The 71,199-nt window shown below is 49.5% G+C and overlaps 1 protein-coding gene across 1 annotated transcript; it reads right to left on the minus strand.

Moving 5' to 3' along the window:
- Nucleotides 1-2,032: 2,032 nt before the first annotated feature.
- On the minus strand, nt 2,033-44,607 carry KIAA1755 (KIAA1755 ortholog). Its single transcript, XM_067708111.1, has 14 exons — nt 44,358-44,607; nt 34,939-35,136; nt 29,938-31,276; nt 29,252-29,449; nt 21,449-21,572; nt 18,850-18,943; nt 17,864-17,947; nt 16,150-16,266; nt 14,334-14,432; nt 13,343-13,491; nt 10,500-10,638; nt 9,358-9,480; nt 8,487-8,705; nt 2,033-5,023 (listed from the first exon to the last, which is right to left on the minus strand). The coding sequence occupies exons 1-14, from the start codon at nt 44,358-44,360 to the stop codon at nt 4,322-4,324; spliced, it is 3,588 nt and encodes a 1,195-aa protein (XP_067564212.1). The 5' UTR covers nt 44,361-44,607; the 3' UTR covers nt 2,033-4,321.
- Between the last annotated feature and the right edge of the window lie 26,592 nt (nt 44,608-71,199).

The following is a 71,199-nucleotide window of genomic DNA, read 5'->3' on the forward strand; positions in this document are numbered from 1 at the left end:
GTAATATAGAATATTATCTTCTGTGGGCCCACCCCAGCAACTCTCCTCCAAGCAAGCACTGCCCTAGGGTTCCTGGACCCTGCTTTTTGTGGCAGGCTTTTGCAGAGGCCTGCAGTGCCTCAGGAGGTGTAAAAATACCCTCCAGCATTCCCCACGTGATCAGGCAGAGGCTGAGCCTTGATCTGAAATTGTACATTGGTTTCCTTCCCTTCTCTGTCCTGTTTCCCCATCCTGTGGTTTCTCTCATGATCTCTTCTTCAGCAAATCACCTGTACCTGAATCCTTGTGGCCAGGCGTGCTTCTAGGGGAACTTGAAAGTGCTTGGAATGGCTGAGGAACTAAAAGGAAGTCAGTGTTGTTGGAACTCAGAGAACATGGAGACTGGGGAGTAAGGTGAGGCTAGAGTGGTGGGCAGAGGCCTGACCCCACAGAGCTTTGTAGATTCCAGCGATGGGCAGGATGGGGGTTAGCTGGAAAGTCATGGGATGCCACTGGGCTCTGTTAAGCAGGGACTGGCATTATTTTACATTTTGCAAAGGTCCCTCTAGCCTCTCTGTGGAGGATGGATAAAAGGGCCCAAGTGGCTGCAGGAGGACCACTGAGGATACTGTTACAACTGTCCAGGGGGAGAGAGGATGGAGACTGGGATGAGGATGGGAAGGTGGAGGGAGAAAGAAGAAGATTAGAGAGAGATGAGGGGAGTGGATCTGGGGCCTCTGGGGAAGTTCAAGGACATCTTGCAGGTTTTCAGCCTGGGTGCCTGGATGCATGGTCAGTACACAGAGAGGGAGGCAGGCTTCGGAGGGCAGATCAGGAGTTCCACCGGCCAGACGACACCCGTTTGCCATCCCTGGTCTTGCCCAATCCCCCCACTTCACAGATGGAGAAAATGAGGTCTGAGGAAGTGCGGTGATTCACCCAGGTCCCTGTCATGCCCCAGACTGAAGGGGATGGGATCCAAGGATCCTGCCGCCCAGCCAGAGGGCTTGTTTATTCTCCAGGAGGCCCACTGGCTCTGGCCTCAGACAGCTATTTTGCAGCTGGGAGTGGGTGGGGTTTAGGGCCTGATGGGTTTGTCCTGGGCTGGAAGCCAGTTCACAGCTCACAGAGAACAGAACATCTCTGTTTCAGGAGGGCAGCCTGTGCTGCCTGCTACCCTGTCAGGGTCTGATGTGGGTAACTTGAAGGCATGAGGGTGTGGGGTGCTCACCTCAGAGTGGCTGACATTTGCTCTCCTGGATTAGGCATGGACAAGAACTAGGTCCAGATTCTGAGGTTTCCCCTTCTCTAGTCCTTCCTTTCCTTGCTGTGTGACCTTGGGCCAGTCACCTCCCCTCTCCTCAGTCTTCTCATCTGTAAAATGGAGACATCCTACAGTGTAACTTTTGTGCACTCAGGGTTGTAGGGAATATTGGATGAAGAAATGGATGGACAAAAAATACACCGTAAACTGTAAAGTGCCTAAACTACAATTTGGGTTCAGTCCTACCACTGCCCCAGTGGGTTTCTCAGACTTTACAAGATGGTCACCCCTCTGGAGAGGAAGAGGCCTAGTGTGGAGCTCAGAGATCCCAGGATCTTATTATCCTGGCCTAGCAGGCTTGACAAAACCCATTGGACAGATGGGAAAACTGAGAGGCGGCCATCTGCTCAGAGTCACCAGGCTATTAAGCCTGGATTCAAAGGCTGGGTTCTCTGATTACAAAGACAAGAAAGATCCTTATCCATTCAATGACCTGATTGTACAGATAGGGTAAACCAAGGGCCAGAAAGGGGAAGCAACCTGCCCAGGGTCACACAGGCAGCTGGCAGCAGGACGGAAGTGCCAGGTGAGGTCCCTGACTCCCAGGCCATGCTCCTCCTATCACCTCTTGCCCACCAACCCCTGGAGCTTGAAAAGCAGTTTCCTCCTCAGTAAAATGGGGTGAAACTAGTATTGGCTTCATTGGATTGTTGTGAACATTTCAACAAGCCCCGCAAAGCTTTTAAAGGGCTTAGCACCAAGTCAGGCACAAAGAAAATGCAGAATAAATGTTGGCTAGTAATATTATTATTCATTATTATATTTCATTTCTGCATCCCCTTCTCCCCTTTGGGCTGCTGTGAGTAGACAAATTGTGGGCTTTCGGCTCTTCCTGGAGACAGAGGGATGCACAAGATGGCTTTGGGGGCCCCTCCCTCCCAAGGATTCTTGGATTATCCATACCCCTCCTCAGCCCCCCTGAGCACTAGCCGTAACTGTAGTCTCTCAGAAGTCAGTTTTCATCCTTGCACCCCGGGTGCCCTGGCTCCCTGCCTGTGGTCCCTACTGGCTGGATGCTGTTGCTATGGCAACAGCATTTTAAGAGCCTTCGGCCCCCCTCTGAGGCAACAGGCCTGGATGGAGCTGGACTGATCAAATGCCTCCTGCATCCTCAGGCCTGTCTGGACAGAAGGCAGGAGACTGGAATGCAAGAATCAGAGCTGGCTTGGGGTGGGGGTTGGGGGCGGCTCAGGCCTTAGCCCCAAGGGTTTCCCAACAGCACCCCACCTCACTGTGTTGCATGAGCACTTGGTTACACATGCAGACTCCAGCCACCACTGCCCCAAGGGTCTAGTTTTAACTATCTGGGGTGAGATCCCCTAAGACGCTGCCTTTGATCAGCTCTGCTCGTGGTTCTGAGGCAGACAGGCCCCAGACCACTCTTGATGAAATCTTGAGTCCTGGAAGATTTTGGGCATTGAGGTTTGTGTGGATCTCTCTGCTGAGATTACTCTTTTTTTTAATAATTTTTTTTAAATTTACTTATTTTATTTATTTTTGGCTGCGTTGGGTCTTCGTTGCTGCGCGCGGGCTTTCTCTAGTTGCAGCGAACGGGGGCTGCTACTCTTTGTTGCAGTGCGCGGGCTTCTCATTGCGGTGGCCTCTCTTGTGGCGGAGCACGGGCTCTAGGCGCACGGGCTTCAGTAGTTGTGGCACGTGGGCTCAGTGGTTGTGGCTCATGGGCTCTAGAGCACAGGCTCAGTAGTTGTGGCGCACAGGCTTAGTTGCTCCACGGCATGTGGGATCTTCCCGGACCAGGGCTTGAACCCGTGTCCCCTGCACTGGCAGGCGGATGCTTAACCACTGCGCCACCAGGGAAGCCTGAGATTACCCTTGAGAAACCCTGTTTGTCCTCCCAGGCCCGCTCCAGTCCTGCCTCCCTCTCCTTCCACAGCCTCATCTTGTGGGAGGATGTACACCCTACCCTCTTCCTGGAGCCAGGAAAATTCCAGAGCTGGGCTACCAGAGGCCATCTTGGTGATGCATCCTAGGGCAGAGATGGGCGCACATTCTCAGGATAATGACATTCAGGGGAGGCGATAGCCATGGTCACTCTGGGCTGTCTTCTAGATGCTCTATCTGAAATCAGAGCATCTCAAGCCTCTTCCCACTGTCCTCCTGCACCACCTGCTGGATGGGGACAAGGCTCCCTACCCTCCAGCCCCAACCATAGCAGAATCTGATGACGCCAGGCACCAGAGGCTGTGCCTAAAGAGAGGTCGGGCTTCGGGGTGGGTCTGAGGAGCTGTGGTGGGGAGGGGAAGAAGGCAGAGATCATGGGAGAGGGAGGTGGTCCTCTTTGGGGTTCCTTGAACTTGAGACTGATGCTCATGTCTGTTGGAGAAGCCAAGTGACAGAGTAGAGGTGCAGCAGACAGTCCCCCTCCCTTACCCCTTCCTTGCGCACTAACTGGCCTCCAGCAGGTGATTCTCTTTGTCCGAGGCCAGTGGCGCCAGTGGATAAATTACATGTGGTAATTCACTTGACAGCACCCCCTTTATTCCCTTCTCAGACTCGCTCCCCTGCTCCTCCGCCAAGTAAATCCGCACTTCAATCCTTGTGTGGTCTGTTTCTAGGACCCTAAGACAAGAAGCCACTCCCCTAATCTCCCCACCCTGGGCTCTATTATGAGGGCAACTTTGCCCCTTGTGCCCCAAGGGGAAGCTTACATACCCCTGAACCCCAGGTGGGGTTCTGCCTAAGTCGGAGGTCTCTGGAAGGATCTGTACCAACAGCTCTTTCCACGATGAGACTCCAGGGTTTTGGAGCCAATCTCACGCTCTTCCGCGTCCTGCCCTGCCCTCCACTCTTACTATTCTGAATGTGTGAGAGTCGCGTCTTCCCAGAGCTTCCTGGGGCCGGGAGCAGGTGTGAGTTCTTGTCTACAGAGCACGAGCCAAACTCAGTAGCCACGTCCTGTTGGATGGTCCAGGGCTCCCCAGCTCTGTCTTTAGCTGGGCCCCACCCGAACCATACCCATCCCTGCCGGAGCCTGGTGTGATTGACGGGAACTCCCAGCTAGAGGGATGCAGGGGGACTTGTGTGGGGTGAGTCCTCCAGAGACGTCTGTGAGTCTGTCCCCTCCGAGGAGAAGCTGCCCCCAGTGGGCCGGGGGATCTGACTCTGCCTGGGGAGCTGCTGCCAGGAGAGGAAGGTGGTGAGATAACGCTCAGGGGCAGGATCCAGGGGCCCATGCGGGCTTCTGCCGTCATCAGCTTCAAAAGCCTGGCCAGCTTCCTGGGGTGGAGGGGCTGCTTGGAAACTTCTGTTCTGTACACGTCTGGGGCCCCAAGGAGGCCAACAGGATTTTGGCGAACGATCCAGACCCAGTGAGTCCTGGAGGGGCAGGTCCCATCTTCCCTTGTAAGTGACTTCTCCATTCAGGTCCTGGCCCTTGGCGGCCGCCCCTCTGAGTTCCCGGCCCGCCGGGTGGGAAGGGGGACCTGCCAGGCATGGACAGTGGCCCAGTGCCTTCTTCAGGAGGGTCTGGATCTCCTCGTGCCTCTCCTGGGCCTCCTCCCACAGGTCCTGGCCCAGGCCCTCCCAGCTCAGAGAGGCCACCTGCAGCCGCATGGCCGTGAGCTTCTCGGCAGGGAACTCGGACGCCAGGCGCTTCAGGTAGCGGTGGAGGCGGCGCTGGTCCCCAGGGCTGGCCCTTTGGGCCTTGCCCAGCCTGAGCTGGGCCATCAGGTCCTGGCAGTCCATGTGGAACCAGGTCATCTGGGAGACAAGAAGAGAGGGAGATGGGGGTTCCGTGAGGACAGGGATAGGCCTCTCTGAGCCAAGAGGAGGCTTAAAGAACAAATACAGCTAGACTGAATTAATACAAAAATGTCCAATCAGTGTTAGGGCCTCTCAGCACAGCTGTGATTTTCTCCACCGCTGATGATGACAATATTTCCCTTTCTTCCCCAGGGAACACCACCCTCCGTTACCCACCGGGAAACAGTCCCCAGCACCCTTGGGATCTTCAGGCACAGTCTTACAGACTTAGGGGCCAGCAAGGACTCACCCCTCTCTGGGGCTCAGTTTCCCCCTCAGTAAAGTAGAGGTTGTGATAGATAATCATGGAAATTTGAGTGATTCTCGGATTGTATGAACCCCTCATAAGTGGTGCTGAGGGAGGAGTCTGGCTAATATTTATTGAACGCTGACTGTTTGCCAGGCTCTGTGCATCTCATGTAGGATCACACTGAACCAGCAGCCCATTTTACAGAGGAGGAAACTGAGGCTCACACACATGAAATCACTTGTCCCAGGTCACGCTGCAAGTCAGGGAGGAGCTGGGATTCAAACTCAGCCCTGTCCAGCCCTCAAGAGGGTATCTTCCAAGCACCTCCTTGCACAGGAGAAACTGGCCCAGGCAGGGCCCTGCCCTTGCAGTCACACAGTGAGACTGTCAGCCAGCCCAGGCCCGGAGGCCCCCTCGCTCTGGCCGGGCCTCTGCCGCATTTTAGGATCCTGCCTGTACCCACTTCACCCACAAAATGTCTGCAGGTTGCAAAGGAGCCAACATGTTCCCAGCAGCTCGTGAAAAACATAATCTTTCTCTCCATTAATTTAGAAGCCAACAGCAAGCTGTTAGGCAGTGGGGATTGGAGAACAATTTTCTCCGAGGAAACCATCTTTCCGCGGATTAAGGGAACTTGTCTTTAGATAAATGGCTTCATATTTGCAGAAGCACATTGAGCTCATGGCTGGGAAAGGGCTCCATAAATCTCCGTTAGCGACACAATCATGTTATTATTATTTAGTGCTAAAGCTGCCGCATGCCTGCTCTCCACCTGGGGCTGAGCTCAGCACTGAGCCGTACTGTCTGTCCGTCTGTCTGTCTGGAACCAGATATTCCAGGCCAAGCTGGACAGAGGTGGAGAACAACTCAGAAATCATCTTGCCCCACCCCTTGCTGTGCGGATTAAAATTCAGGGCCAGAGAGGAGAAGGTGCTGTCGAGGGGAAGGGCTTTCCAGGCTGAGGGAACAGCCAGTGCAAAGGCCTCAGTGCTGGAGCCAGTTTGCTTTCTCCAGGGAAGGCCGATGGGGCTGAAATCCGCTAAAATTAGTAAACAAGAGAGAGAAGCTTCCAGATCCCCTTAATCTATGAGGCATTACTCCTCCTACCACTACTGCTAATGACAACATTAACAGTACATCCGTGTTAAAAACAATAATTTAACATCGGTGTTAAAAATAATAATTCCAGATTTGAGCAAAGTCGGGTGTAGGGGCAGGGGGAGGGGTTACTTACATTTAATTTAATTCTCACTTCTCTGCACGAGAGCCAGATGACCTGGGTTCGAATCTCAACTATGCCACTTCCTAGCTGTGTGACCCTGGGTCAGTGACTTGATTTCTCTGGGCTTCCTGCCTCACAGGGTTGGTGTGACCATAATACCATATGTGAAATGACTAGAACAGGGCCTGCAGACAATAAGAACTCCGTACCTAAGCATTGGTTGTTATTATTATCATCATTATTCTTGACAAGAAGCTGAGGCCCAGAGCAGTGAAGGCCACTGTTGAGGTCACAGAGCCCATGCAGGCATATCCCTGACTCTAAGTCTCAGATCCTCCTGCTGTCTCGCTCTCTAACTTCTGAACAGCTGGGCGCGGGGAATCCCTTCGCTGCCTCTGCCCACATCTACCTCCCTTGCCTGAGGGAGACAGAGAGTGGCCTGTCCTCCCAGTGCCCCAGGTGTGAGTTGACCAAGTCCCTCCCGCTGCCCCCGAAGCCTCTGCGTTCTTGGTGCCCTGTGTGCTGGGCTGGCCTGACAGCTGGGAGGCTAGGGTCAGGCTCTTCCCATGCTTCATCGTCAGTGGCCAGTGCGAGGGGCAGCTGAGGGCACTGGGCCCAGGCCAGAGGTGTGGGTTCTTGTCTCATCTGGGTTACAGCTCTCTCAGGCTGCTCCCTTGCTCCCCTCCCCTGGGAGGGATTTGGCTAAATGGATTTAAGAGGCGCAGAGACTCTGAAGTCAAATCCTGCTTGACCAACCGGGCTAGCGGATGCTGAGAAAGCCACTTTCCTCTTTGGACCTTACTTTCCTCATCTGTAAAATGGAAGCAATGTCGGTGCCCCTCCCTCACAAAGATAGGATGAGAATTAAATCGGGCTAGGTATGCAAAGTGCTTTTAGGAGGGTCTGGCATGGTGAACACAGTCAATAATGTGGGCTACCCCATAATAGTCATCTAACCCTCATCACCATCGTCATCACGTCTGCTTGGACACAAGAACTGCTTGTCATTTCGCTCTCCTTTGCAGAAGAACATAGCACATGGACACATCTGGGTTCAAATTCCAGCTCTTCTTTTCTCTAGCTGTGTGGCCTTGGGCAAGGTGCTGCCCCTCTCTGGGCCCTCAGTTTCCTCATCTGTACAATGGAGCTGGTCAACCTTGCCACATTGGGTTCCAAGAGATGACAGATGCAAAGTAATGGAGTTATTCTTGTTTCCTAACTCACCTCTGCCCAGGCCCCCGACCCTTGCCCCAGTAGCCCTACCCCCTCCTCCTCCCTCCTGGCCAAACGCTGGGTTCCTGGTGAGGACTGAGGCCTCTGTTCTGAGGATGCTCAGAGCAGCCTCTGGGCCCGCCCTCAGCCAACTGTCCCTTCCTTCCTTCCTTCCCCAGCTGTCTCCTCCAACGCATCTGTGCAGGGCAAGGTGGGGCATGGGAAAGAGCACAATGGTGCCATGGCTTGCTGTGTGACCTTGGCTAAGTGATGGTACTTCTCTGATCCTGTTTCCCTAACACTGTAATAGAGGGGTGGGACGAGATCAAGGTTCTGAGCCTGGTCCTGACCCTGTGAAGTTGCCTGCAGAGGTCTATGTGTGGAGAGAAAGTCTATGGCTTTGATCAGATTCTCAGAAATCCCCAGGATCCTTCCCCTAATCCCAACGTTTAAGAAGCAGGTGATTTCCTTTGAGAGGTGATATCTGGGTCACTGGGAGACTGCCTGTGTAGTGGGACAAGCTGGGGTCAGGGATTAGCTGGACCTGGTTTAAGGAGGGTAACTTAATCTTGCAAACCTTGTTTCCCTTCTGGAAAATGCAGGTAATGCGTTTTCCCCCTCACGGGACTATGGAATGAAAAGAGCCTAGTGCTGTGTCTAGGCTGTTCCCTGCCCCCACCCTACGTCCTAGGTGTTGGGGGAGCTGGGAGTTTATGCAGGTGGGCTGCCAGGCTCACCTTCTTGCAGAAGTGGTGGAGGTGGAGCAGCGTCTCCAGGTCTGTGCGTTGCCGCTCGGCTGCCATGTAGAAGTGGGTCAGCTTAGCCTGGAAGGCCCGCTGGGTGAAGGTGAAGCCTGCCAGCTCCGGGAGCTCTGTTCCTCCCGCCTCCCTGGCCCTGGCTGCAGCTCCCAGCTGGGCCGCCTGCTTGCACAGCTCCAGGCCACGGCGGTACTGGGCCTGAGCAGGGAGGGGAGGGGTGTCTACTCAGCTCCAGCCTTACTACCGGGTTATGAGACTTCCTGAGCCTCAGTTTCCTCATCTGTAAAATGGGAACCCAGGGTTTACTTTGCCTGCTGGGATTCTGCTTAGCGTCACCCTCTTCTGGCAAAATTCTCCAACCCCAGAGTCTGGGTTACAGGCTCCTCGCCTGTGTCCCCACAGTTCTCCTTTTCTGGCTATTTCCCTGTTGCCCCCAGCCTCCCATCTTGTCTCCGCCCTCCATTGGCCTGGAAGTTCCCCGAGGGCTGAAACAGAGGCTGAATCACCCTGTGCCCCAGGACCCAGCACATCAAGGATGCAGATTCTCTCCCCCCACCCCAGCTCTGAGGCTGACTCAGTAGGGCTAGGGTAGGACCCTGGAATGTGTATTTTAAGAAGCCCTCCAGGCATTCTGAGATGGGCCATCTTTGTACTTGGTAGTCAGGGAAGGCTTCCTGGAGGAGACAATATCTAAGCTGAATGCTTTGTGTTCCAAGTTGCTCTCCTCACTGTCTTGGGAAGCTTTCTTCCACTTTCCCGCCTCCGCAACTTTTCCCCAGCAGTGCCACCCCCATCTCCTGCCCTCTCTATCTGCTCCCCCCCCACCCCGCCCTCAGTTTTAGAAACACACCGCAGCCTGAAGGAAGAAGTCCTCAAACTCTGCGTGGGCTTTCTCCACTGTCTCCAAGCTTCCGTCCTTGGGGGTCAGCACTTGCAGGCACTGGCTTCCTTCCTGCTCCATCCAGTTGCTGACCTGGGGCAGGGGAGGGAGGTTTGGACATGAGGGGCTGCTGAGGAGACATCCTTAGGCCAGTTTGCCACCTTCCTGGGAAGCTGAAGTCTTGTCCTCAGTCATCTGGGGGCTGGGCCTATGCCACCGGCCTGGACTGAAACCCTCCCAATTCTGGGGAGGAAAAGAGACAGCTTGGGGTGGGGGTGGGGCGTGGTTCTCACCATCCAAACAGTGCCAGAGGAAGGTGCACGGCCCTGCCATGAACTCCCTGTGTGAACTGCGCAAGTCACTTCTCCTTTCTGGGCTTCAGTTTATTCAGTGGCAAAATGGGGTAGACGTGAGGATTCAAGGAAGGACAGAGGGGGTAAAATGGCTCTTGATCCCATAAGCAGAAGTCTTCTTCGTATTCTGGGTGTCTTAAAAGAGCATCACCCACTTTATCCTCACAAAGTCCCATGTGGCAGGCACTAATATTATCCCCCATTTAACAGGTGAGGAAACCGAGGCACTGAATAGTAAAATACCTTGTCACACCGCTAGTAAGTGCTAGAGCCAGCATTGGAACCAGGCCGTCTGGTTCCAGGCACACTCTGTTCCACGGCCCAGAGCATGAAGGGATGCGTTGGTTCTAGGCATCAACAGTTGGACAGAGTGGTGCCAGGTGTGGGCTCCAGGATCAGACCCCTAGGTGTGCAGCCACGGGCAGATGACATAATGTCTCCCAGTCTCAGTGTCCTTATCGATGAGTAGGAGAAATCCTAGCATCTTGCCCACATCACTGGTAAGGGATGAGGTTGGAAAGCGGTGATGGACACAAAGGCTCTGGCCCAGGGCTTGGCACAAAGTCGGTGTTTAAAAAATGCAGCTTCTGGAGTTATGTCTTCACCTATCAAGCACTATGGAGTGCATGTCATGTGCTCCAAGAATGCCTGCCTGCTGTCGTTTTACGAGAGCGAAGCGCCTGGCTGGGGTGGGGCCTGGAGAGGCAGGAGCCGCCCACCACCCCGTCACGTCCCAGGGCCAGCTTCCTCCTCTCTCACCTGGTGGATGGCAGTTTCCAGGCGGCCCAGGCGGACGCGGAGCTCCAGCCTCCTCAGGAGGTGGTTGGACACAGTGACGAGGACATGCAACTGTTCATCCACGAGGCTGTACAGGGCAGCAGCTTCGGCCAGATGGCTCCTGGGAGGCCGAGGAGTGTGAGAGAAAACCCAAGATGCTGACCCCCTGACCCGGAACCCCAGCACTCCTGCCTAGCATAGGCATGCCTCCGCGGCTCCCACCAGCTCTGTGGCCCTGGCCTGGGTATTTCAGCTGCTGACTTGCTGTGTGAGCTTGGGCGGGTCCCTACACCTCTCTGGGCCTCAGCCTTGGCCTTGCGTGGGACTGGGAGGACCAGAGGACACAGCGAGAAACCAAATGACCCTGCCTTTCCCCAGGAGGGTATGAACCGAGCTGGAGAGGTCTGGGTTCAAATCCCAGCCCTGCTACCTTCTAGTAACAGAACCTTGTACAAACTTCTCAACCTTTCTGTCTCCGTTTCTTCAGCTATAAAAAATGGGGATAACAGAACACATTTCACAGGGGGGTTGTGAGAATTAAAGAATCTAACCCCTTGGCTCTCAACCCTGGCAACACAATTAGAACCTGCTCTGGGAGCTTTAAAAATCTCAATGCCCAGGCCCCTCCCCAACCCACCGGAGTCCTGCTCAGAGAGTGGCCTGGACCTCAGCGCTTCCCGAAGCGCCTCAGGCAAACCCGCCCTCACGCACTCAAAACACTTAACACAGTGCCTGGCCCACGGTGCTGTTAGCGCTTGTTATTTCTTTTATTTTTGTTAATTAATTTTTATTGGAGTATAGTTGATTTAAAATGTTGCATTCGTTTCTGCTGAACAGCAAAGTGAATCAGTTATACATATACGTATATCCACTCTTTTTTAGATTCTTTTCCCATATAGGTCATTACAGAGTATTGAGTAGAGGTCCCTGTGCTATAGAGTAGGTCCTTATTAGTTATCTATTTTATATACAATAGTGTGTATATGTCAAGCCCGATCTCCCAATTTATCCCTCCCTCCCCCTTCCTCCTGGTAACCACAGGTTTATTTTCTACTTCTGTGACTCTGTTTCTGTTTTGTAAATAAGTTCATTTGCTTATATGTGGAATCTAAAAAAATGGTACAAATGAACTTATTTACAAAGCGCTTGTTATTTCTATTGCAATGATGACAAGTGGCTGTAACACACTTCTCCACTCTGGCCTCTATTTTACAGATAGGAAAACATTTACACATAGGAAAACTGATCCTCCAGAGAGAGGTTCTCACTCACACGCATGGCAGTCTGAATTGGAACTCAGTCCACGGCCTTTTCTGCACATGATTTTAAAAAATGATCAAGGCCAGCAAGACATAAATGAAGGGATGCAGATGGGATTTCAGGAAAAACTTGGGTGAAAGGAGGAATCTCAGGGCTTTCCCAACACCCCTCAAATCCCACCCCACCCTCCTCTGCCCTTGGGGTCCTTTAGAAGGAAAAGGAAAAAGAGGAGATGGAAGGAGAGCCCGTTTTCCTGGAGGGAGCCTTGCCCTAAGCCTCCTTATCTGACTGTAGCTTCCCACAGGTCACTGCCCTTCCATGGAAGGGGTGAGCACCCAGGGTGCGTGAACGGGATGGAAAATGCCAGTCTGTCTGGCAAAGGGAGGGAGAAACGGGCCGGGCAGGCAGGAGGTGCCTAAGAAACACGCAGCGGCTCACGCGGGACCACAGCGCTCCCTGGTGGAGCTGCTGGTGGCCAACGGTCTGGAGGGGCCTATGTTGGACCAAAGGGGCTTGGGGGCCCAGTCAGTGAGGCAGGGGCATGCTGGGAAAGGCAGTGCCAGCCCCACCAGGCTGTGTGAGGGGCAGTGAGGACAACTCCACACCGAGCACCAGGGTCCACTGCCGCCCAGCGCTCACATCAGCATGAATCTCTCTGTGGGCAGAGCTCAGGGTGGTGTGTTCAAGATTCTGGGCTAGGCTGCCTGGGTTCAAGTCTCAGCCCCACCACATCCCAGATGTGTGGCCCTGGGCAAGTCACTTAACCTCTCCCTGAACCTCAGGCTCCTCCACTGTAAAATGAGGGTAATACTCGGAGCCCCTTCGTGGGTGGGAATTAACCACATTAATATCCTTAAAGCCCTCAGAACAATGCTGTGTTCATACTAAGTGCTGTTGAGAGGAGGAGGTTAAATAAATAAAATGTTCTTGGATTACGCAAACTTTGTAGTAGTGTTCATTCTAACAGAGATAAAATATATACAACTACCGGCTGATTTAATTCCTGACTTGCACCTCTCCTCCACCCCACTCCTAAATTTAAGAAAATTGGTTCTTTCTAGGAATGCGTATTTCTTGCTCTGTGGTTCTGTGACCCTGGCACAGCACGAGGTTCCCCTGGCCCCTGCCACGAAGGGTAGGGCAGTGCAGGGGTTAGTGCTCAGCTGGTCTGGCTGTTACTTCCCTTCGCTTAGCCTCAGGTATTTATCAGCCAAACAGGAGGATGTGAGCCTCACATGGTCTTTTGAGGAATAAGAGGTGGGCTCTTAAAGGGGCTCAGCCCAGTGTCTGGGTCAGAGAGCATCCCTGGTCCATGACAGTGACCAGAAATGGGGGTGCTGTCCTCTGATGCCTGGACTGAGGAGGGGCCGCAGAGAAGGGACTTGCCAAGGTATAGGCTGGGGGCCCGTGATCAGGCCTCCGTCCAGGATATGGGCCCGGCAAACACCCCATCCTGGGCATCTTCAGAGCCCACCCTATGTGTCCTCTCAGCGAAGTGACCCCAGCCCCGAGTCCCAGTCTGGGGAATAGGATAGGGCGGGGAAGGAAAAGCCTGGTGTCCGTACCTGATGTCTGGGTTGAAGTTCAGCCTGCTGCCTTCCTGTCGCAGCCTGGCCAGGGTGGCTCCGCCTTCTCGCTGGAGGCCCAACAGGCCTGGGTCCCTCAGCACAGCCTCCATCAGCTCCTTGGACTTGCTCAGACACCTGGAGGCCTCCTGCCAGGGTAGGGAGGTAGCCTGCGGCTCAATCCCCACTTTCCTTCTATAACCTTCCAGGGCTCCCCACACCCCAATCACGTCTGACTCCCCCAGTTTGGCGTTCAAGGTTCTACAGAAAGTCTCTCCTTTCTATCTCTAAAACATCTCCTCAAGCCGAGCTTCCTCTCATCACCGTGGCAACCTCACTGGTCCAAGCACCATCATCTCTTGCTGGGACGCCCATCCCAGCCTCTTTACTGATCTCTCTGTGGCACTCTGGCTTCCCCTGCAATCTGTTCTCTGAATGACAACCAGATGGATCTCAAAGTGCCAATCTGATCATCCCAGTGCCGCTGCTTAGAACTCTCCAGCGGCTTCTCTGCCCATTTAGAATCAAATCCCAACCCAACTCCTCCCTGATACAGCCCCATGGATCCAGAAGATCCTCTCGTTCTATCCTCCTCTCCCCCACTCTGTTCCACACTGGCCTCCTTGCTCTTCCTGAACAGACCAAGCACAGACCAAATCCCATGGCTCCGTCCCATCCTTCAAGGCTCAACTTCTATACCCTCCTTCCCCATTTTTCTCAATCTTACTTTCACAGCATTCAGCATCACTTGTAATGACATGTCCATTTCTGTTTATTTTTTAAATTATGACCTTTCGCACCGTACCATGAGCCCCACGAGGGCAGGGACAAGTCGATTTGCCCCAGGCTGGGTCTCCAGGCCGTGACACATGGTGACTGCCCAGTAAATATCGGTTGAATGAATGAATGAAAACAAAGCCCCTTCACTGAGCCCTTGGTCCATGAAATAAGGGATGTGGTGTGGTTTCCCCACCTCAGGCTCTTGTCTCACCTGCACCCCTCCAGGGGGGTCACCCTTCTCAAACTCCCTGATGGAAGCCTTTAGCAGCGAGGAGGCCTGGCGGAGGTCAGCAAGGAAAGGGTCCAGCTTCTGCAGGAAAGGAGGCCAGAGTGGGGATGTTAGCCTGGGCCAGTGGAGAGGGTGCCTCTCCCCTCCTCCCACCAGGAGGACACGCGGGGTGGTGGTTCTCAAACTTCAGCTGCATCAGAATCCCCTGGAAAGTCAGTTATAAAGCAGGCTGCTGAGCCTTCCTCCTGAGTTTCTGGTTTAGTTTCTCTGGGGTGGGGCCTGAGAGTGTGCATTTCTAACAGGTTCCCAGGTGGCCCTGATGCTGCTGGTCCAGGGACCACAGTTTGAGAACCACTCATGCTGGGAATGAGAGAGAAAAAGAGAAGACAGGCCTGACTTACTCCCAGGCCTGTGGGAGAGGGAATGGTAGGAGGGGGTGAGAGGGCAGGGGTAGAGGACATCCTCTCCGGGTCCCACTTCAGCCCAGCTCCACCACTTACTAGCTCTGAGGCCTCGGGCAAGTTTCTTAACCTCTCTGTGCCTCTACTTCCTCTTCTGCAAAATGGGATCATTTCCCCATTTCCTGCCTTAGAGGCTTGTGGGAGGACTAAATGGGTTTATTTGTGCCAGCCACTTAGAATAGCACCGATACTCATCCTCATTACCAGTTTTATATGCTGGCTCTATAGGTAAGATTTCATTTAAAGGGAAGGTTTTAAAGCAAAAATATAGTTCAAAGGCCCCTGGATTAATTGGAGGCCTCTGGAGAGGGGAACTGGGGGCCTGTGGGACAAATAGGAAAAGAGATATTTTTCAGTATATACCCTTTTGTACCATTTGAATTTTGAACACAGGGTCTATTCAAAAATAGACCCAATCTTAAAAAGAAGAGGACCAGGCCGAAAGCAAATAAGCAAACAGCCGCGTTAGACTATAGACCAGTGGTTCTCCATGCATGATGGTTGTGTACCCCAGGGGACATTTGGCAATGTCTGGAGACACTTTTGGTTGTCATCATTTGGAGGATGCTGTTGTCAGAGTGGGTAGGGGCCAAGGATGGTGCTAATCACATGACAGTGCACAAACAGCTCCCCCAGAAAAGAATTATCTGACCCCAAATGTGAATAGTGCTGAAGTCGGGCTGCCCTGGTCTAGAGAAAGCCCTGGGCGGGCAACTATGGGCACTGGTCCTGGTGCGGTTCAAGCCCATAAGCTCCTGTGTGTGGCTGTGGAAGTTGTGCCTATCCTATGCATCCTCATGTGTTAAACTGGGCATGAGGTGCCCCCTCGCAGGGTTGCGGTGAGGAAGGATTGAGGTCACACAGGAAAGGAGCCCAGCCCTGGAAGTTTCCTTACTTCCTCCCTCTTACAGAAGGGAGCACATCTGCCTCCCTCACCAGACCCCAAGCTTCCCGAGTTTTGTGTGTCCACAAAGCAGATGTCTGTAAATGTATTTGCAGTTAACACTAACATCACTCTTAGCATGTGCCAGACACTCTTCTAAGCTCTTTACACACATGAACTCAAGCCTCACATCAGCCCCATTTCGTCACTGAGGAAGAGGGCTCCGAGAAGGTGTGTAACTTACCCAAGGTCACACAGCAGAGCTGGGATTGAAACCCAGGACTCCTGGCCCCAGAGCTTGAGCTCTTAGTCACTCCACTCTGCACCCTCATTGTAAACACTTGTTGAATGACTGTCTTTGAACCTGATAAGTTCAGTGGATCCATGGGGCAGGACGGTGAAGGGAGAAACAGAAGGGGTGAGGGTGGGGGGTGAAGGCTGTGATGGTAGATACCTGGAAGAATTGCACCCATTCACCGTGGCAGTAGGGGAAGGGGCCTTCCAGGGCCATGGGCAGCTGGCTGGGGTCCACGTGGCGGCTGAGGGCCTTCAGTGAGGTCAGCACCTCTACCTGCAGACAAAGAAGCAAGTCAGAAGGACCAGGGGACTCAGTGTAGAGACAGATGCTTGAGAAGGTCCTGCCCAGACCCACGCCCCAGCACCACTCCACTTCCCATGGGTAAGACTGGTCTTGGCTTTAAGAGATGGTTTCTGGGCAAGGAATCTTCTCCGGAAACTCTGACAAATCAAAATTGAGAACCACACCCTGGGTAAGAAATGGCAAATAAACAGGATTCGTACTGCCACTGTCCTAGCCTGTGCCCTAGGCAGACATTAATCAATGACGGAACTCCTTCCTTCTGAGCTGGGCTCCTTCCCAGCACAGGTGTCCAGGCAATCAAACAAACAGACTGAAGCTGGCCCATGTCTTGTAACTTCTTTGTAATCATTGTACTGTTCTCTGGAGACCCATCAAGGTACTATCTTCTTGGGGTTGTTGAGAAAGGTCACCAAATCCTAACAGTATCCCCTAAGACGTGGAGCAGGGACTAGGTGACTGCATCTCCCCAGGCAGTGATGCTTGAGGCTTTATGCTATGAATGGCTCCAGATACCTAAGCTTGGGATGGGGAGAATTCTGTGGCGTTTTGGAGCCCATTTTTCATGGTATTTAAAGTGTGGTATTTAAAGTGTGGTCCACGGACCAGCAGCACCAGCATGACTTAGGAACACGTTAGAATGCAGAATCCCAGCTCCCATCCAGAGCTACTTAATCAGAACCTGCACTTGGACAATCCCCAAGAAATTCATAGGCACCTAAAAGCTTGAAAAGTACATCTCTAGTTTACAATGTGCCTCTTTGTTAACCAGGAGGTAGAAGGAGACCTTTAGAATCATTTCCTGGGGCTTCCCTGGTGGCGCAGTGGTTGAGAGTCCGCCTGCCGATGCAGCGGACATGGGTTCGTGCCCCAGTCCGGGAAGATCCCACGTGCCGCGGAGCGGCTGCGCCCATGAGCCATGGCGGCTGAGCCTGCGTGTCCGGAGCCTGTGCTCCGCAACGGGAGAGGCCACAACAGTGAGAGGCCCGCGTACCGCAAAAAATATATATATAAATAAATAAAATAAAATCATTTCCTGAAACAGGGCAGAGGGCAGGGTGCCCACGCTCGTGACCGTGGTACATGGCACTGATTAAAGGGAGCTGCAGTGCTCTTTCCCGTGAAGCCCTGAATCAACTTAGCATCTAAGTTGGAGATGCTGAGAGAAACTAGGGAGAGAGATACAGGAAGGGCCAGGTGAGGTGTGGAAACGGCCCCTCTAGCTTGCTGTATGGCCTTGGACCTCAGTTTCCCCATCTGAGAAGAAGGGAGGAGGGGTTGACAAGATGAAGCTTTCAAGTGGGTTTCATGCTGCGCGCAGCTCTCAATCACGTGGTCGTGCCCACCGGGAGCTGCTAGGGTTGCCAGGGAGAAATAATTCTGGGGCTGATTTGGCAATGCTTGCCATGGGGGCTGGGCAGTAGAGTTGTAGCATCCTGGACTCGTATCTAATGGACCTACCCTTGATTATTTCAGGGCCTCTCCTAGCTTGTGAATTCTGCCATCCTTCACCCCAGCTCAGCTCCAGCCCACCTCCCCTCCGCCGCAGCCGATGCTGCCTCCCCCTCACCTGGATGTCAGATGCCTCCAGCTGGAGAGCGGCCTCCTGCTCCCCCAGGAAGAGCACAGCACGGATGGAGGTTGGGACCAGAGTCTGTTGGAGAGAATCATTTCAGAGCTGATCCGCCTAGGCTTTCACTGAGCCTCCCGGCTAAGACGTAGGCAAATGGGCCACAGGGATGGGGTGAGGGTTCCCCATGGCTGGGACCCTTATGCAGTATGGAGGGCTTGGATCCGTATTTGGAGGGTGAGTCAAATGACTTATTGGGAGTCACTGGAAGTCAAGAGAACAGCAGGTCCAAGCTGGACTGCAAACTTCCCAGGTGCCCCACCCACTCTGGGTCTCAGTTTCCCCATCTGTAAAGGGAGAAGGACTTGGGCGTGGAGGTCATGAGGTGAGCATATGCCAAACTTCCATTTATGCTGCTGCCCATACTGGTGAGTTAGCAATCTCTTCCCTCCCCCATTCTCAGTTCATTGGCTAAGCCTAAGCCAATCAGTATGTCACATTCCCCTGACACGGAGATTCGCTGATGGATGGACAGCTGAGCGAATCTGGGCTAAGGAGACACAAAGAAACTGAGACTTCTGGGAAAAGAATCACTCTTTCCTACCGGACTTCAATGAAAGCCCATATGAAGTTAGAGCTGCAGGGAACCACACTGCCACCAAGAGGGGGACCTGGCTGAGAAGGGCACTCTCCCAGGAGAATGGGGCCAGAAATAGGGAGATAGAAACCCGATCTTGGTGGCAATATTTGAGCCCCTGAATCAAGCCATACTTGAAGTTGGGTTTAACTCCCGGACAGTGGAGTCAGATAAACCAATGAATGACCTTTGTGTTTAAGCGTGGCTGGGCTGGGGTTTCTGTTATGTGCAGCTAAGACCCTACCTGGGTTCCTGGTCCCAGCTCTGAGCCTCTCAGGATCTGTGAATATCCTAAGGTCCCCGGTGCTCGCAAGACTTGCGAGGCTGAGGCTGTCCACCTCCCACTCACCTGGGTGGCCTGCAAGGCACTGACCAGACCGGGATGTGGGGGCTGTTTCCTGGCATCAATCACGACCGCCAGCCCCTTGGTTTTATCTTCAGGCCTGTGGGTGGTAAACAGAATTGACAGTCTTGCTGGATGAACTAGGGCCCTCGAGGGGGAAGGACCTAGTGGAAGGTGAGGGAAACTGGCTGCTAGAAGCCTGGATTTACTGGTGAACTCTTCATCCCATGGGACAAAGTTCCAGTGCCTCCCTGTGCCCCTGACACACACCACTTCCAGGAAGCCCTCCATGATTCTTCTCCAGGCAGAGTCCGTTATTCCCTCTTCAGCACTCCCACAGTACCTCACACAGCTCTCTCTTACCCCCTAATAATCATGAACTATAAGTTACTATCCCAGTTGCAGTAGGAGTCACCTAACCTTCATCCACCCCTTTTGTGTGGGCAGAAGGTTCACTTTGTTCAAGAATCCAATTCCCTCCATATAATCACATCCCCCCTCCGCCAGGGGCTGGTTTCTGATTGGTTGAGGCCCACAGTAGACCCAATTCCCCTGGCCAATGATTGGTTTAGATAGGGAACATGTGACATTTTCTGGCCAATGAGCTGTGAGGGGATGTTTGCTGGGGGCTTTTGGGAAAGATATCCTCTCCGTAAAAAAGTTCTTACAAAGAGATATAAGGCAGAGACGTAGACTGATACATTTCCTTAGCAGGTAAGACATTTTGAATTGGAATTTGTTACTTGCAGCCAAAACACCCTCATAGGTTCACAGTGCACTTTTCGGTGATTACCTTAGGATTTTCCAAAGTGGCCCAATTGCAGGACTTGTTAAAATACCAATTCCTCACCCCCACCCCTGCTCCACCCCCCAAGAAATCTGTCCAGCAGGCTGGGGGTGGAGCCAGGGAGTCTATGCTTCCAAGTGCCCTGACCATTCAGCCAAGTTGGGAAAATAACCCCCAACCGCCTTCAAGACTTACAACCACCCAGTTCACAGACGAAACCAGAGGTGGCCAGTGGGGGGGTGGAGCTATGGCAGTCACCCGGGCACGCTGTTTCACCTGTCTGGGAGGATAATAATCGTGCGGGCTTCAGGAGGCTGTGCTGAGGACTGATGGATTCATTACTGTAAAGTACTCAGGGACTGCGCAGAGTAACAGGCATGTCAATGTCTGCTGTCATCCCTATCCTGGGGGGGAAACTGAGGTACACGGCGGTGCTATAGCAGACAGTGAGAGGAGGCTCTCGGAGGTGAGGCCAGGGCTCCGACTTCGTGCTCCACACCTCACCTGCCTCTCGCTATGCCCATGCTGGGAGAGAGGTTTATTTCTCCACTTACCTCCACTACCAGCCTGGATGCCCCTAGAGGTCAAGGCCCAATATAGGAGTATCTGGGTCCCTAGCATGGCCCAGCATGAAGTCTGGCCCAGGGCAGGTGCCCAGCAATGGAGTGGAGAAGCCAGCCCAGCATACGAGAACCCCATGCATAGTTCACACTGCACCTCACCCCCACCTCTTGTGACCACGCTTGGTCCTCAGAGCCCACTTAGTCATCCCCCTTTTTCAGGGAAGCCTCAGAGAGGGGAGGTTACCGCCTACAGGTAACACAGCAAGTTGGTGGGATTCCAGCATTCTGTCTACCATGACACTTAGCACAGAATGGGGGTTTCCATCTCCTCCTCAGACCAGAAAAGCCACTCCACTTTGGACAAGAAGAAAAATCTCAGTGACCAGCGGGTGGTGGTGATGGCTCCTATGGGGTGGAGAAGGTTCCAAAGGGTTCCATCAGTCCCTCCACCCCCTACCCCAGCAGCAGAACCTCTAGGTTGGGATCTATAGCCACAGTCCCAAGCAAACACCACCTCTGAGACCGCTCTGGCTGGGGGCTGGGACTCAGAGGAAAGATGGTGCCTCTTCCCCAGCCAGTCCAACATGAAGTCTGAATGGGGGGGTGGAGAGAAGGGGAGGTGTTAGAAATCAGCCTGGTCACTCATCACTCATTCATTCTTTTACTCTCTCACTTATTCATTCATTCATCCATTCACCTTTTCCTTCATTTGTTCAAAAATATTTATAATTCATATGCCAGCTCAATTATCACCTCCTCAGAGAAGCCTTCCCTGATTTCTTAATTGAAATTAGCTGCCCCCCCCTTCTCACTCTACAACAGTGGTTCTCAAAATGTGTCCTCAGCCCAGCAGCATCAGCATCAGGAAACTCAGTCCTTATCCAGACTTAGTGAATCAGAAACTCTGGGGGTAGTGCCCAGCCATCTGTTTTTACAGATCTCTGGATGATTCTGATGCCTGTTGAGTTTGAGAACCACTGATCTACAACATCCCTGTTTTCTTCACCACATTAACACCCCTGAGAGCTGCTTGTCCATGTCTGTTTCTTGCACACCATCCACCTCCCCCGCCAGCCTGTGAACGCCCTGATGGCAGGGACCAAGTCTGTCCTGCTTTCCCCCCAGCATCTGGCTCAGGACCAGCTCTGGAAACAGATGACTGGCTGGAAGGATCTCTCCATCTGCTACCTGGTGCTGGGCTCTGGACTGAGAGGTCGAGGGAGGATGGGGTGGTCAGGCTAGCCCAGCCCCTTACCTGGGAATGGTGCACAGGTAGGAGAACAGCTTGGTGACCTCTGAGGCCGTGCACCATGGTGCCTCCCAGGGCCCCTTGGTGGTTGACACCAGAAGCAGGGGCCGCCCTGCCCTGTCTCGACCTCCTACAGAAGAAAGCACAAACACTGAGAATTTTGGTGGAGCCCCTCTACGGGAACCTGCTCTGTGGCCTCCAAGCCTTTGCCTGTACTGGTCCCTCTGCCTGGAATACCCTTTCTCTCCTCCCCCTGTGAACTCTGAACTCTTATTCATCCCTCAAGACCCAGCTCAAAAGCCACTTCCTCAGAAAAGTCATCCCTGAAACACTCCTCCATGCAGAGGCAGCCCCACCCTCCTCTGGTCACCCTCTGTACTGGGCAACCTGGGAAACGAAGCTCACGGAATGAGCTTTGGGGTCACACAGACATGGGTTTAAGTCCCAGCTTAAACCCATGTTTAAGGGACACACTGACTGGCTGTGTGCCCTTAGGCAAGTCAGTGTGTCTCTGAGTCTCAGTTTCGTCATCTGTTAAGTGGGGAGGATACAATACTGAACTTATGAAGGTATTTTGAAGACTAAATGAAACAGTTCTTGAGAAGCGCTTGACACAGGGCAAGGGCCTAATCAAAAGCAGTTGTTAAAACGATCATCATTTCTGTCCTCATCTCAGCCCCCCGTGTGCAGCCCGTGGCTGCCAGCTCACTATTTATTCTTGCTGACTTCCAGCCATGAGTTCTCCACCGACTATTTCCTGTTCCAGGAATCAGGACAGGGTGCTCCATGTTCCCCACAGGGGTCAAGAGTCTGAGTCCCAGGGGGTCAGCACAGCCTGTCTACGCTGCGGGGAAGGGGAAGTACAGGGGGAAAGAGTCCCAGGCCTCTGGAAACTGAGCCTGTCCTGTACCCTGGGCTCGGAGCCCTGCCCCCCAGAGTCACCTCATTCAAGGCCACCCTGCGATGAGCAGGACCTACTGCATGTGGGTACAACCCTCCACAGTGTGTAAGTGTGTGAGACCCTATGTAGCTCATGAAGCCTTGGACAGACTTAACCACCTTCACAAGTGCTGCCTTACACAGGGGTGAAGCCATCTAGAGCATTCTTTCTTTCACATGTGTTTGAAAATTTTAAAATTTAAAAATTAAAAAATCTACATTTGTATATACATTTTATGCAAAAATATATACATTAATATATACATTTGTATATACACACAAATATATATATTTGTACATATATGTGCATATATATGTATATATATATTTTTATATCCTCTTGATATCATGGGTTTGATTTTTCCTAATATTCATTTATATTAAATTCCAAAAGGAAAACTTTTTGTTGGGGACAATACGGGAAATTTGAATATGAGCTGGGTATTGAGTAGTATTAGGAATTATTTTTAATTTTTTTAGGTGTGCTTAATGACACTGTGGTTATTAGGCAAAATGTCCTTGTAGTTAAGAGATGCACATTAAAATATTTACAGGTAAACTATGAAGATCTGTAATTTACTTTAAAATACTTCAGGAAAAAAAAAAGATGAAACATGCCAAAATGTTAAGATTTATTAAATCTGAGTAATGGGTATGTGGGTTTTCATTATCCTATAGTCTCTACTTTTCTCTATGTTTGAATTTATTCATAAAAGAAAGTTTTTAAAAAGTGAAATAATTAAACCATGAAAAAAATTACATAACTTGCAAAGTTAGAGATGTTTGTACATATCCCTCTGAAATCCTCTCAGGGCCATTGGGTCCCTCAGGTCAGGAAATGCTACATTATGTCCCTGGGCCCATTTTATTGATGAGGAGACTGAGGCCTGGAGAGAGGAAGCAGCTTCCCCATCTGCCACAGTACCCAACTTGCCAGTTAAGGTGGGGGGTCATGCCTGATTCAGTCCTTGACCCTGGACCACACCAAGAGATGAGCTTTTGTCTGCTGTATTGGAGCTCAATCACAGTTCCAGTGGTGCTACTCCCCTGCTCTAGAACCTTCCATGGCTTCTCATGGCCTCATGCAGAAAGCACAAATTTCTCAACCTGGCACTTAAGTCTCCCCAGGATCTGCACACTCTTCCAGCCTCATTTCATATACTTTGGGTTATGACCTGAATTGTGTCCTCTCCCCCCAAATTCATATATCGAAATCTTAACCCCCTAATACCTCAAAATGTGACTGCATTTGGAGATAAGGTTTTTAAAGAGGTGATTACATTAAAATGAGGCCATTAGGGTGGGCCCTAATCTAATATGACTGGTGTCCTTATAAGAAGAGGAAATTTGGACACAGACACACATTGGGAAGACCATGTGAGGACACAGGGAGAAGATGGCCATCTACAAGCCAAGGAGAGAGGCTCAGAAGAAACCAGCCCTGCCAACACCTTGATCTTGGACCTCTAGCCTCCAGAACTGTGAAAAAATAAATTCCTGTTGTTTAAGCCCCCCAGTCTATGACACTTTGTTAGGGCGGCTCTAGCAGACTAATACACTATGTCTCTCCTTGTCACCAATGGCTCAGCTGGAATGGGTCATCTGTCACTGCGTAAATTAGCCTGACCCTTTCCCACCTCCCCACCTTTGTTCACACTGTTCCTTCTGCCAGAGGTTCCCTTCCCTGTCCCCTCTCCATCTGGTGAAACTCTCCTCAGCTTTCAAAGTCCAGCTGAGATGCCACCTCCTCCAGGAAGACATCCTCCCTGCCCTCTAGAGAGACCTTTCTCCCACCCCAGGTTCCCCCAGCAAACCTAGGCCTCTTTTAGATCCTGCAAGACTGAGGGCTCCTTAAGGGTGTTCACTGGCTCAAACTCTTTATATCCCAGTGCTCAGCACAGGACAGGAGCCAATAATCAATGTCAGGAATTGACCAATGAATAAATGGTCAGAGTGGGGCCTCTCAAACTTTGTTGTGCTAGGGATCTTGCTACAATGCACACTGTGGTCCAGCAAGTCTGAGATTCTTCATCTCTCTCTAGCTCCACGTGATGCTGATGTATCTGATCCCCAGACCACACTTAGAGTAGCAAAGGGTTCAAGCACTCAGGACATTCCATACTGGGACACAGTGACCAGTTCAAGTGTCTGGTCCCCCCGCCAAGCTCTGCCTGGCACAGGGCTCTGCACACAGCCAGGGCCGGCTGAGCACGCAAGATGCCGTCTGAGTGCACTGCAGTGATGGACAGCTGTCCACCTGATCTGCTTACACCTGGAAGGCCCCCTTGCCCCAGATGCTACCCCGTCTGACAGCTGGTGCCAGGAATACCATCGTTAGCACCTCAGAGCCTGGCTGGAAGCTGCGCTGTTCACATTGGGTTATGATCTCAGGAAGAAATGGAGACAGCAGGTTGGGAGGTGGTGGGTGGTGTTACCCAAAGGCACTGAAAAACTTGTTGTACCTTCTAAAGCACTCCCTCCAAGTCTTGGGTGGGGGGAATGCTAGTAATTTAACTGGCAAGCAATTTTAAAATATTGAAATATACATTTTTATATGAAAGTGCAAATATAATTCTTAATTATAAGAATTATAATAATGTATAGAAATTTTAAAGACAAAGATTTTAAAGATATGTACAGAGCAACTGAAAGCTCAGGGTGAGGTCTCAACCCCTGGGACCCTGTTCCCTCTCTTCTGCATCAGGGGCTTTTTGTGAAAAGCCCTCTGCATAGGCTCTGTGCCTGTGGTTGGCAGACTCATGGCTCCAGAGATGTCCATTCTGGAATCCCCAGAGCCTGTGGATGTGCTAGCTTACCTGGCAAAGGGACTTCGCAGATGTCACTAAGGTAGGACCTTGAGATGGGGGAGATAATCTAGGCCTAGATTATCTAAGTGGGCCCAATCGAATCACATGATCCTTAAAAGTAGAGGCCCTTTCCTGGCTTCAGCCAGTCCGAGAAAGATATCAAGATAGATGAAGGGTCAGAGGGATGTGCTGTTGCTGGATGTGAAGGTGAAGGAAGGGACCACAAGCCAAGGAAGGTAGGCAGCTTCTAAAAGCTGGAAAAGACAAGGTATGGATTCTCCCCTAGAGTATCCAGAAAAGAACACAGTCCACTGACACCTTGATCTCAGCCCAGCGAGATCTGGGCTTTCTAACCTATAGAGCTGTAAGATATTACATTTGTGTTTTTTAAAGCCACTGAGTTTCTGGTAATTTGCTATGACCACAATTGGAAAGGAATATGTAACTCCCACCCTCAGAATGGGAGCAGTCATTCACACCTTAGTGCTGATTAGTCTCTTTCCGGAGAACAGATCTTTGTGGAAAGTTTGGAGCTGAAGGGACCTGAGGAGAAGAAAGGAGGCAAGGAGGTGAGGGAAAGATCCTAATAGGGAGCCTGGGATGCCTGCTTCACACGGACTCGCCTGGAGCAGATCTCGATCTTGGAGCACAGACTTTGGGGACTGTTTCCGCTACAAGGAAACTCCAATGGAAGCAAAGAGACCAGTGAGGATACTACTGTAATAGGCAAGCAACTATGCTGGTTTGACCCTGGGTGGTGTGAAGTCATCAAATTCTGTATATAATTTGATGGAAGAGTTGACAGGACTTGCTAACAAATTGGATGTAGGGTGTAAGAGAAAATCCTCCAGGATCTAGTGTTCTAGGAAAGATTAGAAGGCTGGGAAGGGTGCAGGGGGTGTGAAATCAGGAGTCCATCTTTGGTCATGTTAAGTTAGAGATGCCTGTTAGACATCTAAGTAGAAACATCAAGTACACGGATGGATAGATGAGTATGGAGTTCATGGGCAGAGTCCAGGCTGGAAAAATAAATGTGGGGGTTATCAGTGTAGAGACAACACTTAAAACAAATATTCACCAGTGAGATGGGATGAGATTGCCAAGGAAGTGAGTCTAGGGGTAGAGGAGAAGGGGTCCAAGGACTGAGCTTTGGGGAGCCTCCAATGTTTCCAGGTTGAGACCTGAGGAGGAGGCAGCAAAGGAGGCTGAGAAGGTGTGGCCGGTGAAATAGGAAGAAACCCAGGTGAGAGTAAAGATTGAAAGACAAGTTGAGAAGGACTTTCAGTAAGGAGGGAGCAGTCATCTGTGTCAAATGCTGCTGATGGGTCAAGGATGATGAGGACTGAGAATTGACGATTGGATCTAGAAACATGGAAGTCATTGGTGACCTTGAAAAGACCTGCTCCAATGTCAAGGTGGAGCAAATACTCTGATTAGAGTGAGTTGAAGAGAGACTAAGAGGAGAGGAAGTACTGAGATATGGAGCACAGACAACTCCTATGTGGGGTTTTGATGTAAAAGAAAGATGAGAATAGGGGCCTAGAATGGGTCATTCCAAGCTGGGCACGCTCCTGTGCTGATGGAAATGGTCCAATGGAGAGGAGGAAAGGTGATTACATAGAGAAGAGAGGAGAATCTTGCCAGAGGGATGTCTTTGAGTAGGTGGGGAGGTGCAGTGCACCAGTGGAGGGATTGTTCCCTGTATCTGGAATAGGATGCTGAGGGGGTGGGTACCGATGCAGGTAGGTAGCTAAATGGGGTGGCAGGAGTTTGTGGACGTTCCTTTTGATTGTTTCTACTTGCTCAGTGAAACAAGAAGGAAGGTCATCAACTGAGAGAAGGCTGAGGGAGATGGTGGTGAAGGTCAGAGGAGGGAGCAGCTGTGAAATTATCATTCAGGAAGGACAGTGGGGGCACCTTTCAAGACTCTGGAAGAGTAACAGGATCCATGGGCACCAGTGGTACCCACTGGAGGCCAGTGATCAGGAATCAAATGGGCAACCAGTCGGTGTGGTTATGCGGACTTTCTGGCTTCGTTCAGCTGTAAAGGTGCAAGGGGGGGAAGCAGGCAGAGAGTTGGATTTAACTGAGGTTGGGATTTCTCCAGGAAAGTACGAAGGCAGAAGAGAAAGGCAAGGGAGATGAGAGTGTTTAAAAGGAAGTGATCACATTGATGAACCATGGAATGCAGGCTGGGAAGGAGGAAGTGGGGACATGATGGAGGGTGGGGAGGGACAGTGAAAAGGTGGTTGGATCAATGGGTTGAGAGTTCTGGGGGACAAAAGGGCTATTAAAATTGAGGTAATGTGCGATCTGGGAAGAGAGACATAGTAATGAGGGAGGGAGCAGTGAGTTATGGGGGACGGCCATGGGAGGAGTAGCTGGGGTAATGAGGACAAGATCGCTGATGAAGAGGAGGTCGAGGAAGGGAATGGAAAGAACGTCCATGTGGAGAATGTTCATTCACTCCGATATTTTTGAGCACCGACTATGTGCCAGGCACTGTTCGGGCACTTGGGACCCATCAGTATATGTTGCAAGCCAAACAAATTACAAGAGAGTAATTGTGGAAAGAGTGACAGCGAGTCAAGTCCAATCTGCTTCCTCTCCTTCTCCTCTTACACAAGGAGGAGCATGAGGCTCAGAGAGGGCAAGTGACTCTTCCAAGGTCACACAGGGAGCTAGGGGTAGAGCTGGAACTGGAATGAAGGTCTCCAGCCTCTAAGAACAGGGACTTTGACGTATAAAACCTGAGCTCCTGTAACATGACAGCCCTAAAAGGATCATGAGATTCTGTGTACATTAATATGGGAATAAACAGCATGAGCTTCAACAACGATGACCAAGAAGATGACAGACGATGCTCCCCAAAGCTTCAAAATGACAGAGCAATGTCCCCACAGACGTGTCCTGCAGAGATTTAGAAGTCTATGAAGTAAAAGAGAATTGCAGAACAGTCAGTTCCCAGAAAGCACAGTGGTTTCTCTTGCTGCCAGAACTTTGCACATGCTGTTCCCTCAGCTTGGAACACCATTCCCACCACTTTACATGGATAACACCTACTCATACTACAGGACTGAGCTTCACATTACTTCCTCCACCCCAAGCCTGGGCCAGGGGCCTCATCTGTCCTCCCACAGCCCCCTGTACTGCCCCACAGTCACAATTTCTTTACACTGTATTGTAATAACCTGTTGAATTTTCTCCACCACTAGAATATAGGCTTCCTGAGGGCAGGCTTGGTTCCCTGCTGAATCCTCAGTGCTAAGCCCAGGGCGTGGCACACAGTGGTGCTCAATAAATATTAATTGCAAAGATGAATAAATATTAAACAGGAGTGATAATGCTCTCAGTATTGGATGATGTTAATGCCCAACCGGACCCCTTCCTCAGGCCAGAGCACCCATCCCCCAGAGACTGTAATTATTGGCTGTAAATTGGCTTAGAGATGCCCCCTTGTCTGAAGAATTGCCCTCAGTTGAACTGGATCATGGGCTCACCTGCATCCCCATCCCAGGATCAGGCTACAGTTGATGACTGACAGATCCAGGGGTACAAAAGTCAGCCCCTGAACCTTAAGATGGAACCATCTCTGTGATGGAATTCATGCTCCAGGAACCGGCCCCCCATCCCCCATCCCCCGCCCTGGGGAATCAGGCCACATGCAGGCTTAGCTCCTCCCTTGCCCTGCCCTGCTTCCCTTCTCCCCTTCCCCTGAGAGCAACCCTCAGTAAAATAAATCACTTTTTCACAGATCCCTGTCTTAGGCTCTGCTTCTAGGGAACCTGACCTAAGACATCCACCTTGACGGCCTCGCTGAAAGTAAGATGGAAGGATGGATGGATGGATGGATGGATTGCTAGAAAGTGCTTTAATCTCCTTCATTGGAAACTTATGGAATCTGAGTCCCAGGGAGGCTTGATCCAGCACACAGGCCTCTAGGACTTTCCCTGCCTCCCCTATACCCCCCCGCATCTGAGGGTACTCAGGGACCCCAGCCCCATTCCCCATCCCCACAGCTCTCTCCCCTCCACCTCCACTTGCCCCTACAATCCCTGAGGACCTGGCAGGCATGCTATCCTGGAATGGAAGATGTCCATGCTCAGAGCCCCAAACCTGGGCTCGGGCCCTGGGGGCTCCTCATTCAGAGCGGGGCCTTTTTCTGGAGGGCCTTCAGAAGCTTCTGGGAAGCCAGCCTTTTCCTCGGTCAGTGGGTCTGAGTCAGCGTCTGGGCCAGATGTTTTGGTCTGAGTTGTTCCAGCTGGAGAAAAAAAACAACAAAGAGTGTTAAGCAGAAGATGGATTTTCCCAGGGAAAATGTTTTCTTTTTCACTTTCTAATAGTAACAGCTTACAATATTGATCTCCTTCTATGGGGCAGGCATTGTGCTAAGCTCCTTACTTCTGGTGTGTCTTTGACCCTCAAAACAACTTGAGGGGGCAGACGAGATCCCCATTGTATAGACAGGGAGACCTGGACTTAGAGAGGTTACGTCCTCGATCAAGGTCACCCAGCCAGTGCGTGGCCAAGCTGGGGTGCAGACTCAGGCCATCTCAACACAATCACAGAACCTTGCTCAATTCCAGGCCCATGAGACCTCAAGCCTTTTGACATGCCACCCCATGCTCTAAATCCCTGAGACTGAGCCAGCCCAGGTGGGTCTCTGCCCCTGACAGCCTGTGCCACCTTGTCACCTGATCACATGCAGAGAACAGTTCCCCTGTTCAGCTGAGTGAGTGGGCAACTTACCTTTCCCCAAGCACTTGCCTCGATTGGGTTTGGGAGAGTAGAGTGAACACAAGACTTTCCAGGGCCCGTCATGCTGGAACGAGGCTTTCTCCTGAGTCACAGGGCCTTGCCTCTGCCACTTTAAGAAAGAGAATTTGAGCCCAGGAGTGGGGGAAGTGTTTTGACAGGGCCTGGCCACAGGCTTGGGAAGTCTCGCATTTTCCTGTTGGGTCCTCTCTTCCATCTTGGTTGCAGGGGCTGGAGAAGCAGGAGGGGAAGCTGGGCGCAGCTGGGCAGAGGTTGCTTGTTTTGGTCCCGGATTGAGCTGGACTATATTCTCTGAGTCTCCCAGAGGTCCCTGTGTCTTGGAGGGAGCTGACTCTTCTGAGACACCTGGCCCGAGGCCAGAGGCACCATGCAGTGGGTTTACAAGGACGCTGAGGTAGGGCTCTTGGGGCTGGTGTTCTGAGTCTTGGGTGGGAACTTTATGATTAACCTTTCTCCTCAAGTCGCAAACACAGGGTTTCTCCCCCGAACTTGCTGGCTTCTCACAAGTCCATTTTTCCAAGGAAGGCCCCCCATTGGCCCCTGAGAGAGGCAGTATCCTTTGAGAGAAAGGGATTTCCTTAGTTCCAGATAGCTCCTCCTGTGCGCCAAAAGGAAACCCACTGGATGTCTCCACCTCCTTACTGGGAGACCCTCCTCGGTTCTCTTGGGAAAAGTCCAGGAGAGCCACATAATCTTCCTCCAAGTCCTGGCTGGCCACTTCGTCCACCCCGAAGCCCACCTCCCCAGGCCCAGCTTGCTCCACTTTGATGAGTCCTGGATACTTGTCCCCATGTGTCCTGCCCTTGCCCTTGGCCAAACTCTGGGCAAGCAGCACCGGGCTGCCTGGGGACCTGGCCTGGTGCAGCTCTTGGGGGCTGTTCAAATCCAGTGCTTCTAATTGAAGGGATCTCCAGGCTGGGGAGAGGATATTTACTGCTTGGGGTCTGTCATCCACAAACTCTGGGCTGGTTATTTTGGTCCAGGGCACAGGGGCAATCCCATCTTCTGAAGCTACCAGGCAGTTGTGTAAGGGACTGCCCTCAAGGTCACTGTTGATGGCCTCCAGCCAGGCTTGGGTGAAAAGTATAGGGTAGGATGACTCAGGAACAGGCTTTGTGTCCACTGTGTGGAGGTCCACAGAGAGGCACTTGATCATGATGCAGACGGACTGCTCTTCCCGGGGCTCAACTTGGAGGTAGAAGTCACCTTGGCGCAATAAGAGGGGATTGAGGGATGCCAGGTGGACCACAACCTCATCCCGCAGGCACAGAGGCCAGCCTTCATGCAGGAAGAGGTGGTGTGAGTAGGGGGTCTGCAAAGAGAAGGGGCTGGCATCAGAGAATCTGGCCCTGAAAACCCCGCCCACGGGTTTGCTTCCTTCCCTCTCCCAGCAGGAACCCTGAACGGGTCGGGGACTCAGGTGAGGCAAGAAAGGTGCCTAGGACACAGCATCCAAGGAGGCTCCACTCTCAGCATCCTGCAAGTCACACAGCCCCAAGAGGCAGTGCCTCCTTCAATGTTGTGCCTCCCACGCCTCTTGCTCACCTTAGTCCTGGCCCTGACCTTAAAAATACTTGCTAGCCTACTGGGCCAAAGGAGAAAAGCTCTGAGTGCCAGGCGCCAGTTAGCAAGCACCTTTCCCACGAGGATCGTCCTGCTGGCTCCCTTCTCCTCTCCACCTATCAAAACTTCTCTCAAGCCAGCTCAAGCTAAACCCTCCCCTTTAGGGCCAGGGAGACGTGGCTTCCGAGGTCTGAATCACTAATTTGTGCAAATGACTTAACTTCTCTGAGTCTCAATTTCCCTATTTGCAAATAGGAATAATGATACATAGTGGTATTATTGGGTTGGTATGAGGATCGAGTTAGATTATAAATACATTTATGTTTTTTTAAAAACCAACACAATGCATAACATACAATAAGTAGACGTTCAATAAATACTATTTCCCTCTCCCTTTGACAATATTTACCTTTTGAAAAACTGTAGGATTTTCAATCTTTAAAAAACGTTACTTACTGCCTTTATTCCATTCTCTAATTTGTAAAGTAGAGAGATTACAGAGTGAAGTAGAAACACTACTAAGTGAGAAGTTAGGAAATCTGACCCTGCCACGAACTTGCTGGATGGCCCTGAAAAATCATTCCGCTCTTCTGGGTCTGAAAGTCAGACCCAGAATATTTATCTGTTTGTTTATTATTTATTTATTTCCCATTAGCAGTTAACAACACGGCAGGTGAGGCTAAACAATAAAAAAATTTAAACAGAGGGTGCCAGCAATTCTCTACACAGGTAGACACAGCAAGTCATCCTGAGGCCTCTCCAGGGGGCTGTCAGGGCTGTGCAGACCCAGTGTTCAACAGTGACACCACGTGGCAACAACAGAAACGACAGCTCCACCAGACTGCCAACAGGTCTTTCTCTACCTGACTTTTGGAAAAGAGTCTGATCTGATTCCTACAGATTGAATAAGCCCTGGATAATCTCATATAATTTGCATGTGTATATAGGAGACCTCCAGGGGGTGACACTAAACTTCCTGTTAATTAAGCAGGTGCTTCCTGGAATTATTAATTGGGGAAATAATGTGATCTGACCATACTTGTACCTACCATGTTGATAAACCAGTTCATTTCAGTTACACTGCAGATTCGGCTATCTCCAAGAAGTTTCATATCCATAAACCCCACGAGTCTGTGTTACTCCAGCCTTTCCACATAGCCTTCTGCTGTTTACAACATCCTTTCCGTCACCTTCTCAGTGAACGAGACGAAACAGTCCAGAGGTATTTTGCAAATAGCAAAGCACCATAGAAATGACTGTTACGATCATCTTATTTGACACTCAGTAACTCAGTGGTGCAGGCAGTTCAGGAAAGTTCCTCAACTTTACAGATGAGGAAACCGAGGCTAAAGAATTGCCTCATGGTCACACAGCTGAAAAGTAGCGAAAGCAGGACTTGTGCCTAGACTTCCACATTTGGAGTCGGCTGTATCTGTCCTTAGTCCCTCCAGACCTCATTGATGGTGGCTGTCTGTCTGGGTGCTGGTGGTTATAAAGGCAGACTTTGAGGCTGGCCCATTCTTATTTCAGAGGGAGAAAGGAGACAGTGGGAAAGTAACAGCCAGCAGCTACTGAGCAATTACTTCATGCCAGGCTCTGGGCTAAGCTGTGTGTATCATCTCGGTGAGGTACATACATCCTGTGTTATTAACATTCCCACTTCCTACATAAGAAAACTGAAGCTCAGAGAGGTGACATAGATCCCCCAACTTCATAGTGATGGAGACTGGATTTGAACTTGGGGCATCTGACTCCTGAGGGCATACATGAATCCCACGCTACTACCCCCTGCTCTGAGACGACACGAATTCACCTATAATTACGATTAAAGTTAAAGATAATTGGAAATAAAGAAATCTAAATGTTGTGACCCTTGTCCCTAGAAGAAATGGGGAAAGAGGCAGTGCAAATGCAGTTTTAATGGCCAAATAAAGGAAGCAGGCAGTTGTACAGCTTGTCAGGGAGAAGAAATAAGGATGGGGAGGATATGGCTTAAATGATGTCAACATGGATATGTGGAAATTGGCTGCAATGTTTCAGTGAGACTCTTCCTTCTCCTAAAAGAACAGCAAATGTGTATGGAGCTATTTCTGTGTGTCAGGCACTGTGCTAAGTAGCTTAAATGAATGATCTATTTCCTTCCAGTACCAACCATCTCTAATTCTGGCTCCTAAGCCTGAACTTTTAGCTGCTACATTCAATTTCTTTCTATCACTGAAATGACGCACACGGTCCCTCTGCTTATCTGTCCTCCCGATGTGCCAGGTCCCCGACAGGCATGAGCAACTCAGGAAAGGCTAGTAGGACCTAAGATGCTGTTAGCGATTCTTGACGCTGGGGCAGTAGGGGTGGGCACTGAATAACAGAAGAGTAGGGCAGAGTCAGCAACTCTGTGAAGGGTGTGGGTAAGTTCTAGCAGTGGGCATCTGAGGCTTTGGTCTCCAAAGGCCTCTCCCCACCCTTTCTTAAAACAGTCTCCACCCTCTGAGCTTAGAGGTAGGCGTATGACTCAAGAGTGGCCAATCCTGGTATCCCATTCCTCTGGCTGCAATAATTGGTCCAAGCATGGACACAGGATCCAAGCCTGGCCAATCCTGGTACCCCATTCCTCTTGCCACAGTGATTGGTCCAAGCAGGGACACAGGAGCCGAGCCTGGCCAATCAGGATCCTTCCTTGTGATTTTTCTATCTGCAGCCGATGCGGAGGAGTTCATTTTCCTCTCCAGAGTAGGATTTTGATCCTAGTACTGCCCTGGGCTCCAGCCTTGGGAAACACCTAGCCTGTAAGAATGATTCCGGCAAGCAGTAGAAGCAGAGACAAGAGACAGAAAGAGTCCTGGAGGAGTTTGATCAGCGGAACATCTCGGGCCTTGGTCCGAATCACCCTGTCCTGGTCTGAGTAAGGATCTGTCATTTGCAGCGAGTGAGTCCTGCCTAAAACACTTTTCTTTTCCCTTTGCCTCAGGAGAGGCCTCCCTGAGATCTGGGTTGAAGGAGTCTCCAGGGAAGAAAGTGAGAGTCCTGATGCCACAAGGGCTCCAGGGAAGGTCTAGGACATTCTCTACTATTTCCATTGGAGCTGCAGCACTTCAGCCAATACAGCCAGGTGATGCCCACAGTGCCAGTTCCTGGGGGCCAGAGAACCCACAAGGCTGGCCTCCCTCCCTGTTAGTCAAAGTGCAAACGTGATTGACTCCTAGATGTCAGAGCGTAAAGGGCCAAGTGACCTTCCTGTCCATTTGTGGGGCTGAAGTGTTTTTTGGAGAAAGTAATGACACCTGAAAGCCATCCCACGTCCCCAGTTCATGCCCTTCAACAACACACTCGCCAGCCCACCTCCTTCTCTGCTCACCTCCAGCCCCTGGCCTTCTGGGAGAGCTTGTCCCCTGCTCCCACATCCCTCTGACTTACACAGGCTGCTTCGCGCACTTGTTCACACAGGCGCTTGGCAGGGATCAGGAAATCCAGGAGGAAGTTCAGTCCATCGCCCCGGAAGTCAGAATCCAGGAGACGGAACACCTGACCCAGGATGGTGGGTGCTGTGGCCTCAAAAGGGGGATAGAGGCCCGCCAGGGCATGCTGGATGGCGGCATCCAAGGAGGGGGGGTCCTGTGGGGGACAGGAGGAGAGGATGAAAAGTGACAGTAGCAATAATAATAAGGGTAGCGGCCACTTCCTCTGACCTTCCTGACCTCAGATAACTAAGGCTCCTGCTAACTCTGAACTCCGCTGCTACACCCTCCCACTCACACACCCCCTTCAGCCACATTGGCCTTCTTTCCTTTTCTTCAAACATACCAGGCACAATCCCATCTCAGGGCCTTTGCAGCCTTTGGCTGTTCCCTCTGCCTAGAATACTCCTCCTTAAGACATCCTCACTCCCTCACCTCCTGCAGATCTTTGCTCAAATGTCATCCGCTGATCCAAGGTGGAGTAGAGGAACAGGGGAAGGCACCCAGGTCAGGGCCAGAGGGAAAGGAGAGGTCAGCATCCCCAAATGTCGCCACCTGGCTGACCTGCAGACGTGCACACCTGCAGTTTGAAGCTGAGCCACCAGCAAAGCCCAGCCTAGATGAGACAAGCCCCAGTCCACATGCAGACACATGAGTGATAATGAGTGATTGCTGTTTTATACCAGTCAGTTGGGGTGGTTTATTACACAGCAGTAACTAACTGATACACGTTGATATGATGGATGCGAGCTCCATCTTCATCCATCCAGGATGCCTCCTCTAGATGTTTACGGGGCACAGGCCATCCATACATAAATCTAACTCAATACCCTCCTAAGCTTACCCTTCCCCCCACATCCCTACCTTAGTGATTGCCTCCCCATCCAGTCAGACTCCTAAAGCAGAAATCTGCCCATCATCCCGCCCCTTCCTCCTGCCTCTCCTGCCCACAGACAACCCTCACCACATCCTAAACAGTCTTCTCCCCTCCATCAGCTCACCAGCCCACTCTCTCTGCTCCGTTCGCCTGCCCCGCCCAGATCCAGGCCCCCATCACCTCTTCCACTGAATCACCTCCTCACTGTTTTCCCTTCTCTAGTCTCCCTCCTCTCCAGCATTTCTCCACCAGGACCCCAGGGTGATCTTTCTCAAATGCAAATCTGGCCTTGTCAGTCTCCTGCTCAAAGGTTTGACACTGCCTTCAGAAAGCACCTGGCCACACCTCCAGCCTCACTGCTCTCCCTAGGCTTCTGCCACTATGACACACACGTTCCCTCCCTTGCCTCCAGGACTTTGTACATGCTGTTCCTTCCTCCAGGGATGCCTTCTACTTCCATTCCCACCAGGCTAACTCCTCATTCTGCTAGATCCAGGTCACCCCTCGTCTCTTCTAGGAGACTTTCTCTGATCTCCCACTCCCACCCTAGCTGGGTCAGGTGTCCTCATTTCTGGGCTCCCATGGCAAATCCCACGCTGATTTTTGTCTCCCTCGGTGGACCCCGGGCTCCCTGAGGACAGGAGTGGTAAGCAGAATAATGCTCCCCCCCGCCCAATGCCCACATCCTAATCTCTGGAACCTTACATGGCAAAGAGGAATTAAGGTTGCAGATGGAATAAAAGTGGCTAGTCAGCTGGCCTTAAAGTAGGGAGATGATTCTGGATTATCCAAGTGAGTCCAATCCAATCACAAGTGTCCTCAAAAGGAGAAGAGAATGCAGAAGGGGTGAGAGTCAGAAGGAAAGGTGACTGTGGAAGAAGCATCAGAGAGAGGCAATGCTGCTGGCTTTGAAAACGAAGGCAAAGCCAAGGTATGTGGGCGACTCCTGGAAGCTGGGAAAGGCAAACAGGTTCTCACTGAGAGCCTCCAGAAAAGAAAGCAGCCCGGGCTTCCCTGGTGGCGCAGTGGTTGAGAGTCTGCCTGCCGATGCAGCGGACACGGGTTCGAGCCCTGGTCCGGGAAGATCCCACATGCCGCGGAGCAACTGGGCCCGTGAGCCACAACTACTGAGCCTGCACGTCTGGAGCCTGTGCTCCGCAGCAAGAGAGGCCGCGACAGTGAGAGGCCCGTGCACCGCGATGAAGAGTGGCCCTCGCTTGCCACAACTAGAGAAAGCCCTCGCACAGAAACAAAGACCCAACGCAACCAAAAATAAATAAATAAATTTAAAAAAAAAAAAAAAAGAAGAAAAGAAAGCAGCCCATCAGCACCTTGATTTGAGCCCAGCGAGGCCCACGTTGGACAGCTGGTCTATAGAGCTGCAAGATGACACATTCACTCTGCTGTAAGCTACTACATTTGTGGTCATTAATTTCAGCAGCAATGGAAACTAACACAGCCGGCAGGGACTCCTATTCTTCTAGGGTTTTCAGTGCCTGGCACGATATAGGTGCTCAGTGATGTGGAGGGATAAATAAAGTGTCCCTCTCTGAACCACACCTTTTCCATCTGTAAAATAGGCAAGTGGGACAAGGCCAGAGGGTCCCAACCAGGTGTGGTACTAGGATCCAAGGGTTGTGATTTTCGACTCTTAAAAAAGCCTGATGAAAGCCATTCTGGTTGCCCCAGACTGGCTGCAAGTTCTGAGTCTATCTATCGCTGAAGGATGTAAAGGAAGATGAGAATAAACAAGAATCCGGCATAAAGGGAGCTTACTTAGAACAGAAAAATCACGTTTTATAAATGAGGCCCCTGGAGACAGGGAAATAAAATAAAGACTTGGAGGGAGAGGAAGAGAGCCTGTCTCCATCCCAGAAAGATTCTAATGCCAGGCGGCTGTAAAATCGGAGACGCTGGCCCAGGGCATTTAGACAAATGTTGGTGTCACTGCTGTGTCCCCAGCACCCACACAGAGCTGAGCACGAGTAGGCCCTGCATCGCTATCTATAGAATGAATATATGAATGAAGGAATGAAGGAATGTCTACAGCCCCCATTCTGAAGGAAAGAGGGTCCTGGCACCGTCATTGGTAAGCCCAGACACAAGGGTGACCCCCATAATAATGACAGTTTCGGGGTGTCTGCTATTCACCAGCCCCTCTACTCACATTCTCTTTCTTGGCCACACAACCATCCTAGGGGCAAAGTAGGAACATCCCATTCTACAGATAAAGAAACTAAGACTCTTTATCTGGTCCAAGATCACAGAGAAGGGGAGAAAGACAGAGCCAGGATCCCAACGCAGGTCTGGACGGGTCAAGTCTACCCTCTGCCTCTGTCCCTGGGTGTCTGCCTTGGGGACACCACCAGCCACCAGCCTTGGAGGCGGCCTTCCCAGCTGTCTATCCTGCACTGTTTCAAGTGGGGCCCAATAATGATGTTTACCTCTCACAGACCAAGGCTTGCAGCCTGGAACGCCTTGGCTTTCGCACACTGGCTCAGCTGGCCGCACACTGTAACCATATAAGGGGCAGCCAGTAAAAAGGAAGAACATTCCAAGTCAACGGGACTCCGAGCTCTTGGCCAGAGCATTACCTGCTACAGGCCTGAGCCCCAGGGGCTCATAAGCGGTCCAAGTATTGGGGGAAGCACACGGTGACGAGGCCCAGGCGGCTGCAGGGAGGAAAGCTGGCTACTCTCCACTCAAAATCAAACGGGCAGCCCAGCCCAGGACCACAGGAACCCAAACACCATCGGCCAGACGTGGGCCCCTCAAAATGATTTCCGTGAAACTTAATCGACATGTTTCCATTCCTCCCCCATGAGCGCAGCCCAGCCGGGCCTTTAACCGTTCCTCGACAGGAGCTGAGGCAGGAGATGGTGTGAAGCTGAGAAAGAAGTGGGTGTCACAGGCCAGAGCCAGTCTGAAGCCCTTCAGCCCCCTCCCCTGCGACTCAGGGCCAGAGATGGAGCCCACCAAGGGGGCTGGCACCTATATGATGCTCACAGACCTTCTGGACTGACCCAAGGAACCTTGTATGGTGCCAAAGGGCACAGAAGAGTGTCTGTTCCCAGCAGTCCTGTCTGGGCAGGGGAGGAGTCGGAGTACAGGTGTTTGTAAATTTCTGATCAATGTCTTTGCAATGAGCCTCTATTATTATTGCCATCTTAAGTCTTATCAAGTAAAATAAACAAGTATGAAGTGCATAGGTTGATGCATTTTTACCTCTGTATGTACCGTTGGAACCACTACCCGGATGGACAGACCAGATTTCCACCACCCCAGAAAGAAGCCCCCTCCCAGGCCAAGCCCCCAGTCCAGCAGTAACTACTCTTCTGACCATTGGAATTAAAAAAAAAATTCCCATGCAGTGTGATCTCCACTGTGTAAAAAGTGTGTGTAAGCTGAGAGGCCATGAAATAAAGTGTTAACTGCAGTTACCCCTGAGGGCTGTGAGGGACGGGGGCCTCATAAGTCACAGTTTTAATTTTCCTCATAGTTGCTGGATTTTCCAAACGTTCTGTTACCAGACTGTAGGGCTCTTATAATTGGGGGTGGGGATATAAAAGTGTGATTGTATGTGTGTGTTTTTAAGTCTGGTTCCCTTTTTAAATGGTCTCACCAGATGTTGTTAGTTGGGCCTTCTGAGAGGTAGGCTGAACTCTTCTTAAAGGTCCAGATTTATCCATTTACTCCAACAGGCAAAGATTTTAGCATCACTTAGCATCGACACCTCCTAGCTTGGGAAGAGAGAGAACTGAGAAAAGCTGAGGTAGGCAGTGTCCTAGGGCTACTACCTTCAACCCCTGCTCTCCTCCGTGGCAGAAACGCCTAGGAAAGGTGAGATTCCACCCTTGACTCACTGAGTTATCTTAGCCTCAGTTTCCCCATCTGTAAAATGGGACCATTGGGCTTATCTATCTCTAAGGGCCCTTCCAAGTGGGGCCTTTCTAGAATTCAAGGTACAATCAGGTTCAGGAAGGTTTGGAACTGGGATGGTTCCCAAATGGGATCAGTTAACCCACCGTTGGTGAGAAAGTTTACAAAGGTCTGTCTCATCCATCTCCCTACTCGGGTCCAGGGAGGGTCTAAACCAGCAGCCACAAATACAAATGCCTACAGGGGCCTGAGAGTTGACATGGAAGATGGAGTTGGTCCAAGTGTGAGAAAATAACCCCTCTAGCCCCTTGGTCAGTGGCCCCTGACAGTCGGCCTCAGTGTCAGGGAAACAATAGGGAGTGGTGGGGCCTGGGGCACACACCGCATCTCATCAGCTCCAGCCAAGAGTTGCCTTTGCCCAGCATTGCCAGGTCTATTGAAATTTTAGTAAAACCTCCCCAAATTTTAAAGGTTGGCCAAACCAAACACATCTGTAAGCCAGATGCAGCCCAGTGGGTGTCAAGCTGTGACCACAAGGCTCAACTACCAGGGGGCCTCCTCTTGAACTTCTCCAGGCTGGAGAGTCTAAACCCAGCGTTCTGTTGCTCTGGCTGCCAGGAAGTTATTGCTCACATCCAACTAAGGCTTCTCCTGCTTTAAATCCTTTTTTGTGTGGGTGGAAGTATGAGTGAGAACTGGCTCCTTAATAAAACCTTTCAGAAACTGGAAAAACAACCCAGATGCAGTGAACTGAGAAGCAAGTGGGCGTTAGAAGACCCACATTCAAGTCCAGCTTTGTTATGTATCATCCGTGTGACCTTGAGCAAGTCAGTTCACCTCTTTGGGCCTTAGTTTTGTGTTTGTTCCTTTCCCTCTTATCCCTTTTGCCTCTGCCCTGGGGTTCACCATCCCCCACCTAAACCACATAAGGGTAATAACAATTTTACTAGAACTGCTTCTTACTGAGCAAGGCTTCTGTGGCATGCCTTATCCTAAGAACCTTTTGTACATTCTTTTATTTCATCTTCCCAACAACTCTATGGGATGGGTATATTTATTCCCATTTTACAGGTTAAGAAACTGAGCCCAAGTAAATGGTAGAGCTGGAGTATGAACCTGCCCACATAACTCCCAGTTCCTCTGCCTCTTCCCCAGGCTCCCTGCCACCAGGCCAGGCTCCCCTTTGGCCACAACAATAGCCTTTCTAACACACAGATCCAACCGTGACCCTCTACTGCTCAACGATCTTGAGTGGCTCCCCATTGCCTGAGCAACTCAGCCTGGCATCAGTGGCCCATCAATCTACACCCAGCATACCCTTCCTACGTCTAATACACACAACACTGTAGTTTGGGGCTTCCCAAAGACCCATGCGTTGCATTCATGAGTTTTTCTCGCTGTTCACCTAACCTAATTTATTGTTTCCTTAATATTAATTATTTACTTCATGTTAGTCTTTTTGTCACTTCATTTTCAACTTAAATTTATTTGTATTTATTATCACGTGACTGTGCTGTTTAAATCACTTCCTAGCACCCATTAAGATGAAAAGCTATATAAAAAATGTTCATCTAAGCGCCAGCAAAAGTCTCCCCTCCTGGGACCCATGGTGGGTTCCTCACTTTGGGAAGCACTGCCTGAACTCCCACTCACCCCTCCCCAGACTGGGTGAGCTCTTTCCCACCCTTCAGAGCCCTGCTCGACCCGCATCTCTTTTTCATGATACATGTGCTTCTAGGCAAAGGGACGGACTCCCACTACCCATCATACAGCACAGAATTCTCAGTGAATGGTCTGCCTTCACCAGCGACTGCAAGCCCCCCAGGCAGGGAGCAGGGCTGACTCATCTCCAGGCCCTGATCCTTACACGGGGCCTGGCACACAGTAGGTACTTTGGGGGACCACCATGAGGTAAGTACTTCGGCAATGTTGAATGAAATGAATTGGACTCAATCAGTTTTTCTCAAAGCATGCGATGGGATCACAGGTGGCCCACAAGACGATGTGGGGAGGACACGAACTTGACATGAAATCACAGTAAGAAAGTTACTCCAATTCTCTCCCAGTTCTCTTGATGACACCAAAGAGAAAGTTCAGTGCCAGTATATCTTTTTTTTTTTTTTTGCGGTACGCGGGCCTCTCACTGTTGTGGCCTCTCCCGTTGCGGAGCACAGGCTCTGGACGCGCAGGCCCAGCGGCCATGGCTCACTGGCCCAGCCGCTCCGCGGCATGTGGGATCTTCCCGGACCGGGGCATGAACCCGCGTCCCCTGCATCGGCAGGCGGACTCTCAACCACTGCGCCACCAGGGAAGCCCCAGTGCCAGTATATCTTGAACACCTCTCAGACACTTAGTTATTACTCCTTTTAAGAAAAAGAAAATCGTCCTCAGGCTTAGAATCATCCATGGCCAACTTGATCGAGCTAGAATTTTCTAACATATATTTGCCTTCATTGTATATATTTTTACAGTTACTTTCTATTTATGACAATGAATACTGATTTTTCATGGTCATGATATAAAATTTCCTATTTAAATATATTTTTCAGTTTATAAAGTAAGTTGATTTAAAGAAAAATATTAAGCAAATAATAAGTAGTAAATTTTATAATTTTTTTATAATACCTTATCCAGTAAGTGGACATGCAAAATTTGTTATGACGATACTGAAACTTCAGAAATGTGGGATGGGATAAACCCTACATCCCTGTCATAAGATGCTCTGACCTTGGACTGCCCCAGAACACTAAATAGCCGTTAATCAAATTGCCCCACAAACATTACAACTGATGGGTACCACGAAGGAAAGATATACAGCATGCTAGAGTGAAAGTCAGGGGAATCGGGAAAGGCTTTCCTGAGGAGGTGACATTTGGGTGGAGATTCACAGGATGAATAGGAATTCATTAGGGGAAGGTGCTCCACTTAGCAGGAACAGGATGTGCAAAGGTCCTGTGGCAGGAGGGAGCACGAAACACAAGAGGCTCTGAACCAAAGTCAGAGTGGCTGGAGTATAGAGGTGATGCCAGAGAGATGGGCAGGTGACTACCTTTAATATATTTAAAGACAAAGGTGGGAGGAAAACTTGTCTCACTCCCATTCAGAAAAGAATTGTTCACCCTTTGAGAGGAGCCACCCAGTGCCTGACCCTTGATCTGAGGGGTCTGGGGTTCAGCGAGGAATTTCTGCATTCGAAAACTAATAATTGGGTTAAGTCTGAAGCCAGGCAAAGTTTGGCAAACACCACTTGGGGCAGGTGGCTCTGGGGTGGCCGTGACAGCCGAGTCAGGCTCAGAATTCAGGCTGTCCTAACTGCCACCTCCTGGTAGAGTGACCTTGGGCAGTCAGTTAAGTTCCCAGAGCCTTGGGTCTCCATCTGTTGGGTGGAGACACCAGCAGGTTTACTGTTAGAGCAGGTGTGAGTTACGTGATCTCCCGCGTGTAAATTGCCCAGCTCAGCGCCTTGCCTGTGGTGAGAGGTGAATAACCATTAGCTTATGATGATTACTGCCAAAGAGCTCCAAGAGTGACGTGTGTGTACACCTGCCCTGCAGTACACGGATTTAGGAGCCTGGTGTTGTAGTATGTCTGTAGTATGTATGCAGGCGTATGCTCATATTCCAGCGATCTGGGAGAGCAGGTGGACACGGCTCGTGTGTGAGAGGGCACGTGTAGTCAGCCGGGTGAGTGTTTGGATGCTCTCTGTGTGTACGTGTGAACACGTCTGTAGAGAATTCTGCGTGTGCACAAGTTCAACCGACACAAATTCAACCTGGTCGATCACAGTCAAGGGGCTAAAGCCACGACCTGTCCCCACAGCCCTTTTCCAAATCCCTATTGCTCCTGTGAACCGGCCTGGGGCTCCTCGGCCTGGCTGGAGCTGGGCTGAGATTCCCTGCTAACAGGCTTTTCTTTCATTTTCTTTTACCAGATATTGACACAAACACAAACACACAACACCGCGACCTTCTTGAGGTGCCAGCCCAGGAAGACACGGTGTGGGGTATTGCCCTCTGTCCTCCCCCTCCCCTAGGCCTACCTCCCCACCCAATTCCCATGGGAGCACCTCATGCCGGGCCAATGTGCAGATCTGACACTGTTGCCCTGAGTCTAAAGGATCAACACCACCCCAAGTTTTGGTGAGCAATTCCCTCCTCTCCACTCTGTACCCTAACCCTCCTTGCCCTGTGCTGCCTGACTGGGCTGAGAGGGGACTTTAACCCCCAACTCCATCCAAACTCGTGTGGCAACAGTGGGCATATCTGACCCTCAGCCCCAAGTCTGAAATGCATCACCACCCCAAGTTTGTCCAAGGCCCAGAGGTAGGTTTCCAGCTCCGATCTGTGCTATGGGATGGGGCCGTATCAAAGTTTACCAGACATCCAATCTTATTCCATCCACTTCACGCGTGGACAGATGGCGAGGACATCGTTGCCAGAGATGGATTCCTGCACCCTCCACCCTTCCCCTGCTGGTGGAGGCAGTTAAGCACAGACCCCTAGCCAGGAATTGAGGGTTGTCTCAGTGTCAAAGGTAGGGGGTCTGCCCTGGACATCCCCTCGAGGGCTGTGCCCCATCAAAAGGGGACAGAGCAAGGTGGTCCAGGCCTTGGCAGGCGTTACCATGGTGACGGGGTACAAGCGGTGGCGGCGGCGGCGGCGGCGGCTGCTCCTTTCCTGGGCGACGGCTCACTGGGTCCGGTCCGCGCGTCGGTCTGTCCGGTGCAGCCCCCGGCCCCCCGCCTAGCCCTGGAGCGGGCGGAGCGGGCTGGCCCTGGGCGCCGACCCCTGCCTCATCTCCGAAGGGAGCTGGGGAGACTGTGAGAGAGAGAGAGAAGGGGTGCGGGAGAGACGCGCGGAGACCGAGACTGGGGACAGGGAGAGACTGGAAGAGCCGCGGGCGGCGCCGGCCGGGCCATCACCGAGGGCGGCCGCAGGGGCGGGGCGGGCGGGGCGGGGGCTGCTCCCCTCGTGGGACCCGGCGGCGGCCAATGGCCGCCCCTCGGAGCCGGCGCCTTTCCCCCACCCCACCCGCCGCGGCGTGTGATGAGAACCAGACGCCCCCCTCCCTGCCCAGGGACGCGCGGCTGCCAAGGGGAACTCGAGCCGGCGCTGCTCCTCTCTCCTTCCCCGCGCTCCCGCCTCCCTTGTCTCGCAGCCCGCCCATCCCTGGGAAGCGCCCATTTCACAGAGCGAGGCTCCAGCCCAGTCCAGACACTGGGTGAAGCGCGTACTGACTTCGGATTCAGAGCAGGGGTCGAATCTCTTCCTCATGCATTTGCCCGTTGGGCCATTCCAGCAAGTCGCGAACTCTCGTAAGTCTCAGTTTCCTCATCTGTAAGATGGAGATGCTGATGATGATGGTGATGGTGATGATACTACCTGCCTCTTAGATTTGGTGGCGAGGAGTAAGCATATGTCCCAACGCCCTTCCCCTGTGAAGCCCACCTACACCCCACCATGACCACCCAACTCGTGGCTTAGAGATGATGGAGGCTGTTTGTGGGTTCTGGTCTTGTTTCTTTCAAATAGTGACTGGCTGTGTGATTGTGGCCAAGCCATTGTTCCCTGCTAGGCCTCAGCTTTGGAGGGAGACTGGGAAACTAGACGGTAACTAAAGTTATTTCTGGTTGGATGACACTCGGATTCACCCATTACTTTATCAAACATTGTACCAAGCACTGAGCCAGGGCAAGACAGAGCCCCTGCCCTCAGGTAATGTACAACCTAGTGGGGAAGATTGTCAAGAAACAGAAAAACAGAAAAAAGTAATACCTGAGTGTGGGAACTGCTAATAAGGAAACAGACAAATGTTAGCACTGGGCACAGTAGGGGCCTCAGTCTAGAGCTGGTGGTCTAGGAAGGAGGAGAGAAGCCTAGATCTAAAGGAGGAAGGAATTAGGTGAAGAGTGAGGGAAGGGGTGGGGAGGAGAATCAGAGTTCCAGGCAAAAAAAAAAAAAAAAAAAAAAAGCATGTACAAAGGCCCTGAGGTGGTACTAAGCTTAAAAAAAATTGGGAGTAAGTGAAGAACTGAAAACAGAGTACAGTAGTAAGGGTTTAAGTTCAGAGTCCAAGCAACATTCACAGCCCATCTCCCAACCCACACAGGTTAACCAGTCTTTTAGCAGATAGAACCCGAGCTAGGAGCCATTCCATCTTGCTATGTAACTTTTAACACGTCCCTTCACATCCCTGGACCTCCATTTGTTCATTGTTAATTCGGGACTAAGAATCCCCACTAGCTCCACCGTGCCATTCAGCCTGGGGGAATCTGTCGATGGTATGTATTCCGAAATCAAATAAACCGTCTCCAACCTGCAAGAGCCGGTCTGGATGGTTTTGGTATCACTACTCCAGACCCGAGTTTTCGAGAGAACAGACTTGTCGATGTCAGGTGCAGAATTCCGCTGGGAGTTGGGGGGATCGTAACTTGGAGGTTCTAGATTTCCAGCTTTGCAGTGAGACAGAATTGACATGACATCTAGTGTTCTGGGTTTGCAGGCAGCAGGACTGACTGTGAGTTAGTTAGGCAGAGAAATGAAGGACTGGTGGAGTATCGGGTGCTCACAGAATCAGTGAGAAGGCTCGGGTCCGTCCTCTGAAAAACACAAGATAAGTGAGAGGCTCCAGGAGTCTCATTGGCAGGAATGAGTTGCAAACCCTTGATGACCGATGGAATTACATCAAGACAGACAAACACACCAAAGTAGAACTTTCCTTGTGTCAGGTACTTCTCTAAGTGTGTAATGCAGAGTTATGATGAAGATTCTATTATTGTCCTCATTTTGCAGATGAAGAAAAAAAACTGAGGCACAGAGAGGTTATGTAGCTTGCCTAAAGTTGGATAGGAGTTAACTGTGGAGTCCAAAATTGAACAAGACTATCCATTTCTAGAAATGATGGAACAAACTACCTTCCTGTGCTACCACAATGAATCCCAAGCTATGCGTCTCTCCTTGACAGGTTCAAAGACTTAAAAGAGAGATGCTCATTGGGCCATGTGCCCAAGGTTCCACTAACCCTGAACATATCAGGAACAGCTGGTCATCCAAAAGGAAATTAGGTTGCATATGAAGGGTGGGAATGGATCTGAAATTGCATATAAACCACAAGTTCTCATTATAAAGTCCATTCCTTGGGTCTCTTGACATTCTTTGCAACTTTATTACTATCACATGTTCTTCCAAAAATACTTTCTACTTAGATGGCTCAATTCCACATCCAACCAAAACTGTACACACACATACATCTCCCTACACCCTTGGCCTCGTATTGTGTGTGACCTCAAAAAAGTTCACCTTCCTGAGCCTCAGCTTCATCCTTTGTAAGCCAGAGAGAATAATATTTACTTTCTCATAGGATCATGGTGGGGATTAAGTAAATTAATGAGTGTAAGGTGCTTTGCACTGTGTCTGGTACACAGCAGAATTAATATACAACACATAAAATGGTGGTGTTTGTGGTAGGGATGAATGGTTTTGAAATCAGCCTCTAAATACACGGACTTAACTGCTGGATTGGATTTGGTTCATCTCTCAGGAAATTTCCAAAGGATTTTCCAAGGACTATTCAAGTATTCATTTCCTCTCTCTTTGGTAAATGAATAACTGAATCTTGCTCCAATTGCTACACTGAATTTGGAGAAATAACAAAATCCATCGCCGGTCTTACGTATGGTAGAGTGGAGAACACCGGGAAGGGATGTGGAAACGGGCTCTGCTATCGATGTGCTGAGTAGCCTTGCACAGATTGAGGCCACGGTGTCCTCAGCATAAAATGGAGGTTATAATCCTCTCCTCATGAGATTTTAGTGAGAATCCAATGAGATAATGCATTGAAAGGGCTTCACACAGTGCCTGGCGTATAATAGGTCCCTGGCAAGTGGCATCTCTTAACTATGATTCTGAGATTCCCAGGGCCAGATGCCAGGACATCTCATCAGGGGACAGTCTTACTTGGGGGAAGACAGTTGCCTAATTTTTAAAAAATGTCATGGGGGGGTGTGCTTCCCTGGTGGCGCAGTGGTTGAGAGTCCGCCTGCCGATGCAGGGGACACGGGTTTGTGCCCCGGTCCAGGAAGATCCCACATGCCGTGGAGCGGCTGGGTCTGTGAGCCACGGCTGCTGAGCCTGTGCGTCCGGAGGCTGTGCTCCGCAACGAGAGAGGCCACAACAGTGAGAGGCCCACATACTGCAAAAAAAAAAAAAAAAAAAGTCATGGGGTTCAGAATTTATTCATTCAATAAATACTTATTTGTTCCTGCTATCAGGATAGCAAATACTTGGCACACGTGTGTACATTCACCCCTCTCCTACCCACAGTAGACATCATTAATCAATCATGGAACTTCCTGCTGAACCTAAAAGCAGCCTCAGAATCCTCCTCAACACAGAGCCCAGGCAGCTGCTACCAATCAATATGAGCTGGCATTACAGACAAGGCTTATTTACCTTGTGGTCCCTAATGTACGAGGAAGATTGACACTGGAGAAGACACAGGCTCTGCAGACAGAAGGCTTGGGTTTGAATCTTGCCCCCAACACACCCTTATTAAAATGAGTAAGTTCCAAGGTATTGTATCAGCCATGGAGTGTGCCTCTCACATGTCCCTTCAACAGAAAGCTGTGGATGACTCAGGATACAGCTTGTGGCTGAGGCCACGTGCTTCCTGGGCAGCCCCTGGTTGAGCACACTGTGTACAAGCGTTGCCCCTTCTGCCTGATATGGGACTCTTCTATAAGCAGCCTGTGCCAGAGCCCCCATCGGGCTGGCTGAGACGTCCTCAGTGCTCTAGCACAGGCTGAAGTTCTTCCTACCCAATCCTCCTTTCCTCCCCCTTTCCTTTCACAGATGTCGAACCTGTGGCATGGTTTGAAGGCTCTTCCTTGACTCTCCCTGCTCCCTCTCCCCTTTATCCTCCTCACAAGCATCACCCCCAATGAATCTCGTGCACTTCTAACTCTGTCTCTGGCTTCTGTTTCTCAGAGGCTGCAACTAACACAACACTGAGCTGCATAAGTCTGGGCTGGAAAGGAGTGGTTTGCTCCTCTTCTCTGATGGTGACAGTCGGGGGTGGCACAGAGATGATTGTGAGGGCTGGGGGCCAAGAGCGACTCAGATCAGGGAGGCTGAAGGGCACAGTAACATAACCCATGGCCTCCCCTGGATGAAACTGGCCTTACCCACCAAGGACTCTTGATTGTAAATGACAGAAGTTCAACTCAACCTAGCTTAAATAAAAAAGGGATTTAGGGTCTTAAAAGTGAGAACTGGTGCCAGAGCTCTGTCATCATTCTTCTGGTGGTTTTTTCCCTGTGGCCAAGGAAGAAGGCCTCCAGGAACTCCAGGCTTACTCAGGTCCTAGTACAATGACAACAAGTTTTTCCCCCTACATCTATATACTAATTCTAGGGAAGATCCTGATTGGCCTTGCTTGGGTCACATGTCTATTCCTGAACCAACCACTATGGTCAGGGTACCAAGGATAATCTGATTGGCAGAATAGATTTTGTGCCCACCCCTCAGGTGGGAACACATAGTGGTAGCTCTACCAGGACTGCATGGAGTGGGGAGAACTTCTCGAAGAAACCAGAAGGAGGGAGATGGAAATGCAGGTTAAGCCAACAAAAGCTTTGATGATCATTGTCCACTTCATAAATAGTAGGAAGAAAAAAGACAGAAAAGACATGGTTTTCTTCCTCAGTGACCTTCTCTTCTTGCAGGGGAAACATGATGTTTAAGTGAGCTCCCTGATACCAGGTCTTGGGTTGGGAGTGGAGGACGCCTGTGGACACACAGGTGCTTTAGACACTGTCCCAACTTCTCCTAGGATGCCCACAATCTGGTAGCAGGGACAGAGAAGGAAATCCATGAGAACAAAACCTCTCAGGGCCCATGAAACTTAAAACTTAACTTGTTTAACTGTCCTAATTTACAGCAGGGAGATCCACCCAGAGAGGGGTGACTCACGCAGTGTCACACTGCCCAGCCAGGACTACTATCTTTCTTACTTGGTCAGCTCTTAAAACGGCTTCATGGTAGAGGAGCCCATGATATATATGTAAGGGCCCTGAGTTCAAGTCCCTGGCTGCCCACTACCTCCCTGGGGGATCATGGGTGTTTGCCTAAATTCTCTGAACCTCGGTTTTCTCGGCTGTACAATGGAACCAGTAGCCTCTGCTTTGGCTCCCTCCCTTGCCTGTTGTGAGGCAATAGCCACAAGCACTTTTCATGTCCTGCATGGGATAGTGGTTCCTGAGATGCACTGATTGATTGCCCACTCTATTCCAGGGACAGCGTGTGTACTGGGAGCTGGAGTAGCAGGGTGAACATAACAGAGGGTCCCTGCCCTCATGTAGCACACAGTGTGGTAAGGGATCAAATCTTAATAATGAACACTTCATACAAATGGGGGTATGGTTGTTAAAGGGAAAAAAAGAGTACATATCCAAGGAACCCAGTAGATTCTAGGGATCTGGGAGAGGTGCCATGAAGGCTTAAGCTGAGATCTGACAAGAGAGGAAGCATTAACTAGTGAAAGAAGGCAGGGAAGAGCATTACAGTCAGAGGGAACAGCACATGCAGAAGTCCTGTGGCAGGAGAGCAGGTTGAAGGCACAAAAGAGGCAGAGTGAGAGGGATAGGGACATGAGAAGTGGGAGAGGTGGGCAGGGTTCTGCAGATCACAGAGAGTTTGAATTGTCTCCTTAGACCCCTGAAAAGCCATGGAGGGAATTAAAGAGGGAGTAATGTGATCAGATTTTTTTAATCAAGATTCCTCTAGCTGCTGGGTAGAGAACACAGTAGAAGGAAGGCAGGGGCTGAAGGGAGACCCACCAGCAAGGGGGCTATGGAGGGCTGGAGAAGTGTCTAGCTCCAAGGGCAGTGGAAACCAGGAGCCAAGGCCCCAGGGGAACTTGGGGCTGGAGACCCCAAGGCAGGGGACACTGAGGGCCATCCTGCTTCCCTCAGTCCATCCATTAGCCCCCCAGCCCCCGTCTCTTTTCCTCCTAGTCCAGCCCTTGCTTGTTATTGCAGGATTGACTCCATGGATGACTCATCCAAGAGTTGGCTTTCTCGTTCCAGCCATGTCCCCGTCCCTGGCCACTTGGAGCTCCTCAGGCCCTGCAGACCTCGCCCCTCACCATCTGGGGAGGCAGCCAAGAGCCCCCCAGCTGAGGGGAGGTCCAAGGCCTCCCAGGACCACCTCCTCTGGGAAGTCCTGCCTGGTGGCCCCAGACGATCTTCCCCGCTCTTCTCAGCAGCACCTGTCTTTTCATTCATCCCTCAGGAGCTCACTTTCTGGTAAAGGAAGCAGGAAAGTGCTGGAATGGAGCTGTGGACACAAATATGCTAGAAGCCTAGAGGAGGGAACCAGTAACACCCCCTAGAGGTGGGGTCCAAGGAGTTTTCCCAGAGGAGGGACACTGGCACCGGGGTTGTGAAGGAAGAATAGGAGTTCACTGTGGGGAGAAAGAAATAGGGTGTGCAGGGGCTGATGGCAGGTAGTATCTATAATGTGTGAAAGGGGCCCCATGCATTCAAATGTTTGTGATGAATAAATGAATGTTTGGGAAGAACATTGAGAAAATTCAATGTGGCTGCAAACTGGTGGCATATGAGCCAAACCAGGCAAACAGAAGGTTTAAAAAAAAACAAAGCAAATCAGTTGTCAGTGTCTAAAAATAAGGAGGCTTTACATAAACTTCTGAAGCTGGGCAGCAACCTCTCCCTTCGCTAAGGCACTTGGTAGGCAGCTCACCAGAGCCCTCACCTGGTTCACTTTACTTGTTCATGCTACTTCCTGGACCCTGCAGACTTCTGAGTTTGCACCCCTGATCCAGATAATATGCTTTTTTCAAGGTTCTGGACTATGAGCTGCTCACAAGGCCAGGCACACAACAGGTGCTCAATTAATGTTTGCTAGCTAGGTGGATGGATAGCATGGTGATTCTAAAACATGCCCACGAACTTCTTTCTTTTTTAAAAATATTTATTTTTTATTTTTGGCTGCATTGGGTCTTCATTGCTGTGCCCGGGCTTTCTCTAGTTGTGGCAAGCGGGGACTACTCTTCGTTGTTGTGCGTGGGCTTCTCATTGCGGTGGCTTCTCTTGTCACAGAGCATGGGCTCTAGGCGTGCGGGCTTCAGTAGTTGTGGCACGTGGGCTCAGTAGTTGCGGCTTGCGGACTCTAGGGTGCAGGCACAGTAGTTGTGCACAGCCTTAGTTGCTCTGCTGCATGTGGGATCTTCCTGGACCAGGGCTCGAGCCTGTTTCCCCTGCATTGGCAGGCGGATTCTTAACCACTGAGCCACCAGGGAAGTCTCCACGAATTTCTTAACACTCCTCCTTTCACAAAGTGGAGCCCCCTTCAGTGTGGGCTGGATCTAGAGACTTACCCTGAAAGAATCAAATGTGGAGGAAGTGACGGTGTGTGACTTCTGAGACTAGGTCATAAAAGACATTGTGGCTTCTACCTTGCTGTCTCTTGGATCATTTGCTGTGGGGGAAGCCAGCCACGATGTTGTTGGGACACTCAAGAGGCTCTACAGAAACACCCATGTGTCGAGGGACTGAGGACTTCTGTCAATAACCATGTTGCTCAACTTAGCAGCTATGCAAGCAAGCCATCTTGGAAGTGGACCTTCCAGCCCGACAAGCCTTTGGGTGGCTGCAGCCCCAGCTGACAACTTGATTGCAAGCTCATGAGAGACCCTGAGCTAGAACTACCCAGCTAAGCTGCTTCCAAACTCCTGATCCACAGAAACTATGTAAGAAAATAAATTTTTGTTTCAAATGCTGAGCTGGAGGTAATTTGTTGTGCACCTACCTAATATAGATGGATGGATGGATGAACGAATGAAGGGATAAATGGATGGATGGATGGATGGATGAGAGGATGGGTGGATATAAGGTATGTAGGGAGGGAGGGAGATTCTATTCAGAAAGTGAGTAGGGGTGAGATCCGAACTAGAAAGCCAAAAAAAGTTCGTAACGCAGGAGTGCCATAGTCATCTCCAAGTTTTAGGCGTGTCACACAGGCAGCCAGGTAGGGGAGGATGGAGTGGAAGAGCCTTAAGTCTGAGAGGTAAGCAAGAGGCTGTGTCAATCATCCTGGGGAGACTGGGTGCCCTGTGTCTCCAAATCCAGCTTCCTCGGAACGCAATCCCACCCAGTCTTTTGCACCCTGAGGTCCTGGCTTCATCATTCCTCGGCCCCAGCTGGCCCTCTGATTTGTGGAGGAGGTCAAGACTTCAGCATTTCTCAGAGGCCTAGTCATATGCTCTTCACTCAGAGTCTTCTTTGTGTGGAGGAAGCAGTTTCTCCCTTGCCTGGTGGGGGGCTGAGGGTAGGGTCAGTGGCCTTCAGGAACCAGAGAGGGGGAGTGAGGGGTTGCGATCCTCTGTGGAGACCCCACTGGCCCTGGGCGTGATGGGAGCCATGACCACCAACCAAACATGGGGTTAGGTCAACCCTGAAATCCAGTCTACTGGGGTTGTTTGAAATGGCCCAGCACTTCTGGGGAAATGTATATATGAAAGGGACTGACACATATGAGAAGTTTAAATGCAAATCAGACTGCACTGAGATGCCATTTCTCATCCATCCAACTGGCAAAAGTTCAAAAGCTTGACAACACGTGTTGATGAGCCTTTGAGCAAATAAGGACTCTCATATATCCTTGGTGGGAATTTGGTAATATCAGCAGAATGATGCGCTGTACCCTCTGACCCAGGATTCTTACTTCTAGGATTTATTCTAAAGCTATAATTACACAAATATTTTATTTATTTATTTATTTATTTTTACACAAATATTTTAAAACTTACATACAAGATTATTCACTGAGGTATTATTTGTAATAGCAAAATGAATTTTGGTACCATACAACGAATGTTATGCAGCCATAAAAGCTGGGAGGAAGATCTCTATGAACCTGTAGGGAGTGATTTAAAACATACATTGTTAAACCAAAAGATAAAATAAAAGCAAGTGTAAAGGATTATGTATAGTATGCTACATTTCATGTAAGAAAAAAAATTTTAATTATATATTTCCGCATGTATTTATTTATTTGATCACGCAAAAGAAACCCAGGAAGGATAAATCAGAAACTTATTATTGGGTTGGCCAAAAAGTTCATTTGGGTTTTTTGGAAAAAGCCAAACAAACTTTTTGGCCAACCACAAATGGTTACTCATAAGGAGTTTGTGGCAATGCAGTAGAGAATAAAGAGATGGGAGTGAGACTTCTCTGAATATATTTTTATACAGTTTTGATTTTTTAACCATGTAAACAATTTACATTTTCAAAAATAAATGAGAAGATGAAAATCTAGACCCTAAGCTTAAAAAAAAGAGAAAAAAATGAGATTAATTGTATGTCAAATTCATAATATAGGGGCTTCCCTGGTAGCGCAGTGGTTGAGAGTCCGCCTGCCGATGCAGGGGACACGGGTTCGTGCCCCGGTCCGGGAGGATCCCACACGTCGCGGAGCGGCTGGGCCCGTGAGCCATGGCTGCTGAGCCTGTGGGTCCAGAGCCTGTGCTCCGCAATGGGAGAGGCCACAACAGTGAGAGGCCCGCGTACCACAAAAAAAAAAAAATTCATAATATAACCACACAAAGAAAACAATTAATTTAAGTAAGTTTGGCCACAAAACTCTTATTCCTAGATTATTAGTGGGATATATTCTAAGAACAAAGAGAACTACAAAGAAACTTTAATTAACAGTACTTGGCAAAGGTATTGGTGTTATAATTCTGAAACTACTATCTCTGTTGTCTGATAGAAGAAATGAGTAAATATATTGACGATTTGGCAACCTGGGTTCTCACTACGGGAAATGAAAGTTTAAAATATGGAACAGAGGAAGGGTCTGTGGCTATGAGTTTTATTTGGAGACATCGGTGTGAGCTCCTGCTTTACACACACACACATATTCTCTAGCTCTGCCCACTGAGAGGGCTAGGGAACACTGCCATAGCATTTAGCATACCCAGTGCTCAGATCTTGGCTCCTAAATACCATTCCCCACTAAAGGAGACCCACATTCTTAGAGAAATGGCTGATTCCAGGATTGTGCAGGGAAAGTATGAGGTGAACCTAAAATGTCTTGTGTCGGGAAGCAAGGAAGTCTTCAAAGAATGGTGAAACGAAGTGAAAGGAGCTGGCTTAAAAGGACTTCCATCAGCCAAAGTTCAGACAATTTGACCATCAGAAGAAGAATGGTGTGGGTTTCTCACTATTGGAGTGAGAAGTTACAGACAAGCAAGGGACTAGACTGATCCATGTGGTAATGGATTAGAGCTGGAGACCGTGTGAACTCATCATGCTTAGCTTAACGTAGATACAGATGTAGATAGATTGGTAGATTGATAGATACATATAAAAATATGTACGGATATGTGTGTACACAGAAGTTAGCCTATACACACTTATTTCTTTGCTCCATCAGCTGAGAGGGCTTAGAAGCAACAACACCCCAGTAGCAATGAGCCCACCTAGCATCCACAACTTGGTTTCTAATACCATTCTCCAATAAAAGAACCAGGGCTCCTTGGAAAAGTGGCTTATTCTAGGACTGGGATAGGAATACACAAGATGAGCCTGGATCATCTTGCAGTGCCAGAAAGTAAGGAAGTGCTAAAAAACAAACAAAACCCACAATGATGGCAGCATGTCAAAGGGACACAGGAGGGCTTCCCTGGTGGCGCAGTGGTTGCGAGTCCGCCTGCTGATGCAGGGGACACGGGTTCGTGCCCCGGTCCGGGAAGATCCCACATGCCGCAGAGCGGCTGGGCCCGTGAGCCATGGCCGCTGAGCCTGCGCGTCCGGAGCCTGTGCTCCGCAACGGGAGAGGCCACAACAGTGAGAGGCCCGCGTACTGCAAAAAAAAAAAAAGGGTCACAGGAACCAACTGAAAGAGCTTCTAATGACCAAAGCTGGGACAATTTGAGCAAGAAAATAAAGCATTATACTGATATAAATAAATGAGTAGATAAATAAGTGGGAGAAAATAGATAAATCTCCTTGCAGAAGAATTCCAAATAATTTCTGTAGATACACCACCTTCAAGGAGATGGAGCATAACTTGTCACTCCTAAAGTACGGGCTGCACATAGTGACTTCCTTCCAAAGAGCACAGGATGGAAAGGAAAAAAAAGAGTAACTTACCTGGAGAAACCTGACAAACACTACCTCAGCCAGGGGATCAAGGTCGACAACAACAGTGATAAATCCTGTCGGTAGTAAATACTCTTCGTATGTGGGCAAGGTAAGGTAATTGAGGTACAAACTGCCTTAGACAGCCTCGATTCTGTTCCCACCTACCTTGCAAAAATACCCAGAGAGGGCAATAGTCTTCTCCAAGGACACACAGAGTGTCCATGGCAGATCAAGATTCAAACCCTCTACCCTGACCTCTAGCACAGGAATCTACCCCCAAATTCCAGAGTGCTGGAAATGGGAGGCACACAACAGGCCTATTTACAATATTACCCAAGCTGCCACTATGGGGACACCCATTTCACAGAGAAGGTAAGTGGGGCTCGAGGGGCTGGTAGAATTTCTCCCGCATCACCTTGGAGTGGCAGAGCTGCAAAAAAATAGGATGTGGGGCTTCCCAAGTTATGTATGCCCCCAACAGCCACAGCTTGGCCTGATTTACCTTCATCCGTGGAATTCTCAGCCCTAAAATGTCTCCTTCCCCAAATCTCTGGCTCTTTCCCCCTCTTTTCTCATGAGAACGCCCCTTCCCCTTGTGGCCCCACTTCAAGGCTTTAGGGCCACCCAAGGACACCCCAGGCCTCTCGCTGGGGTGAAAAGGCCTGGGCAGTGCGAAAAAACTGGGCAGATGGTGCTACGGCAATGGCCACAGGGAGGGGGCCAGGGTCATCCTGCGGCCTCTTCCAACCAGCCAGCCAAGAACTTAGCTCCTAATGAAAGGGCTAAATTGTCCTGTGCAGCTGTGCTTGTTTTTTCCTCCTCTTTCAATCTGCAAGGCTGATAGGAGAGAGGGGAAGGTCTCTTTCTTCCTGCCTGTGTTCTACCCCCCACCCCCAGGGAATCCCCCAGGACTATTCTACAAGGGCTATCAAGTGCCGCTTTCCCTTTCTGGTTTCTTGTCAAAGCAGAGTCTCAGGTCTGCAGAGTGAGAAGGGGGTCTCAGAAGCCATGGTGTCCAGCTGTCGCCACATCAGAATGACCCATGGGGTATATTACACGTAGAAGTCCCTTTCTTCTCCAGAATCGGGACCTCCAGGGCTGGAACTGGAAATTGTATATTTTCATAAACACAGCTGGTTGGTGAGACACCTGGTTTCACAGATTGAGAAAAACTGAGGTCCACAGAGAGTTGTGGACTTGCTCACAGTCACAGAGTGATTTTTATGGCTAGACCCAAGCCAACTCACTCATTCAGTCAGTCATAAAAGCATTCATGGGCTTCCCTGGTGGCGCAGTGGTTGAGAGTCCGCCTGCTGATGCAGGGGACGTGGGTTTGTGCCCCGGTCCGGGAAGATCCCACATGCCGCGGAGCAGCTGGGCCCATGAGCCATGGCCGCTGAGCCTGCGCATCCGGAGCCTGTGCTCCGCAACGGGAGAGGCCACAGCAGTGAGAGGCCCGCATACAGCAAAAAATAAATGAATAAATAAAAGCATTCACTCAGCGCTGACTCTACCAGACTATATGTTAAGGATTTACCAGAAAGAAGGTTTGCTAACAAGATGCTCACAATAAGCAAACAAGCAACAAACGGGTCCTTCAAAAGCACAATGATAAGTCTGACCATTGAGATGTCCAAGATACTGCAGGAGCCCAGGAAAGGGTACTTAACCAGGCAAAGGAGCAGTAATCAGGGAAGGCTGCCTGGAGGAGGTGATAACCCAAGCAGACTCTTCAAGGAATCCTATGAAATATCTATGTAGTGGAGGAAAGGCCCTCCAGGAAGGTGGATCAGCATGAGTAAAGGCTTGGAGGTGATTAAACAGCATGTTGTGCTTGGGCAGCCAAAAGCAGTTCAGTGTTGCTGAAGCCCAAAATCTGAGGGAGGAAGAAGTAGAATTTCACTCACTGCTTCTATCTATTGAGTGCTTGCTGTATGCTGGACCTTTTTCAGGCACTGGGTTTGGGCACAGTGAACAAAGTGGACAAAATCTTTGCCCTCGTGGGACTTACATTCTAGTGGGAAGGAGAGAAAAACACAAACTGGTAAGCAAACAAACAAATAACATGCATGAGGTGATAAGTGCTGAGGAGGAATATGAAGTAGGGTAAGAGGCTGGGGTTTCCTGTTTCATGAGGGGCAGACAGGAAGGCCTCCTGGAGAAAATGGCCATTAGTGGAGACTTAAAGGAAACAAGGCAGTGAGTCATAAAGTATCTGAGTGGAATGTGTTCTAAGAAGAGGGAGTAGCAAGTGCAAATGTCCTGAGGCAGGAGTGAGATGGAGAAATGTTGGTGGGCGTCAATTCAAGGAGGAACTTATGCAACATGTTAAGAATTTTGTTTTTCTTCATTATGGAAAGTATAAGTCAGCAAAAGATTTAAGCAGAGGAGGGGACAAAGTCAAACGTGAACTTTAAAGTTCCTTCTGACTGTCATTTAGAGAATGGAGCAGATGGCAGCAGGAAGACCAGTGAGGAGGCTGCTATGGCTGTCGAGGTGGGAGGAGATGGTGGCCTGGACTGAGGGGGTTGATGAGGAAGAGAAAAGAAATGCTGAACTAACTCTCCAACAAGCAAAATCGACAAGGCTGGATTGGTTGCTATTGTAGGGAGAGAAGGAGGTGTCCAGGATGGCATGAGGTTATAGGTGGGAGGCATGACCATCTCTTAGTTGGAGGCATACTTGGACCTGGACGAGCAGGACTGGGGAAAAAGATACATTTAATTTTTAACTCCTGAGCCTGGGGTTCCTGTGGGATGCCCCTGTCCAGAGGGAGGATGATGTAGGGCTCTAGAGGGATCTGAGACAGAGATGGGGGTTGGGGAGTTGGCAGCATAACGAGGGGCTGGGGAGAGGCTGGACAGATGGGTCATTTGAGATGGTTCATGAACGTTGAATGGGAAGGAAAGGGGGCCTAGAACAGAACCCCAGGAAGCCCCAGCGTTTAAGGAGTGGAACAGACACCCACAAGGGAATAAGAACCAGGGAGCTGGGACCCAAGGAAGTGAGGAGAGAGTCTTTTGGGTGAAGCCAGGGGATGCTTCAACGGGAGAAAGACAGGCTGTGTTAAGGGCTCTCAGAGACACATTCAATCAGGGACTAAAATATGCCCATGGGATCTTTGTCAGGCATTAAACAGAATGGCGCTCCTCTCAATGGGCTGATGCGGAGCTGTCTTCAAGACTGTATTCATTACCTACTGCTGGGTAACAAATGACTGACAACTCAGCAGCTTAAAGCAACAGTGAACATTTATGGTGTCTCACAGTTGCTGCGGATCAGGAATTTGGGAAGGTTTAGCTGCCCTGTTCTGGCTCAGAGTCTCTCACGAGGTTGCAGTCAAGATGGCGGCCAGGGCTACAGTTATCTGAAGGCTCGACTGGGGCTGACAGACCTGCTTCCAAGATGGCGCACTTACATGGCTGATGAGTTGGTGCTGCCTGCTGTCAGGAGGCTCCGTTCCTCACCCCGCGGGCCTCTCCACGGGGCTGCTTGAGCAGCCTCACAACGTGGCGACTGCTTCCTCCCCCAGCAAGTGATCCAAGAGAGCACGTGGAAGCCACAATATCTTATGACCTCACCTCAGAAGTCACACACTGTTATTTCCACAATATCCTATCGTAGTCAGTCCTATTCAGTGTGGGAGGGGACTCTACATAAAGGCAGGGGTCACTGGGGGTCATCTTCGAGGCTGGCTCCACAAGATGAAGACAGTAAGACCATCAAGTGCCCAGCAGCACGTTGGGTACACGATGATTTGTGGAAGTCTTTCAAAGGCCACCCGTCTACATAAGCATGTGATGCTTATTTCATAGAATATTTCTGGGCAGATATGCTTCTCACTGTTTAATCCCTTTGTATATTTTACATGTTTCCCCTATTCTAATAAATACATTTTAAACAATAATTATCAGGTGACTGGAAGAAGTGTCCATTGAGTTTGGAAAGGAGTTCTTTCATTCCTTCAAACAACAGACACTTGTACTGAGTTCCTACTGCGTGTCAGGCATTGCTCTTGGCATTGGGAACAGTGAAGTGAGCAAAACAAAGTTCTTGTTGTCAGCTGATTTGTTTGCTAGGGCCACCATAACGAACCATTACAGACTGCAGAGCTAAAAAAACAGAAATTTATTTTCTCACAGCTCTGAAAAATCAAGGTGTCAGCAAGGTTGGTTCCTCCCGAGGGCTCTGAGAGAAGAATCCATTGCAGGCCTCTCTCCCTGGTTTATGAATGGCCATCTTCATGTTCCAAAACCTTTTCCCTGTGTTTATGTGTGTCCAGATTTCCCCCTTTTTATAAGGACACCCATCATATTGGATTAGGGCCCCCTCTCATGACTTTATTTTAACGTGATTACCTCTCTAAAGACTGTATCGCCAAATAAGGCCACGTTGCGAGGTACTGGGAGACAGAACTCCAACGTATGAATTTGGAGGGAACACTATTCAGCTCATAGCATCACCTTATGATCTAGTGAGAGAGACAGATGATAAGCCAATAAGCATATGATTCCTCAGGAGGTGAGGGGTGTAATGGAGAGAGAGACAGCAGCACTAGGGATGAGTAGGCCAAGGGAAAGGTGTGGCTCTTATCTGTGGGATGGAAGGTTCCAGGGGCTGGGTGGGGAGGGGTGGCCTGAGGGCAGGAAGTGGGAGTCTGGGCCAAGGAGACAAATGGGGCTTTGTGGAGGTTTAGCTGAGGAGAGGGTGGAGGATGATAGCTGGAGGGAGGACTGAGATCAAAGGGAAGTTTCATCTAATTTTACGAGGAAGAATTTCATGAGCTGAGAAGACTCAGAAATATTCAGGAGGGCTTCCCTGGTGGCGCAGTGGTTGAGAGTCCACCTGCCGATGCAGGGGACGCGCGTACGTGCCCCGGTCCGGGAAGATCCCACATGCCGCGGAGTGGCTGGGCCCGTGAGCCATGGCCGCTGAGTTTGCGCGTCCGGAGCCTGTGCTCCGCAACGGGAGAGGCCACAGCAGTGAGTGGCCCGCGTACCGCCAAAAAAAAAATTCAGGAAAGTGGGGCAAGACCCCAGGTGGAGAGCTGGGCCTCTTCTGGGAGCTATGAGGAAGTGAGGGAGGGAGTGAAGAGGCGGAGATATCAGCATGAGTGTCAGGGAGGGGAGGGAGGGAGCTGAAGCAGGAGACTTGCTGATGGAGCTGCAGGGTGGGTATGAGGAGAAGGCTGAGGGCTTGGCTGAGGGACACAGGAAGCTTGAGAGTGGTGGCTCCCCAGCCCTCTCTGCCCACAGGCCTCCCTCCCAATCCCCCACCAGCCCCAGCAGCCTCTGTCCTTCCCATTTCCTCCCTGTCTCCCCCAGGACCCTCCAATGACACGGCTGTGGGACACTCCCTCCCCACTGCTGTCCACTCCATCAATGGATGCTGTGTTCTCTCTGACGTTCCCCCCACCATGTGTCCACCGTCACAGGGACCACATGGCCTGGGGTCAGTCAAGGCCATCTCCATCTGGCGGCAGGGAAGCTCTGCCTCCACGTTATGACAATTCGGAAATTCTTAAGAAGCTGTGCGGGGCTTTCCTGGTGGCGCAGTGGTTGAGGGTCTGCCTGCCGATGCAGGGGACACGGGTTCTAGCCCTGGTCTGGAAGGATCCCACATGCCGCGGAGCAACTAGGCCCGTGAGCCACAATTACTGAGCCTGCGCGTCTGGAGCCTGTGCTCCGCAACAAGAGAGGCCGCGATAGTGAGAGGCCCGCGCACCGCGATGAAGAGTGGCCCCCACTTGCCACAACTGGAGAAAGCCCTCGCACAGAAACAAAGACCCAACACAGCCAAAAATAAATAAATAATAATTAAAAATGAATATCTGCTTATAAAGAAAAAAAAGCTGTGCGATGGTTTGTTTTGGGGTTTTTTTGTCTTCAATTTTTATGAGAAGCTGTGTTTTGTCTTTTCACACCCATTGGACTCTGCCCCACCTTTTGAAAACCTTCCAGTGATGCCCTGTTGCTCAGAGGACAGAATCCAAACACTTCAGAGTGGCCTCCAAGGAAGGCCCTGCATGGTTTGGCTTCTTCAGTACTTTTTTTTTTTTTTCCACATCGCGCATGCGGGATCTTAATTCCACGACCAGGGATCGAACCCACGTCTCCTGAAATGGAAGCGCAGAGTCTTTTTTTTTTAAATTTATTTATTTTATTTATTGATTTTTGGCTGTGTTGGGTTTTCGTTGCTGCGCGCGGGCTTTCTCTAGTTGCGGCGAGTGATGGCTACTCTTTGTTGCAGTGCGTGGGCTTCTCATTGCGGTGGCTTCTCTCATTGTGGAGCACAGGCTCTAGGCACGTGGGTTCAGAGTTGTGGTACACGGGCTCTAGAGCGCAGGCTCAGTAGTTGTGGCGCACGGGCTTAGCTGCTCCGCAGCATGTGGGATCTTCCTGGACCAGGGCTCGAACCTGTGTCCCCGGCATTGGCAGGCAGATTCTTAACCACTGCGCCACCAGGGAAGTCCCTAAAGTGCAGAGTCTTAACCACTGGACCACCAGGAAAGTCCCTCTGTAGTACTTTTAAAAAACTTTTTCGTTTTGAAGTAATTTCAGGTTTGCAGAAGACTTGCGAAGACAATATAAAGAATTCCAACATACCCTTTGCCTAGGTTCCCCTAATGTTGCCATCCTAGCTCACTATAGTACATTTATCAAAACTAAGAAATTAACGTTGGTGCAACGATGCGTTACTTTTATAATAAATAAAAATGCTTATGGATTTTTCATTTTTATTGTGGAATTACCACAAATACAAAGGCATATATGTGCAGTTTGAAGAATAATGATAGTGCCCTTGAACCCACCAGTCCATTTAAGAAATAGAACCTTACTGTTACCTTGAAGATCTCTGTACGCCCCTCCCCGATCAATTCCCCCGGTCTCAATTATTGTACCCACAGATTTTAATTTATGGAGGTGACTGAGTGACAACTCAGAGAGGCTAACGTCACTGAAAAAAGAATTGATTACTTACACTTTCCAAGGGAAGGGGGTTGCCCCAGGCCACTCAGGGTCACATGAGAAAGACACCTGGGTGATTAGCAGGCAGAAGCAAGGATGTAGGGAGCTTAAGTTCCTTTACAGGGGTTTCCATGGCTGTAGGGGTGGTCTCTAGTTGCCTGGTTAGCTGGATGATTTAGGGCAGGGAAGTATTGGTTTGGTGTGTGAGAGTTAGATGAAGTGGGTAGTAGTGGGTATGGACTCTGGATTCGTTGGTTTGCATGTAAAAAGCACACTCCTGGAGAAACCCTTTGCTATCTCTAAGAATTGGCTACCCTGCAGTGCCATCTCTCTTGGGCCAGCAAGATTTTCAAAATGTCAAAACACCATAAGATAACAGAAAATAAAAATCACAATTAAGGGAGTTCCCTGGTGGTCTAGTGGTTAGGATTCTGGGCTTTCTCTGCTGTGGCCCAGGTTCAATTCCCTGGTCGGGAACTGAGACCCCACAAGCCGCAAGCTGTGCCGCGCCGCGTGGCCAAAACAAAACGAAAACAAAACGATTAATATGCCCCCCCTCCCTCCATGCTCCTGCTGCCTCACCTCGGAAAACCCATTCCCTTGTTTTTCGCTATAGTTTTACTCTTTATATATAATTTCCTAAACAAAATAGTCTTTTGCTTTGTCTGTTTTCAAACTTTATATAAATGGAGTCATACTGAATACATTCCTCTGCGAGTTGCTTCCTCCCAATCCTCCCGAAACCTGCTTTTAAGATTCATCCATGTGAACACAAGCAGCAGACAGTTTCATTTGCCTTCACTGCTGTATAGTACTTCATTGTCTGCATATTACAATGTGTATTGTACAATGCAAATTACAATGTAAGTTTGTTCTATTGTGGATGGATACTTGCATCTTCTCCAGGTTTTCGCGGCGGTTGTTTTTCTGTTGTGAACAACGTTTCTCTGAGTATCCCTGCAGATATTGCTGACATACAGATGTGCTTCTTTTGGGTAAACCTAGCAGTGGAAGGGCACGTACAAATACATTCACGTCAAAGCACAGCATCACGTCAAAGCACAGCATCTTCAGCGTTACTGAGGATAACGGAAAACTGTTTTCCGAAGTTTACATGCCTGCCAGCTCCCCTCAGACCCTCATCGTCTCTTGGTACCATCTGACTTTCAAAATTTTGCCAATCTAGTGGGTATGTAAGGGTATCGGATTGGGTCTTAATCTCGACTTCTTTGATTGATAATCAGGTGTCAGTCCTGACTGTTGGCTTTTCTTTTTGTAATGGAGGTGGCTGACTTAAGCTTTGATTGCCCGGGCATCCACTTCCAAGAGGGCTATCTCAGATAAACACATTGCTGGCCACAGAACTAGGCCACCTGCCCCAACTGAGGCTCTTTTGTTTTAGAGATCTTGGTTGATTTCAGTAATTGACCTTTTGGGCTACTTGTTTTTGGTTGTTTCCTCTTCCTGTGCTTTAAATTCCCACTCCTATGCTTCAAATTTTCCAATAAAGAGTCTGAGAAACCCTAGGTCCCCACCCTTGACCCCAATTAAAGCAGGACCCCAGGCCCTCACCCTCTCTCTCTGCTCGAACCTTGCTGTGTGGCCCTAGGTGTGCTGTGTAACTTCTGGTTCCTGTAAGTAATAAACCTTTATTTTTTCATGCTGAAGGGCATCTTGCAATCATATGAACCACAAGGGCCGGTCCATCCCAAGCACTGTTTACTGATGGGCTGAGACCAGCACACAACAATTAGTAAAGTTGGCTGGATTCTATGATTGCCCTTGCGATTAATCAAGGGGAATGCCCCTTTTACCTGCAACCTTCTTACTAACCACCTGACTCAGGTGGGGACTCCACCTGGGAAAGAGCACCGCTTGCTGGGCTTGTGCACTGCTATGTGCTTTCTTTTTTTCGCGGTACGCGGGCCTCTCACTGCCACGGCCTCTCCCGCCGCGGAGCACAGGCTCCGGACGCGCAGGCTCAGCGGCCATGGCTCACGGGCCCAGCCGCTCCGCGGCATGTGGGATCCTCCCGGACCGGGGCACGAATCCGCGCCCCCTGCATCGGCAGGCGGACCCTCAACCGCTGCGTCACCAGGGAAGCCCTGCTATGTGCTTTTGCATATTGCTTCTGTGGTGTGTTGCCTGCAGTATCCAACCCAAAAGGTAACGGCCGCCATAATAATCCAACGATCTCCCCAGAGCAGCGTGATCAAGGACATATGGTTTAAAGAGACAATTAGACAACTGATTATAAAGGCTTTAATTGACTATAAATGTGCATAAGGGTCCTCCACGTCTCAAGACTAAGGGGAGCTAAGGAGGGTGGATTGGATCACAAGGCTATTGTCACTGCCCAGGGAGAGGCTCTGGGCTAAAGGCACCAAGAAAAAGTAAGGAGGACAAAGAGGGTGGGAGACCTCAGCCTGCAACCACTGAGCCAGTGGGTTGTGCCTGGACTACGTGTCCTACCCCAGGAGTCAAATAGCCTTGCAACCGGAAACCAATGGGAACACCAGAGGGAAGATACAACAGAGGCCTATGGTCTCTGTGTCACCATTTCACTCACAACTGTTGCTCTTCAGTTTACTACGGATTCAATCCCTGGCGTGATGTTGCTGGCAAAAGCCAATCCCTAAGAGGTCTCTTGGGATACCCTAGGGGGAAAAAAAGAAGTGAAAGGGCTCACAGTGATGTCATCCAAAATTTGCCAGTAACAACACAAAAGATTAAGGTAACAGGAGAAATCAAGAGGTAGACACTGAGATCAGAAGCTGTACCTTAATCAAAATTAAAACCTTTCTTAAAGATTTGACGCAACAAGAAGGAGGGAGAGAATCTAATTGGCTATTGTAGGTTTTTATTTGTTTGTCCGAAATGGGCTCCAGATTATTTTTCATGGCTGCCAACATGCATCAACTGGCTTGTATCTCTGAGGACCCTAAATTCCATAATCTTCTTAAAGATCCGTCCGGGCTACACGCTCATTGTCTTCAAGATACCACAGATCCTAAGTCCCCTCGGCTTTCCCTTGAATGGGGCATAACTAAAACACACACCTCGCTAGGGGTCCCTGCCACCAAGGGAAAAGCTGGCAGGGTTACTGAGGCCTCCAGTGAGGATCACTGCTAAGGCTCACAGTGAATGAAAAACATTAAGATGAGACCTATCTCCTGGTGCACAAAGTTGACCTGGTCCAATGGGTTTATCATTTCCGTGACCACTGTGAGGCAAAAGACCCCCTCTTCACTTCCAACCCTGAAGAGGCCCCATCTGACCTTGAATCGAAGGAATTATTTTTACAGGGGTCTTCCCTAATTGCAGGGCAATGCTACTACATTTTATTGGGACTGTCAAAACCATCCAAAGGACACTAAAACTTCTAGAAGAAAACTTACATTCTTTCTCTGTCTCTTGAAGATATAAATCTCCCCATGTCTTTGAAATTTAAAACCCCAAGAGGTAATTTAAGATCAGAAGTGGATCGACACAGTTCAAACCCGTGTTGTTCAAGGGTCAACTGTACTTTTTTTTCTCACTACCTGATCCCTCCAGCATTTAGAAACTCTCATCGAGTATTCTTACATTCATAGCAGTATAGTTATTTGCATTCGTTCAATAAGAATCTGTTCTCCTTGTGACAGGATACAATTTGAATCATTGGTTATATTACCAAGGCTTTGGCTGGAACATCGTATTTGAGAATGTGCATAAAAATACACATGACCAGGTTGAAGGAACTAAGGCTGACTCTATTGAGCCAGTAAAGCCCAACACCAAGTCTCCCTAAAATTGAGCGCCCTTACTGAGTGTATGATTAATCTCTCTATCCAAAACTTTATGCCCCTCCTTGTCTCCTTTGACCTCAATCCCTTTTTCGTCCCCCCTGACTTCAATCCGGTGCTAACCAAACACTAATCAAGAAGGGTCAGATGACTAAGATTGCTGTGGTCAATAACATCGTTAATGTACTAAACTTGCCATTATAGTATCATCATTAATATACAAATTCGGTTTGTTTCTCCAGGGCAAGATGAACTAACAGACCCCCAAGCCATGGACCACCTGACCTGAGAATTGTAAACCAAAGACATCCTGACTTCCAAAACTATGATTAAGAAATGTTACAGAAATGTCCCAACATGATGTTTAATCCCAGTTTCTTTGTTCTTCCCCTTTAATACATCTCTAACTCAAAGACCAAGTTGGAGTGGATCTGAGACTTGTCTCCCGCTCCCTTGCTTGGTGCCTGACAAATAAACCCTTATTTTGTTGCAAACACTCACTGTTAAGAGTTTGGCTTTCTGCACCAGGGGCACATGAGCCCTTGCCCAGTAACAGCCCCTTGGAAAATCAGCCTGGCACCTTTCTTATAGGGTTTCTGGCAGCCTTACCAAGTGGGTAAGAAAGGTCACTTCCTGGCAGGCCCAGGAACCTCAGGATATTTGGGAGACCTCGAGAAGAGAGGAATTCATCTAAATCTATAGGTATTGCAGGCAAAGTCTGATGGTAAATGTTTGGCTTGGCCTCCTAGCCTTTAAAAGTGCAATCTAAGATTCCTCAGACATAAAAGAGTCTGTATGGTCTGTATGGTCCATCACTATTCTTGCTGCACTTATGTGAATAATAAGGCCAAGTTTAATGAGACTAGATTTCTTTTGTGAACAAATTAGTCTTACTTTGATTGTCTCTGATAGAAAAAGGGGTGACCGTAGAGAAAAAAATGATGTTTCAGTAGAAACTATAATACACGCTTGTGGATACTAGATTCTAGTTCTGTTAGTGGTCTTTGTGGTTTTGTTTTCTACCTGTAAACTGGAATGGATACTGAACCCTTTTCATTTCCTCTGATATCTGGCTCCAACTCTCCAAACTAATGTTTCCAATTTTTCTCCCCCTTTCTGACTTGGAACCACTGAGAACTAAAACTGCCCTTTCCCAAAGTCGCAAAAGCTGAAGTGGAACAACTTGAAATAAACTTCAGAGAAATCACCACACCAGCTCGTAGATGGTTGATCTTCATGTCTGTTGCTATGTGGGCCCCTCAGAACCATCACCAGAGGCATTCAAACTGCAAACCAGGAAAATCTGTCAGATCACCACCGCCTGCCCTCATTCCATCTGAAGATGCTTCAAGCTCAGCATCTAGAAATCTTCTCTACTGGGTGCCTTCAAAACTCAGAATCTTTCGTTTCCATAGAAATGCCTCTCATGCAAGTACTTGCACCATGTTGGCCTAACTTGGAGAACTCACCTGCATCACAGCCAACTGAAGACACAACCCTTTAACTGAAGCAACCTATTGTCAGGACTAAGAGACTGATTCAATTAGATAATGGAGCAATCTACCAAATCAGGACAGGTTCAAACCTACTTATAGCAAATGGCCCAAGATGTTAAAATATTTCATAAAACTACTCAAATCTTTGAACAGATTGCTAGGGCTCCCAGATCACTGAGTTAGTTCCATCACGAGGCCCTTCAAGTTTGAGAAAATGGCCACGAACTGGATTTCAGACTATTGGCTGTATAATTATTGTAGAATTTGCTACTATAATCCTATTTAGGTGTGTAATTTCTGGGTTGAAACATGCCCTACCCCTGACTTTTAGCATCCAGCTATCCAGGCAGTTAGTAGACTCATTGTTGACTCTGCTGCCTCCACATCACAGGGTAGATTGTAGTGTAAACCTTGACAGCTGGCTTTTCCTTTTGTAATGGAAGTGCCCGAGCCTCCACTTCAAAGAGGGCTATCTTGAATAAACAACTAGGTAAACAGCAAGGCCCACATCCCCCACTGAGGCTCCTTTGTTTTAGAGATCCTGGTTAATTTCAATAATTGACCATATGGACCACTTGTTTTTTCTCTTCCTGCACTTTACATTCCGGCTCTTATGTTTTAAATTCACCAATAGAGAGAGAGCCCAGGAAACCTGAAGCCCCCACCCTCTACCCCAATAAAAGCAGAACCCCAGGCCCTCACATGTGTTCTCTCTTGCTACTTGCAGCCTTGCTGTGTGGACCCAGGTGTGCTGTGTACTTTCAGATCCTGTAAGTAATAAACCTTTATTTTCTCAAAGTTTCCTGATGGTTATTTCTGAAGGACATCTTGTAATCATAATAAGAACCACAAAGGCCGGTCCAACCACATTGCTTATTGATAGACTGAGATGAGCACAAAACAGGTGGAGTGTCTTTTCTCATGTTTATGGATCATTTCTGCTTCTTTTTTGAAATTTCTGTTCATATTTTTGCTCACTTTCTATTGTGTTATTTATTAGTCTCTTTCTTATTGATTCATAGGTGTTTTTACATATTATAGTTGCTACTCTTTGGTTAGTTATGTGTGTTGCAAATATAGCAGATTGTGACTTGTCTTTTCATTCTCTTAATGGGGTCTTTTGATGAATGGAAGTTCTCAATTTTCATGTAGTCAAACTTATCATATATTTCCTTTACGGTTTCAACCTTTTGTATCTTGTTTTTAAAAGCTTTGGTTAAAGAATCTTTCCATAAAGATGCTCTCCTGCATTTTATTCTAAAGTTGTAAGCGTTACCACTACATTTAAATTCCTAATTCATCTGGAATGGGTTTTTCGTATATGGCGTGAGGTAGGGAATCATTTTCATTTTCTTTGTTATGAAGAGCCGATTATTCTGGCACTTTACTGGAAAGACCAATATTTCCTTCTGCATTTGCAAGGCAGGTTGTGTTGTATACCAACTTTTCATATATGCATGAGGAAAAAAAAGTGTTAAGGAAAAAGTAGAATGGAATAAAGTGGCGTGCAAGTCTTCATCCCAGCAAGTCCACGTCTAGGAATTTATCCTAAAGGAATAACTATAAATGCAAAAGAACACTTAGCTCAAGGATGTTGTTCATAAGACCTAAAAAAAAAAAAAAAAGGAAACTATCTACTTGCATATCCAACATATTAAACAAGAGGGGATTAACATATTAAACAAGAGGGGATTGTTTAAATATATTATGGTACATCCATGCATTGGAACACTGTATAGTAATCTAAAAAGATGTGGTAGGTTTCAATGTGGTGACCTATGTTGACTGCAAAAAAAATGCACCACCTGAAAGTTGAGAATCATGTTTTATTTGGCAGACTTGCTGAGGACTTAAGCCCCGGAGGCAGCCTCTCAGCTCTGAGGGACGGCTCTGAAGAGGGAAGGGAGAAGCCAGGATATATAGGAGATTTTGCAACAAAAACCAGGTAGTCAGAACATCAAAAGATTACTGTTAATTAAAGAAAAAAAAACATCTCAACTTAATGAATTTAGTGCTTTTGTATGTATGGGAAGATGCAAGAGTCTGGGTTCATTGAAATCATTCCTTTGATACACACCTTAACTATCTAGGGCCAGTATCCGCTTTTTCTCCACCCTGAAGCCCCTCAGGGTACACAGCTGGGGGCGCTGCAGTGGCTGATGGCTTGCTGGCCACAACCTCCTTTGTTCACTGATACGGCAGGTGACATTTTTTGTTCACACATGGAAAGAAATACTGAGAAAAGCGGACTGTAGAACCACATATATAGTATAATTCTCTTTGTATAATCTGTTCATAGATACATTTCAAAGAAGGGGAAGAATTTCTGTTAAAATACCGGCAGTTTATGTGTATTGTTCGAGTTTTTCACAGTGCACGTAAATAACACACAATTAGCTTTTCCTATGTTAAAACATAATGTTGCCTATGTTAGTAGGACCCAGAAATCCTACTCCTAGGTTCTTATCCAAGAGAAATAAAAAATTAAACACAAAAGCCTGTATGTGAATGTTTATAGCAGATCCACTCATAATCACCAAAAACTACAAACAGATTCCTTCATCTGGTGAATGGACAAACTGTAATACATCCATACAATGGAATATTACTCAGAAATTAAAAAAAAAACAAAACACTACTATTAGATGGATATACCTCCATGCTCCGTTCTGTAAAAGAAGCGAGGCTCAAAAGGCTATACGCTCCATTTATGACATTTGGGAAAAGGCAAATGTATAGAAAAAGAAAATATCAGGGGTTGCCAGGGTAGGGCTGGGGGGAGGGGCTGACTGCAAAAAGGTACAAAGAAACTTTTGGGGGGGAAGGAACTGTTCTGTATGTTGATTATGTGGTGATTAGACAACTATGGGTTTGTCAAAACTCAGACATAAACACTAAACAGGGTGACTTACTGTATGCAAATTACACCTCAATTAAAAAAGTGCTAAGTATAAAAGGTGATGCGTATAATACCTTTATAAATTAAAACAAGCCAACCACATGAAAGCTAGAAAAAATACGCTGTGTAAGAACATCTAATGATATGGAAA

The sequence above is a fragment of the Pseudorca crassidens genome, chromosome 15, assembly GCF_039906515.1.
Source record: "Pseudorca crassidens isolate mPseCra1 chromosome 15, mPseCra1.hap1, whole genome shotgun sequence".
Lineage (NCBI taxonomy): Eukaryota > Metazoa > Chordata > Mammalia > Artiodactyla > Delphinidae > Pseudorca > Pseudorca crassidens.

Coding starts and splice junctions, on each gene's coding strand:
- KIAA1755 (XM_067708111.1), bottom strand. Junction 17,948..18,849: donor GTGCCTTGCAGGCCACCCAG/GTGAGTGGGAGG, acceptor TCTCTCCAACAG/ACTCTGGTCCCAACCTCCAT. Junction 10,639..13,342: donor AACTTCAACCCAGACATCAG/GTACGGACACCA, acceptor TCGGCCTCCCAG/GAGCCATCTGGCCGAAGCTG.